At 40.2% G+C, this 72,089-nt stretch overlaps 3 pseudogenes; all 3 read left to right on the top strand.

The window, feature by feature from the left end:
• The first annotated feature begins 50,275 nt into the window (after nucleotides 1-50,275).
• On the top strand, nucleotides 50,276-55,171 carry LOC145010459 (uncharacterized; annotated as a pseudogene).
• Nucleotides 55,172-61,660: 6,489 nt separating this feature from the next.
• On the top strand, nucleotides 61,661-63,244 carry LOC145011837 (malonyl-coenzyme A:anthocyanin 3-O-glucoside-6''-O-malonyltransferase pseudogene; annotated as a pseudogene).
• A 773-nt stretch (nucleotides 63,245-64,017) lies between these two features.
• On the top strand, nucleotides 64,018-65,604 carry LOC145011632 (malonyl-coenzyme A:anthocyanin 3-O-glucoside-6''-O-malonyltransferase pseudogene; annotated as a pseudogene).
• Nucleotides 65,605-72,089: the final 6,485 nt, after the last annotated feature.

Here is a 72,089-nt window from a genome sequence, read left to right as displayed (position 1 = left end):
TTTGCACCCTATTTAAAGAACATAATCTGCCTTTTGTGGCCTCCCTTATCACCCTACAAGCCAGAGAAAACCCTAAATCGACCTTGCAACTCCTTGAGTGAGAGAAAGAGCTTTTATGAGCAATTTTGGGGTATTTGTGAAGGATATTAGAGCTTGGAGAAGGAGCAAGGAGAGGAACAAAAAAATCGACATCTACTCTGTAGTGGCCATCATTTTGAGGTATAAAGTCGTCACGTTGATCTGTAATTGATTAGATCCCTTTTCTTGGAAGTAGATGGCCGCTTTGGGGGCAAAAAGGAGTCAAACATGGATATGGACTCATCACAAGGGTATGGTTCCAGATCTGGACCTCTCTAGGTCTCCAATGACATAAAGTTGCTCACTTTATGCAGCTTAGCGCTTTCCCATGTACAAAAACCTTGTAGAGAGCTTAGTTATGATATTCTAGACTTGTGAGGCCTTGCATGCACGTAAAGTTTGCAACTTTACGGGGTATCTGCACTAGGGGAAGTTGGATATGAAGTTTGGGACCTTAAATGCCACTGAAAAAGGGCTGATCAAGAAATGGACTGAAGGAACTCGTCGAGTCCCTTGGTTGACTCGACGAGTCGAGTAGGGTTTAACCGTTTTTGGGTCTTCCAAGTGATTTCTGAGAAGGATTAGGGTTTTCGGCCTTTATGAGTTTTCGGTTTCCTGGACATGGAGGGACTCGGTGAGTTACACAGGTAACTCAATGAGTTGATCAGTTACTCAGGTAACTCGACGAGTTGCTGGATGAACTCGACGAGTTGAGGTCAACATGGATTGTTGACCTTGACTTTGACCAAGGTTGACTCTGAGGGAATTTATGGGATTGTGATAAGTTAATCACTTGATGATTATAGGTAGTTGAGGAGGAGCAGCATGTGGGGTATACTTGACCTTAGCTTATCAGTTCAGCATTCGAGAGGTGAGTCTTCTCACCATACCAAAAGGTTTAAGGCACCAAGGCCAACCCATTTTATGATATGCGGATTATCGATTGATTATGCGTTATATTAGTATGATATTTACATGGAAGACCCCGGGGGGTTCCCGTGACATTTGGTATAAGACCTTGGAGGGTTTCCATGGCGTCCTATTATATTTGCTTGATTAGTATGTATGATATTTGCTTGGTAGGAAGACCATGTGGGGGTTCCCATGGAAGGAAGACCATGTCGGGGTTCCCATGGCAGAAAGACCATGTGGGGGTTACCATGGCCGGAAGATCATGTGGAGGTTCCCATGGTAGGTAGTATGTCACACCCCGAAACCGATGGCGGAAATGTTCCAGGGCGGAAGACGTCATGTAAAGTATCACAACCAATGTACATACTAAGCGTAGTAAACACAACCATTACATTACATAGAAATATTTACATTGTTTGAAAACAAAGTGTTACAAGTGTTATACATATATATATATATATATATATATATATATATATATATATATATATATATATATATATATATATATCATACGAACAAAAGCTAAGACGAGTCTGCTAAAACGCCCCGTCTTCTCCAAAAGATCGTTGTGTACCTATCTAATGTGGACCAGAGATTACAAGCAGTTTGAAAATCAGTATAAAGCTGGTGAGTTCATAAGCAATTTGTTTTCGTAAAAGAACAAGTTTCCTTTGGTTTTCTGAAAAATTCGTTATCCAAGAAAATCCCATATTTTCTTATATGTAAGTTCGGTTATCTATTTGTTACACAGTTTGATTAAGAATAGTTATGTTATCCCAGGAAAAACCCTTATTTTCCTAAAAGTCGGTGATTGGTTATCGATTCGGAATACAATGTATTAGTATCTACCATATTTGTATTATTAATATAAGTATTTTGGAAGTCTAATTATCTTGTATACGAATGTCGAAATATCTACTATACTTAACAAGAATGTTATCTTCGAAACTCTAATTTTGCTCAAAGGAATATATTAATAGAAGAAATTTCGAATCTTTGGAGACACTTAGAGACGTACACTAACTGAATTTTCGAAATTCTGGTGATATCCAAAGGCGTGTTTTAGACGTATTTCCGAAACTCTGATGACACTCAAAGATGTACATTAGTTTTATTTTCGAAGTTCTGGTGACATTCAAAGGCGTACTTTCGAATTATTTCCGAAACTCTGGTGACACTCAGAGACGTACTCTAGTTGTATTTTCGAAGTTCTGGTGCCATCCAAAGGCGTGCACTAGCTGCATTTTTGAAGTTCTGGTACTATCCAAAGGTGTGTTTTATTAGTAATAATCCCAGTTTATGGTTAGCATGAATCCTTCCTAAATTATTAAACATAACATAAATTATAATATTTATAATGAGATTTACAATTAGTTTGAAAACTAACTCTGCAAGTTAAATGGTTGGTTAAAACGGTTTCAGTGTTAAAAGCATAAGTAATATGTAAACATTTCGAATGAAATAATAAGTTTGAGTACAAGATTTCCTTGTACTTTTGCTTGTATTCCCCCTGAAAACATTGAAAAACACGAAAAAAGGTGTAGGGGTATGAACTCACCAGTCGAGAAATGTGTCGGTTGGATGCTATGTATCAGTTCGGGGCTTGAGAACACGCGAGGTTCCTATGTAATATGAAGAGATACATAATTGTATCTAATTAGACTTTGAACTACTAATTAGATAAGACAGTACACTCCGAGACGCGAAAACACTTCATTTCAAGTGTTAGGAGTGACCCGGGTAGCATCTAAGGGTGTGTATGGCCTAAATATAGAGTTTTCTCTTCAAGAGTAAACTACATATGGAGATTATGGACCTAATACCATGTCCCCTTGAGTTTACGACCGTAAACTCATGGTGGGGGGTGTTCTTGGGTGCTTAATGGTCTTATAACTCTTGTAAGGTAATGCTAGGCTTGGTTTTAAGGAATTGGAAGGGAACTTGAACAACATAAGGAACATTTGAGGAGTTTAGGGCAGTAAACTAGGAGTTTACAACCGTAAACTCTTATGTACTCATTCTAATTGTGTTTTGGTGGTCCTAGGTCAAGCACAAGTGTTTCTAGTCCAAAGTACAAGCCATAAAAGGAAGTTAGGGCACCATTTGACCATCTTATAGGAGTTTACGGCCCATGAACCCTTCCTTGGGGGGTTTACGGCCATGTACTCCTAAGGGGATGGTATATTTCATGAATAAGGCCCTTAACACATTGGTGGATGGTTCTAGACATTTTTCCAAGGCTTAGGAGGTGTTTAAGGGGCATCTTAACACCTTAAAAGGTGTTTACGGCCTAAGAAATGGTGTTTACGGTACAAGCATGTGCTTGGGTCGTAAACTCTTGTTTATCCCTCAAATGATAAGGTTTACGTGTTCCAAGTCCATTATTGTAAGTCCCTATGTCATATCTAAGCTCCAAAAGTGGTTTGGAAGGGTTTTGAGGCTCAAAAACCCCATTTATGTGAGTTTGCGGTCTAGGGTTGTTCTAGGGCTGTAAACTCATGTTCTTGGTCCTATTTCATTATTTTTCCATGAATTTGAAAGCTAAACATGTTAATCTATGAGCTAGGATGGATAACTTACCGATTTGGAGCTTGAATTGGGTGGTTTTTGGATCAAAAGCTTGGATTTGTAGTGAGAGAGAGTAGAGAGAGGGTGGAAAAGCTTCAAATGAAGTTCTTTCAACTTTATATATGGTTTAAGTCTGAGGCCCGATGGAATTCTACCCGATACTGACGTTAAATGGGGCTTTTGGTCGTTCCTGATTAAATTGTCGTAACCCGACGCGGTCGAAACTAGAAGTTTTTCGATTAATAAGTTGGGGTGTTTTCATGTGTTTCTAATGGGTTTGGACACTCACGAGGTCATAATAAAAGTCTTAAATTAAATGAGCTAATCCAAAATGTTAATGGAAAATTGAAAAATAGATGGGTTTTGCTGACAGGAACGGGTTACCGTGACGAAAAGTTTTCGGATCGTCACATTATCCCCCCGTTAGAGGAAATTTGTCCCGAAATTTAGAATTTAGATACAAATCATGGAATTTAAAAGAGATGCAGATACTTCTATTTCATTGAGTCTTCACGCTCCCAAGTGAACTCAGGTCCCCGCTTGGCATTCTAGCGAACCTTCACTATCGGGATGCGACTTTGTTTCGTACGTTTAACCTATCGATCCATGATTTCGATTGGTTTTTTCATGAAGTTCAGACTTTCGTTGATCTCAGTCTCATAGGGATTACTAGGGTTTCATCAGTTAGGTGATTCTTAAGATTGGAGACGTGGAATACAGGATGAATGTTGCTAAGTCCTGAAGGTAGTCGGAGTTTATAGGCTACAGGACCAATCCTAGCGAGGATCGCGAAAGGTCCTATGTACCTCGGGTTAAGTTTTCCACGCTTTCCAAAGCGTATAATGTTTTTCCAGGGGGAGACCTTCAACAGGACACAGTCTCCAACCTGGAGTTCTAAGGGTTTTCGTAGTTTATCGGCGTACACTTCTGTCTGTCTCATGAAGCTTTCAGTTGTTCTCGGATCTGGATGATTTTCTCGGCGGTTTCGCAGATGATTTAAGTACCAGAGAGGGAACTGTCAGGGAATTGTCTCTTGGCTAGCTGCGTGTTCTCTACCTCGGTCCAGCACATAGGGGATCTTGTACTTGCGACCGTAGAGGGCTTCAAACGGGGTAGTCTTGATGTAGGTGCGGTAGCTATTGTTATACGAGAACTTTATCAAAGGTAAATGGATGTGCCACAATTTTCTGAAATTGATGACACATGCTCTCAACATGTCTTCTAGGGTCTGGATAGTTCTCTTACTCTGTCCTTCTGTCTAAGGATGGTAAGCTGTACTCGTATCCAGCTTAGTTCCAGGAACTTTCTGAAGGGACTATCAAAAAATCTTAAGGTAAACCTGCTATCTCGACCGAAGATAATGGACACAGGAACACCGTGCAGTAGGACTATCTCTTGGATGTAGATTCGCGTGAGTCTTTCCATCTTGAACGATTCTTTAATCGGAAGGAAGTGAGCAGATTTTCTCAGACGATCGACAATTACCCAAATGGTATCATACCCACTCGATGATCTGGGTAACTTGGTGATGAAATCCATGGTAACCATCTCCCATTTCCATTCAGGTATCTCGGGCTGCTGGAGCAGACCTGAGGGTTTCTGATACTCAACTTTTACCTTGGTGCAAGTCAGACACTTGCCCACGAAGGTTGCAATTTCGGCTTTCAGGTTTGATCTTCAATATTGTTTCTTGATATCCAGGTACATCTTGTCCGAACCTGTGTGAACAAAGTATCTGGCGTTGTGAGCTTCATTCATCACATATCCCTGGTTTTAGAGCTTCCAACTGGGCTTCTCGGATATGTACGAATAAGTGGGAATGGATGGTCATCGTCAATGTCTTCGCCTTGCGGCTTGAACTCTTCTTTCGGCTAAAGGTATCTGCTACCACATTGGCCTTGCCGGGATGGTAGCGGATTTCGCACTCGTAGACACTGAGCAACTCTACACATCGCCGTTGCCTCATGTTTAAGTCTTTCTGATTGAAGATGTGCTGCAGGCTTTTATTGTCGGTGAAGATCATGCACTTAGTTCCATAGAGGTAATGTCTCCAAATCTTCAGTGCGAAGACTACTGCTCCTAACTCCAAGTTGTGAGTCATATAGTTAACTTCGTGTGTCTTCAGCTGTCTCGTGGCATAAGCAATAACATTTCCTCTCTGCATAAGTACACAGCCTAGTCCCTGATTAGACGCATCACCTAAGACAACGAAATCCTCTGTTCCTTTGGGCAGGGACAGAATAGGCGCACTGCATAGGGTTCGTTTCAATGTTTGGAATGCGGTTTCCTACTCCTCACTCCAATAAAGGGTACGCCTTTCCGTGTTAGAGTAGTTAGGGGTTTGGCAATTATGGCAAAATTCTAGATGAACCTGCGATAGTAGCCAGCAAGACTCAAGAATTGATGGATTTCTGTGGGTGTCTTTGGTGCCGACTAATTCTCTATCGCCTTGCTTTTGGAAGGGTTCACGTGTATGTCTCCCTTGCTTACTACATGACCTAGGAAAGTGGTTAGAAAAAGGGCAATCACTACGAACTCGTAGTGACCATATCAAGTCCTGAATGTTGTCTTGGAAACACATTCTCGTGGACTCGAAGCTGATGGTACCCTGATCTAAGGTCTATCTTCGAGAAGTAACTGGCTCCTTGAAGTTGATCGAAAAGGTCGTCTATTCGAGGAAGAGGGTATCGGTTTTTGTCGGTCAACATGTTCAACTCGCGGTAGTGTATGCACATCCGAAAGGATCCATCCTTCTTCTTCATAATTAATACCGGGGCTCCCTAGGATGAAGAACTCGGTCTGATGAACCCTTTGTCGAGCAGTTCATTAAGCTGGCTAGATAACTCCTGCATTTCTGCTGGAGCTAAGTGATACATAGACTTGGCTACAGGATTAGCTCCAGGAATTAGGTCGATGCGAAACTCGACTTAACGTTCGGGAGGAATTCCTAGGAGCTCTTTGGGAAAGACATCAGGAAAGTTGCAGACATTGGGGATGCTATCGAGGTCTTTAACTACTTGTTTCTCGTTGATTACATGAGCTAGGAATGTGTGACACTCCTTACTCATAAGCTTTTGAGCTTTGATGCAGGAAATGATGCGAAGATTAGAACTAAGTTTATCGCCGTAGATCATGAGAGTCTCGCCAGAGGGAAGATTGAGACGAATGGATTTTTCATAACAAAGGATATCTGCATGATTGGGACTCAACCAATCCATGCCAATGATAACATCAAAGCTCTTTATGGAAACTGGTATTAGGTCAATGGGAAAAGAATGATCGTTCAGGGTAAGGGTACAACTTATGAATATGTCGTTAGCGTTCTCTTTCTCACCGTTAGTCATCTCGACGGTAAATGATTCGGTTACTAGACGAGGACTATGTTTAAGAAGATGTTTGAATGAATGGATAATAAGAACTTCTTTAACACTAGATTCGAAAAGGATACGAGCATAAGAATTGTCGAGAAGAAACATACCCGCGACGATGGTGGGATCGACGACTGCCTCCTCCTGCTTTATAGCTAGAACTATCCCAACGTTGCTAGCTGTTGTTGCTTTGGGACAGTTCCTATTGAAATGCCCAACTCCTCCACAGCCGTAGCAAACCTGATCGGCACTCGTTCCGAAAGCCTGATTGGTTAGTTGAGTTGGTGTTTTGCAGTTTTGAGCAGTGTGGCCCTTTTTGCCATAGCATTTGCAGATCAACTCACGGTATGGGCCAGGGATACGATGGTGGTAACTACACTTGTCGCACCGAGGGAAGTTACCAGCATACCTATTAGTAGGTTCTTGAGTTGTAGACGCAACGACAGGAGTAGTAGCAGTTTGGACTGCCACAGTTTTGTGCTTCTTGGAGGATCCTTGTGAGCTCTGACCCTTCCGTTTTCTCCAGAAAATCTTCTTACTCTCACTAAACTCATTCCAGTACCCATGATCATCTTCATGATTTTGGGGATAGGTGTTACTTCCTGGTCCACTGGACCTGCTAGGGTTTAATTGCACCATTGCAGTCGTCATTGCAGCAGTAACAACTGCCTGAAATAGGACATGATCGAATTGAGAAGGAGGTGGTGGCGGAGGGATGTTGTTCCTGGAGTTGGGTCCTTTCTTTGGAGGCATGAAGATCTAAAATAATTAGCAAAAAGAGGATGGTAAGTCCTCTGAATTGAATAATGAGATATGAAACAAGAGATATCTCATTATGATAGATAAAATATTCCACTAAGCGATAAAACAAGAAAGAGTTATCAAAGAAGATAAACTATCGCTAAGGAAGGAAGGAGTAGTAACACTCGGAATGTATTTCTACAATGTACTCGGCTCTGGCTAAAATAATCCCATAGTATTTTATGTTTCGCAGTAACGATGATTCATTGTTTGGATATTGGGGAAGTTTTAGGCATGCTGCATACCACAGTCACTCCAAAGCACATGTTGGCCGTGTCTCGAATGAATATAGTTGATCAGGCTATATTAACCCTAGACACGACTACATAACTGCCAAGGTTTAACCGCAGCGTACAACACCCATTTACTTATGTTTTGTTCTACTCGTAGTTACGGTTTCCGGCGGCTAGATATATACTTATATACTATTGAAAATACTTATATTTTAAAGTATACTTTTAGTTCAGAGCACTTCGGCCCCTTAGTGTTTATAGTCTTATACCATGTGAGGTTTGGTATACTTAATTCACTATAAACAAAGGCTCTGATACCAATCTGTCACATATCGAAACTGATGGCAGAAACGTTCCGAGGCGGAGGATGTCATGTAAAGTATCACAACCAATGTACATAGTAAGCGTAGTAAACACAGCCATTACATTACATAGAAATCTGTACATTTTCTGAAAAGAAAGTGTTACAAGTGTTATACACACACACACACACACACATATATATATATATATATATATATATATATATATATATCATATGAACAAAAGCTAAGACGAGTCTGCTAAAACGCTCCGTCTTCTCCAAAAGATCGTTGTGTACCTGTCTAATGTGGACCAGAGATTACAAGCAGTTTGAAAACCAGCATAAAGCTGGTGAGTTCATAAGCAGTTTGTTTTCGTAAAAGAACAAGTTTCCTTTGATTTTCTGAAAAAGTCGTTATCCAAGAAAATCCCATATTTTCTTATATGTAAGTTCGGTTATCTATTTGTTACACAGTTTGATTAAGAACAGTTATGTTATCCCAGGAAAAACCCTTATTTTCCTAAAAGTCGGTGATTGGTTATCGATTCGGAATACAATGTATTAGTATCTACCATATTTGTATTATTAATATAAGTATTCTGGAAGTCTGATTATCTTGTATAAGAATGTCGAAATATCTACTATACTTAACAAGAATGTTATCTTCGAAACTCTAATTTCGCTCAAAGGAATATATTAATAGAAGAAATTTCGAATCTTTGGAGACACTTAGAGACGTACACTAACTGCATTTTCAAAATTCTGGTGATATGCAAAGGCGTGTTTTAGACGTATTTCCGAAACTCTGATGACACTCAAAGATGTACATTAGTTTTATTTTCGAAGTTCTGGTGACATTCAAAGGCATACTTTCCAATAATTTCTGAAACTCTGGTGACACTCAGAGACGTACTCTAGTTGTATTTTCGAAGTTCTGGTGCCATCCAAAGGCGTGCACTAGCTGCATTTTTGAAGTTCTGGTACTATCCAAAGGCGTGTTTTATTAATAATAATCCCAGTTTATGGTTAGCATGAATCCTTCCTAAATTATAAAACATAATATAAATTATAATATTTATAATGAGATTTACAATTAGTTTGAAAACTAACTCTGCAAGTTAAACGGTTGGTTAAAACGGTTTCAGTGTTAAAAGCATAAGTAATATGTAAACATTTCGAATGAAATAATAAGTTTGAGTACAAGATTTCCTTGTACTTTTGCTTGTATCCCCCCTGAAAACATTGAAAAACACGAAAAAAGGTGTAGGGGTATGAACTCACCAGTCGAGAAATGTGTCGGTTGGATGCTATGTGTCAGTTCGGGGCTTGAGAACACGCGAGGTTCCTATGTAATATGAAGAGATACATAATTGTATCTAATTAGACTTTGAACTACTAATTAGATAAGACAGTACACTCCGAGACGCGAAAACACTTCATTTCAAGTGTTAGGAGTGACCCGGGTAGCATCTAAGGGTGTGTATGGCCTAAATATGGAGTTTTCTCTTCAAGAGTAAACTCCATATGGAGATTATAGCCATAATACCATGTCCCCATGAGTTTACGGCCATAAACTCATGGTGGGGGGTGTTCTTGGGTGCTTAATGGTCTTATAACTCTTGTAGGGTAATGCTAGGCTTGGTTTTAAGGCATTGGAAGGGAACTTGAACAACATAAGGAACATTTGAGGAGTTTAGGGCAGTAAACTAGCAGTTCACGGTCGTAAACTCTTATATACTCATTCTAATTGTGTTTTGGTGGTCCTAGGTCAAGCACAAGTGTTTCTAGTCCAAAGTACAAGCCATGGAAGGAAGCTAGTGCACCATTTGACCATCTTATAGGAGTTTACGGTCCATGAACCCTTCCTTGGGGGGTTTACAGCCGTGAACTCCTAAGGGTATGGTTTCTTTCATGAATAAGGTCCTTAACACATTGGTTGATGGTTCTAGACATTTTTCCAAGTCTTAGGAGGTGTTTAAGGGGCATCTTAACACCTTAAAAGGTGTTTACGGCCTAAGAAATGGTGTTTACAGTCCAAGCGTGTTCTTGGGATATAAACTCTTGTTTACCCCTCAAATGATAAGGTTTAGGTGTTCCAAGTCCAATATTGTAAGTCCCTAAGTTATATTTAAGCTCCAAAAGTGGTTTGGAAGGGTTTTGAGGCTCAAAAACCCCATTTATGTGAGTTTGTGGCCTAGGGTTGTTCCAAGGCTATAAACTCATGTTCTTGGTCCTATTTCATGATTTTGCCACGAATTTGAAAGCTAAACATGTTAATCTATGAGCTAGGATGGATAACTTACCAATTTGGAGCTTAATTGGGTGGTTTTTGGGTCAAAAGCTTGGATTTGTAGGGAGAGAGTAGAGAGAGGGTGGAAAAGCTTCAAATGAAGTTCTTTCAACTTTATATATGGTTTAAGTTTGAGGCCCGGTGAAATTCTACCCGATACTGACGTTAAATGGAGCTTTTGGTCGTACCCGATGAAATTGTCGTAACCCGACGCGGTCGAAACTAGAAGTTTTTCAATTAATAATTTGGGGTTTTTTCATGTGTTTCTAGTGGGTTTGTTCATGTATTAAATGACCTAATCCAAAATGTTAACGAAAAAATTGAAAAATAGATGGGCTTTGCTGACAGGAATGGGTTATAGTGACGAAAAGTTTTCGGGTTGTCACATAGTAAGACCACGTAGGGGGTTCCAGTGGCACTAGGTGAAGACCTTGGAGGGTTTCCATGGATTCCTTATATGTTGTATGCATGGATTATGTGGTAGAGATAGCTTTTATGGATAATGTGATATGTGTTATGTGGATTGTGTGTGGGGTATGCTCTGGGGGGCTCACTAAGGATTAGCTTATAGTTCGCGGATTTGTTTTAGTTACATCTGAGCCCAAGGGAAAGGGAAAGGTCAATGATTGATAGCGCGGCGTGCACTCTCTCACAGGCATTTTATGGGACACTCTGATGATTTGAAATAAATTGTAATTGATATGGATTTGAAAACAATTGTATTCTGATTTCATGGTTTATGGAAACATGGTTTTGACTATTTTAAAATGAAAAATTTCTTTGGAAAATTGGGTCGTTACAATTTGGTATCAGAGCCTTGGTTTAAGGGATTCAGGCACACTATCAGGTGTGTTGGGACTCAAACTAAGGAAATGGTAAAATTGTTTTCAAAAATAAAATAAAAGTTAAGACTTTTAAAGAATGGGAAAAGAGGAGAGTGAAACACACGTGATCGACCGAGCTAATTAAGTAGTTCCCAAATGTATGTTAGCCATGTTATACTGATATTCGAGTTATGATAGTCGTATGGATCTTGCTATGTGTATGCTTTCAAAATTGTATACGGTTAGGAGCTTACAGCCTTAGAATGATTGATTTAGCCTTATTTCTTGTTCCTTGTTTGGTTGTGGGCTTAAGGTAGAATCTCTTATTCGAAAATCTATTTATCCTTTTCTGTGTATAATTTGCATGCATAAAGGCAACCTGTTATGATTGGTCTGATTGATGTGGGTAGAGCAAATCTTAGGATAGCCTGGGATTTGAGATATGCAGTAGTCTGTAGGATATGATTTAATTTGGGATGAATTGGAGTTATCAGGTAGAGCTTTAGGGAAGGTACATGTAGGTGTGGAAGGTAGTATTGGGCCCGTACTACTGAAAGCACAGGACCTGTACCCCAACCAATGTTAGATCTGACAACTCTAAGGAGGATCGGTGTGAAAAGATCCCCTATACAGATATCCTGATCGTTATGATTTATGACTTTTTAGTTCAACATGGTGGTGACAAGATTTGGAGCAGGGGGATCAGGATCAAGATCTGGATCCGGGGGTGGGTCAGGTGACACTATCGAGGCCATTGACGAGAGGCTATGTCCTTGATGCTACCAGGGACACGATTTGCCTTGTATCGTTTAGTGCCATCAATCTCATCTTTGACCCGAAACACCCATTTGTTCTACAGTACTTTCTTCCCTACTGGGAGCTTGCCTAAGGACCAAGTATGGTTCTTATCAAGTAAGCTCAACTCATCTTCCATAGCCTTCTTCCATTGTATGGAATCTTTCATCCTTAAGGCCTCTAGATAAGACTCAAGTTCACCATTCTCAGTCAACAACAAGTAATTAGTTGAAGGAGAATACCTGACTGGAGGTCTTCGTACTCCATTGGATCTACATATAATAGGAGTTACAATTTCTGCATCATCTGCAACCTCATCCTCTAAACTACTATCCACTGTGCTCCTACTATCTCCAGATACATCGGAGCTCCCACTACATCCTGAACTTTCAGCTATCTCTGGAGTACTAATAGGTTTTACAACGTCATAATCTGAGATTTCTTTTAACTCAAATTGATCCTTATTTTCTAGTTGTTTGTTACCAATGGATCTCTTTTCAAGTTCATCCTTGTATAGAGCATTCTCGTTGAACACCACATCCTGACTTATGATAACTTTCTTATTCTCATTATCCCAGAAACGGTACCCCATGTCATCCAACCCGTAACCTATAAATGTGCACTTCCTTGCCTTTTCCTCTAGCTTGTATCTCTCCGAGTCTTTAACTTTGACATACGAGACACAACGAAATACCTTCAAGTGTTTGAGCGAAATCTCCCGACCTTGCCATTCCTCTTCTGGAATCTTGAACCTTATGGGACTAAGGGTCCTCTGTTGATTAAATATGTAGCTGATTTGACCAAATCCTCCCAGAACATCTTGGGTAAACCTGCATGTAGTCTCATGCTTTTATCCCTCTCGTTCAATGTGTGTTCATCCTCACTGCTACTACATTTTGCTGAGGTGTCTCCATAACCGTATTCTGCATTCTGATTCCTTGGTCAACACAATAATCAACAAATTCTTTGCTACTATATTCACCCCCACTGTCTGATCTGAAACACTTGATTTTCAAGTTTGTTTCATTCTCTACAATAGCTTTCCATTTCTTGAATGTGCTGAAAACTTCAAACTTATGCTTCAAGAAATAAACCCAAACTTTCCTTGTGTAGTCGTTAATGAAAGTAACGTAATATCGGGACCCTCCTACTGAAAAACTGAAGTGGGGCCATAAACATATGAATGAACTAACTCCAACTTCATAGACTTGGGTGGATGACCTATCTTTGTGAAAGTAACTTTCTTCTATTTACCCAGAATACATGGATCACAAAAGTCAACTATCACAATCTTCAGATCTAGTATTCTTCCTTTGGATGCTAGCATCTTCATTCCGTTCTCACTCATATGTCCAAGTCTTTGGTGCCATAGAGTGGATATCCCAACTTCTTCAACAACATGTACTTTAACATCAAAAACATCCACCATATATAGTGTACCCCGCTTCTGACCTCTAGCAACAACTAAGTTTCCCTTTGTCACTTTCCACTGATGATCACCAAATGTAACATAGTGACCTTCATCATCAAGCTGCCCTACATATATTGACATCCTCTTCAAGTTTAGAATGAACTTGACATTTGTAACATCTGGATTCTCATGTATATTATTCTAATATTTTATTTTTGGAATTTGTGAAGGAACTCGGCGAGTTGATGCTTAGACTCGCCGAGTAGGGTTGCAGATTATCATCCGGGTCCGCGTCTGGACTCGGCGAGTCCACGCTGTTTAATGAAAACCTAATCCCCCAGGGTTGGAGCCTATTTAAGGGCACTCATAGCCTCCCATTGCGGCTACCAGTCCCTTGAGAGAACCCTAAGTGAGCTAAATCGTTTGGGAGGAAGGAAAAGCCATATTTGATCTTTCTATCTCTGGTTTAGCAAGAAAAAGGTGATAAAGACAAAGAGGAGACCGAAGGAGGTGTAATTCTAGTGGTTTCAGAGTCCAGAGACTTCAACTTGAGGTATTTATTCGGACCTTCTTCAGTTTTGGTATTGATTCTTAGAGTTAGGGCTTTCTAACCTCTTTTGAGGATGATTATGTGGAGAAATTGGTCCCTTATTGAGTTTATACTTTGGATCTGGACTCAAAGAGGTCCAGAGACCTTAACCCTTGGAGCTTTATGAATTATCTTGGGAGTCATGAGCTTAGAATGTCATTTTTGGGGTTAAATCACCAAATGAAACCATCTAGATGATATATGAGTGTCAAGGTCTGGACTTTATGTGATTATTATGCTTGGGAAGGCCAGATCTACGGATTAGAGGAACAGATCTGGCCTCAGGACGTCAATGGAGTTTGTGTGTCGCATGTACTCGCCGAGTTGTTCTTGAGACTCAGTGACTTGAGTCGGGGTGGCCCCGCGATTCTTACATGGGGACTCGTCGAGTAAAGGGAGGGACTCGACGTGTTAAATGGGACTAAAGAGTTAAGTGGATACAAGTGGACTCACCGAGTTGCCCAAGTGCACTCGACAAGTTGAGTCAAAGTTTAACCATTGACTTTAGTTGAATTTTAGGGTTTGGTCAACAATGAGGGCCTTTGAGCCAAAGGAGGGGTAAAATGGTCTTTTACCCTTTTGAGGGTGCCTAGAGAGGGTGGAGTCTAGTTCTGAGAGTTATATTTATGAGAGTATTACTTTATGTGTTTAGGCGGAGGCTAGATCGTATTTCTACCGAGTCAGTGATTTACCGGGACATCTGAGGTGAGTCTTCTCACTATATTTTACCTGGAATGGTAATTAGAGTTATGTGTCAGTGTTATCGTATGCTATTATGTGATGTGTTGTACTGCATTGTTTCTATGTGGATTATATCAGAGTATATCAGAGTTAGAACCGAAAGGTTCATAGAGTTAGGACCAGAGGGTCCACAGAGTTAGGGCCCACGAGCCCACAGAGTTATAGCCTCGAGTGGCTAGTATGTGTTATGTATGGTATTTTGGGGAACTAACTAAGCTTTATGCTTACAGTGTTACGTGTTATGTGTTTCAGGTACGAGTGATGATCGCGGGAAGGCGCCGGCATGATTCGTACACACTCATGGATTTTTATGTATTTTGATCTTGGGAAATATTTTGTGAACCAAAGTTATGATGCAATGGGATTTTGTTGTTAAAGGTGTTTGGTAAAATGTGTTTAAAAATGTGAAAATTTGTTTTAAATTTTAACGGTGTTACAATTTGGTATCAGAGCCTTGATTTGAAGGATTCAGATGCATCTTCAGGCGTATCTGAACTCAAACTGAGGATTTGAGGAAAAAAATTTGATAATAAAGTAAACTTAAAAAAAAAGTAAAAAGAGTTTTGAAACAGACAGAGCAGAGCCATGTGTACGATCGGCGAGGGCCCGAACGGTGTTTTCCCAAAATACCCTTACAATAAGTTGTAAAAGAAATGTTATGCTATGCTATATGAATTATATTATGCATGCTAGAGTAAGACTAGGTATTCTTATTAGGACTAGAGTGGCCTGATATATGATGCCTTAGTGTAGGTATTTTGCTATTAGGAATGCCTGAGAGTATTGAGATAGCAACAATGAGCTTATGAGAGATTTGCTAGTGAGTAGCACATGATTAGAGAGAATAGCATACTTGGGATTTGGGGCTCTGAGAGGAGGACTTGGTGTGAATGCTGAGTCGGTGTGGTCGGTAGTATTGGGCCCGTACTATCGAAGGCACCGGGTCAGTGCGCAACCCAAGTAAGAATCCTTAGGGAACCAGAGATCAAGTAGGGTTGGAATATCGAGTGTGTGTACATCTGAGAAAATTACTGATATCTTATGTTGTATTTCAGAGAGGCATCATGGTAGGGACACGTCACAGACCAGGGACCAGTGGAGAGGGTGTGAGCGACGAGGAGCTACGCCAGATGATTCATGATGAGGTGGCTGCTACCATCCGCGATGAGATTCCAGAGATGTTTGGGTCTATTAAGACCACGCTGATAGAGACATTCGATGAGAGATACACTGCTCTTTCTGAGGCTACTGTTGTTGCGGCCACTACAGCTGTAGCTGCGGCTAGACCGTAGGGTGGTGATGCGTTGCTGTTCCGGGAGTTCAGCAACACAAAACCACCAGAGTTTGATGGGACCAAGGACCCGATTGTAGCGATGAGGTGGATATCAGACATAGAGGGATGTTTCTTTACTTGCTCATCTCCTGAGCATTTGAGGGTCTGGTTCACATTCGCGCTGAACCAGCTTCGCTTGGGAGTGAAGGATTGGTGGAAGTTTGTGACGACGCATTATTCGCCTGCTGAGCTTGCTGTAGTGACTTGGGAGAGGTTCACTGCTATGTTCCGAGATGAGTACGTTCCCCAGGTGGAAAGGGAGCATTTGGCCCAGGAGTTTTTAACCCTCAAGCAGGGTACTGATTCTGTTACGGTGATTATGAGGAAGTTCCATGAGCGTGCGATGTTTTGCTCAGAGCACGTATCCTCCGAGCAGGCACGTATGAGCCGCTACCTAAGCATTTTGAGGAGGGATATACAGGAGTTCGTGGCGAACTCGACGTATCGGACATTTGATGAGCTTCAGGAAAATGCCCGAAAGAGGGAGATAGAGCTGGAGACCCAGGCTAGGGAGGAGGTGAGTCTCAGGCGAGGGATCGGAGACTGGCACAGTCTCAGTCGGCAGCCAAGCGGGCCAAGCCCGCTAATTCGCGATCTGGGAGTTAGAAGGGCCGCACTTGTAGCAAGTGCAGCAAGAGCCACGAGGGGGTGTGTAGAGCGGGGTCTTGCTACAAATGTGGCAAGGAGGGGCATATGGCCAGGGATTGCCCCAAGGGGTTTGCAGTATGCTTTCACTCAACCAGACCGGACACTGCAAGGCAAAGTGTCCACAGTTACGAGGGACTACCCAGGGAGCACCTCACGGATCTGCCCCTGCTGCTATAAGAGCTACTGAGAGCCGTCCATTGAAGGCCGAGGTACTGAAGGCGCGAGGGAGAGCCTTCCAGTTGACTGCGGAGGAGGTCCACGCAGCGCCCGATGTCGTGGCTGGTATGTATTCTTTCGTATATTTACTTTTATGTTGAGATATTGTGCTTATATTATGATATGTGTAGCTACTTTTCTTGTGAATTATGTACCTGCCTTGGTGTTATTTGACTCGGGTGTGAGTCGTTCTTTTGTATCTTTGGCTTTTAGTCAGCACATCAATATTAGTCGAGAGGTGATGAGTTGATCTCTGAGAGTTTGCATAGCTGACGAGAGAGCGGTGTATGCCACCGAGGTGATCCAAGGATGTGTACTTGAGATTTTCGGCGCCGAGTTTCCGATTGATCTAGTTCCTATTACGATGGGAGATGTCTGTGTTATCGTGGGCATGGACCGGTTGAGTAAGTTTGGAGCGGTTATCGACTGCGAGAGACAGTTGGTGACCATACGAGACCCTAGTGGGGGAGTTCTTACCGTGTACGGCGAGGGTACGCATTCTGGGTCGGCATTTTGTTTAGCCGCTAAAGCGAGATAGAGTCTACAGCAGGGCTGTAAGGGATTTGTAGCATATGTGATGGATACGTGGGTTGATTCAGAGAAACCAAGGTCAGTTGATGAGGTTACGATAGTGCGTGAGTTCCCGGACATATTTCCGGAAGAGTTACTAGGTGTTCCTTCCGAGAGGCAGGTTGAGTTCAACATCGATTTGGTCCCAGGAGCTGTGCCTATCACCAAGGCACCTTATCGCCTTGCGCCTCTAGAGATGCAAGAATTATCCTCGCAGCTTCAGGAGCTGCTGGGGAAGGGGTTTATTCAGCCGAGCAGTTCACCATGGGGAGCGCCTATCCTTTTTGTTAAGAAGAAGGATGGCTCACATCGAATGTGCATTGATTACAGGGAATTGAACAAGCTAACAGTCAAGAACTGTTACCTGTTGCCGAGGATCGATGATTTGTTCAATCAGTTACAGGGAGCATCTTGGTTCTCCAAGATCGATTTGAGGTCGGGATATCATCAGGTGAGGGTGCGAGATGAGGACATCCAAAATACAGCGTTCAGGATTCGTTACGGGCATTACGAGTTCGTAGTGATGCCTTTCAGGCTCACCAATGCGCCGACGGTGTTCATGGACCTCATGAACAGAGTATGTAGGCCGATGTAGGATCGCTCGGTGATCGTGTTCATTGACGACGTATTGGTGTATTCGAGATCCAAAGAACAACATGAGGAACATCTGAGAGAGATCCTCAGAGTTTTGAGATCGGAGAGGCTTTACGCCAAATTATCCAAGTGTGATTTTTGGTTACAAGAGGTCCAGTTCCTAGGGCATCTCGTTAACCAGAAAGGGATATTGGTTGATCCGGCCAAGATTAAGGCGGTGATGAGTTGGGAGGTGCCGAGGTCACCTACAGAGATCATGAGTTTCCTAGGATTGGCAGGCTATTATCGGAGATTTATCAGGGATTTATCCAAGATCGCCGTGCCACTCACCAAGTTGACCCAGAAGGGCGTTGCTTTCTCATGGGGCCCAGAGCAGCAGGCCTCCTTTGAGAGACTTCGTCAGAGGTTATGCAAAGCCCCGATGTTAGCCCTTACGGAGGGAATGGAGGACTTCGTGGTATATTGTGATGTGTCGATATCAGGGTTAGGAGCGGTGCTTATGCAGAGGGGGCACGTGATAGCATATGCATCGAGGCAGCTGAAGCCTCATGAGGCAAGGTATCCCACCCACGATTTAGAGTTGGGGGCAGTGGTGTTCGCCCTCAAGATCTGGCGTCACTATCTGTATGGGGTCAGGTGTACCATATACACGGATCATAAGAGCCTGAAGTACTTGATGGATCAGCCCAGCCTGAAGATGCAGCAGAGGAGATGGTTGGATGTGGTAAAGGAATATGATTGTGAGATCCTGTACCACCCGGGTAAGGCTAACGTGGTAGCCGATGCCCTAAGCCATAGGACGGAGAGCATCCCGATGCGAGACATTTGTATGAGATTGACAGTGATGACTCCGGTGTTGGACACCATTCGAGGGGCCCAGGCCGAGGCTGTGACACTAGAAAACCAAAAGAGGGAGCGAGTTATCGGATAGGTATCGGAGTTCGTTATCGATAGCCAGGGACTTATGACATTTCAGGGTCGGATTTGGGTATCGTTTGTGGGCGGGACGCGTACCATTTTGATGGAAGAGGCACATCGATCGAAGTTCTCGATCCATCCAGGAGCCACTAAGATGTATCTGGACCTAAAGAAGGAGTATTGGTGGCCCTGTATGAAGAGGGACATTGCATGGTTCGTTGAGAGGTGCCTAACATGTCATTGGGTTAAGGCCGAGCACCAGAGACCGCATGGTAAGTTGCAGCCGTTAGAGGTTCCCGAGTAGAAGTGGGAACAGTTTACTATGGAATTTATCACCAAATTGCCAAGGACTGCGAGGGGCGTCGATGCAATTTGGGTGATTGTAGACCGGTTGACGAAGAGCGCTCATTTCCTTGCTATCAGTGAGAGCTCTTCCGCAGAGAAGTTGGCAGAGATGTATGTGAGGGAGGTGGTATCGCGACATGGAATTCCGATCTCGGCTGTCTCGGATCCAGATGTGCGTTTCACTTCCAGATTCTAGAAGAAATTTCATGAGGAGTTGGGTACGCGACTGCATTTTAGTACCGCATATCATCCACAGACTGATGAGCAGAGTGAGCGGACAATTCAGATGCTCGAGGACATGCTCCGAGCATGTGTGTTGGATTTTGGTGGGATTTGGGACACATATTTTCCATTGGCAGAGTTTTTCTACAACAACAGCCATCATTCGAGCATTTGTATGCCACCCTTTGAGCTGTTGTATGGGACGAGGTGTCGGACCCCCATTTGCTGGGGAGAGGTAGGGCAATGTGTGATGGGTAGTACAGAGATTGTGCTTCAGACGACTGAGTAGATACAGCAGGCCAGACAGAGGTTGTTGACCGCTCAGAGTCGTCAGAAGAGTTATGCGGACAGGCGTCGGTCCGAGCTCGAGTTTCGGGTCGGTGACTTCGTGCTCCTAAAGGTCTCTCCTTGGAAACGAGTGATCCGATTCAGGAAGAGGGGCAATTTGGGGCCTCGATATATGGGACCTTTCAGGGTGATCGCGAGAGTAGGCAGGGTAGCCTACCTTTTGGAGCTACCTGCAGAGTTGGGTCAGATTCACGACACTTTTCACGTGTCGTAGTTGAGAAAGTGTATAGCCGACGAGTCAGCAGTGGTACCGTTAGAGGACATTCAGGTGGATGTAGGCCTGAACTATGTTGAGAGACCGGTGGCAATTAGGGATCAGAAGGTCAAGGTTCTGAGGAATAAGGAAGTGCCTCTGGTACAGGTGCAGTGGCAGCATAGGAAAGGGTCAGAGCTGACTTAGGAGCCGGAGCGCGAGATGCGTGAGCAGCATCCAAAGTTGTTTGCAGAATGAGACTTCGAGGGCGAAGTCTGATTCTAGTAGGGGAGAATTGTAACATCCGGATTCCCAGGCATATTATTCTAATATTTTATTTTTGGAATTTGTGAAGGAACTCAGCGAGATGATGCTTAGACTCGCCGAGTAGGGTCGCGGATTATCATTTGGGTTTGTGTCTGGACTCGGCGAGTCCATTAGTGGACTCGGCGAGTCCACTCTATTTAATGAAACCCTAATCCCCCAGGGTTTGAGCCTATTTAAGGTCACTCATAGCCTCCCATTGCGACTACCAGTCCCTTGAGAGAACCCTAAGTGAGCTAAATCGTTTGGGAGGAAGGAGAAGACATATTTGATCTTTCTATCTTTGGTTTTTCAAGAAAAAGGTGATAAAGACCAAGAGGAGACTGAAGGAGGTGTGATTCTAGTGGTTTTAGAGTCCAGAGACTTCAACTTGAGGTATTTATTCGGACCTTCTTCAGTTTTGGTATTGATTCTTAGAGTTAGGGCTTTCTAACCTCTTTTGAGGATGATTATGTGGATAAATTGGTCCCTTATCAAGTTTATGCTTTGGATCTGGACTCAAAGAGGTCCAGAGACCTTAACCCTTGGAGCTTTATGAATTATCTTGGGAGTCATGAGCTTAGAATGTCATTTTTGGGGTTAAATCACCAAATGAAACCATCTAGATGATATATGAGTGTCAAGGTCTGGACTTTATGTGATTATTATGCTTGGGAAGGCCAGATCTACGGATTAGAGGAACAGATCTGGCCTCAGGACGTCAATGGAGTTTGTGTGTCGCATGTACTCGCCGAGTTGTTCTTGAGACTCAGTGACTTGAGTCGGGGTGGCCCCGCGATTCTTACATGGGGACTCGTCGAGTAAAGGGAGGGACTCGACGTGTTAAATGGGACTAAAGAGTTAAGTGGATACAAGTGGACTCACCGAGTTGCCCAAGTGCACTCGACAAGTTGAGTCAAAGTTTAACCATTGACTTTAGTTGAATTTTAGGGTTTGGTCAACAATGAGGGCCTTTGAGCCAAAGGAGGGGTAAAATGGTCTTTTACCCTTTTGAGGGTGCCTAGAGAGGGTGGAGTCTAGTTCTGAGAGTTATATTTATGAGAGTATTACTTTATGTGTTTAGGCGGAGGCTAGATCGTATTTCTACCGAGTCAGTGATTTACCGGGACATCTGAGGTGAGTCTTCTCACTATATTTTACCTGGAATGGTAATTAGAGTTATGTGTCAGAGTTATCGTATGCTATTATGTGATGTGTTGTATTGCATTGTTTCTATGTGGTTTATATCAGAGTATATCAGAGTTAGAACCGAAAGGTTCACAGAGTTAGGACCAGAGGGTCCATAGAGTTAGGGCCCACGGGCCCACAGAGTTATAGCCTCGAGTGGCTAGTATCTGTTATGTATGGTATTTTGGGGAACTTACTAAGCTTTATGCTTACAGTGTTATGTGTTATGTGTTTCAGGTACGAGTGATGATCGCAGGAAGGCGCCGACATGATTCGTACATACGCATGGATTTTTATGTATTTTGATCTTGGGAAATATTTTGTGAACCAAAGTTATGATACAATGGGATTTTGTTGTAAAATGTGTTTGGTAAAATGTGTTTAAAAATGTGAAAATTTGTTTTAAATTTTAACGGTGTTACAACATTCTTCAAAGTCAACTTCGTACCCAAGTTTGTCTTGAGGACCACATCCCAACTCTAGTAATATTCAGGCTCATGTTATCTGCTAATCTGATTTTCCATTTGTACTGCTTGAAATTATACATTACTTCTCTGGAATGACTAGCATGAAACAACGCACCAGAATCCATGATCCAGGATCCAGTTGAGTTTTCAACACAACAAATGAGCACATCATCTTCAGAATCTGCTGCCATATTTACTTCTTTCTTGCCCTTGTCTGCCAAAGGCTTAGGGCACTGATTTTTGAAATGACCTTTCTCATTACAGTTCCAACAGGTAATATCTTTCCTGTTCTTCGACTGACCTCTCTTTCTTGACTTCGATCTTCCTCTACCACCACCTCCTTTGTTGGTCTTTCTTTCTCTGCCTTCAGTAGTTAGAAGACTACTAGAAGTTTCTCCGGTACTCCTTCTGCGCACATCCTCACCAAGGATTAAATCGTGAATACCTTCGAATGATAGCTTGACACCTCCGGCTGAACTGCTAACGGCCGTCACCGTACCAACTATCGGGTAACGATGATAATAGTAGCAATGCCATGACTTCATCTTCAAATACAATATCAACAGATATCAATCTTGATATTATTGGGTTGAATTCGTTCACGTGGTTTGTCACCGAGCTACCCTCCTTCATCTTTAGATTTACAAGTTTCCGGATCAAGAAAACCTTATTTGCCGCTGAAGGTTTTTCGTACATATTAGACAATGCATTTATTAGATTGTAGGTTGTCTTCACATTGACAATATTGTAAGCTACATTATTTGCTAATGATAACCTTATCACTCCGAGTGTCTGCCGATCTAATAAGTCCCACTCCTCTTGCGTCATTTCTTCGGGTTTGTCTTTGGACAAAGGTGGGTGTAACTTCTTCTGGTAGAGATAATCTTTGATTTGCATTCTCCAAAAACCGAAATCTTGACCATCAAATTTTTCGATCTTAACTTTCCCATCTTCAGCCATAGCTCTGATATCAGTTTGTTGGAAATATAACAAACAAGTTAAGCACTTCAAACAAAACGATTAAAGATTTCGGTAACACTCGCGGAATAAACACTATTGAAAAATTGCAAACGAAATTGAACACAATATTTAACGTGGTTTGGTCTAATCTGACCTACATCCACGAGCGAACGAGAGAGAGGGGATTTTATTAACACCAAAGAAAATTACAATCATACAAGGCTAAAACTGCACTTGTAATATGACCGTTCACTGTAAGGTATCACTCGTATTTTAACTGCCGAAAATAAAAATACAACCTCACTATTTCTTTTTTGTGTATATATAATCGTCGTGTTGTGCTCTTTGCTATTTTTACTTACAACACACATATATTTATATATATGTTGTGAGCCGTAACAATAATTCACTCTAATGTGAAAGTATTTGACATTTGTAAACTGTTTGCCAAAGGAAGAAAATAGTCTCCTCGAAAATATGTGTAGCTTGAAATAATTCACATGCATTTAATGTTGTTTTCTGCAGCTGAAACAAATTTCATTTTTCACACGAGAGCAATGATAGTGACAAATTTCCTTTATCACATGAGAGTGAGTGATAGTGATCACCCAACAACTCAATTCAATTTTTAATTGCCAAGTTACATTTATGGCCCTTTAGCTCTTAGGAACTTATCAATTTGTTCATGACAGAAAACGAGAGTTCTTTTCATGTAATCAACCTTTTGTAAATATCAACACAAATATTGCATGCATCTTATACACATCAGAGATCGCACTCGTTGCAACTAAAAAGAATAACAACATTAATGCTATGAGTTTTAGCATGCATCAATAGTTTTATTCATATATAATAAGTGTAAATTTGTTAAAGAATCCAAAATCAGTACCTTTAATGAGTGTCTGAATAATATCATAAGCATTTATTGGAATGCCTTTCAGCATTCTTTTTGTTATTTTTTTTTCCTAAGTCTGTTATATTAAAATAGATCAACAAGTTTAATTTGCATATTGTATCAGAACACTGTAGAAAGCTACCTAGTAAGAATTAATTTTGAAGTACAATGCTATAATTCGGTACACTTTTCAACATAGAATGCGGTAACAAGACTATTTTTTTTTTTTTTTTTTGAAATATAGTGTTGTGGCAGAAGAAATGAAAGTTAGATGCTATGTATAAAACACAAATAACGAAGATATGTTATATCGTGCATTTATTCCTAGTTATATTTATGTTGGTGTAACCAGGAAACATTTAAAAAGCTCTTTTGTATTCAATATCTCTTGGTTTATGATGCTTTCCATGTTTTTAAATTGTGCTTTTATGACTTTTTCCTTAGCCCATCTCCTTTCTTAGTTATGTGTTTAATTTATTTATATATTGTTTCATCACTAAGCTTGCTCTTTGCTTCATTATATTTTTTTTTCTTTAGGTCATAATTCTAGTGTATTAATCAAAGATGTAATCAACACACACAGTACTGTACTCAAGTGGATACCACGTTTTGCCTGAACCTTGTAATTTAAGAAATACAATGACTTTAATAAATTATAAAATAACATAAATCAACTTTGGGGGCTGCTTGGATATGAGGTCTATAATTAAACTAAATACACCTCTTATGTTGTGAACATATGACCGTATTCTTGAAATAAATCTTTTAAGCATTGGATTACACCTTGGGCAAGTTTCAATGCGTTTGACTCTATTCGACCCATCTTTTAAGGTTTTAGACTATATGAAAATAATTTGAACCCCATGTCCAAGTACTTGGTTCGAAATTGTCATGCCTAATAAAACCATAATGCATTTAACAAAACTACATTTCTTAAAAGATAAGGTGAAGTTTTGAAATCAAAGTTACAGAAGTCATCTTTTATTATGCTTGAGCTATAAGCCTTGTTAAGTCGGATATTAAAAAAGAACTTATTTTGTTGTAGTTAGTTTTGAAAAATCATTAATCATCAAAATATAGATCATAATCTATAATTATAATCGTAAGAAATTATAAATTATCTTTGATTTCTCGAAAATTTAAATCTTTGTTTCTGAAAATTTGGTGTTTTATCACATTCATATTCTTATTAATGAGTTATGGCCAAGACAACCAAGTACAAGTACATTTTCCATAGGGACCACACAAATAGATTTTGTGGATTACAAATGTCCATTGACTTCCAAGTCGTCCATAGCTGTCCTACTTGCATTTATACCTTTATAAATCAACTACTTGCATCATCGTAACAGCCCATCACTACATCATAAGAACCAAACTTTCGGTTTCAGACTTTCTTCCAAATTAAATTGTGTTAGGATTGATAATGAGGAATCCAAGAGGTTTGGGGCTCCATCTCATTTTTGTAAGTATTTTTTTGGTTGAAGTAAAATATACTTGCTTTGGTGCTGGAAATACCAGTGTTGTTTGTTCTGAGCAAGAGCGACTTGCTCTTATCAAGTTCAAACATAGTGTCGAAGATCGTAGCGGGATGTTGTCATCATGGGTGGGCAATGACTGTTGCCAGTGGAAAGGAATCCAATGCGACAATCTCATAGGAACAGTTGAAAGCCTTCATCCCACAAGAGATTACTAGGGTGCTCGTCTAGGCCGTTTGGTTTTTAATGAGGTGAATTGTTCTCTTGCAGAGTTGAAGCATCTCAAACACTTGGACTTGAGTGGGAAATATTTTCATGGAAATCGGATCCCTGAGTTCATTGGATCTTTCAAACAGCTGAGCTACCTTGATCTTTCACGCTCTAATCTTAGTTTGTCATTTAACATTGTAAACTTGCTAAACATGATCCCTTCTTTATTCGAGCTGCATTTGTCAAGTTGTTGGCTAGATGAGACTTTTCTATCTTCCCCTCAACTTAATTTCAGTACACTTTCTAACATCCGACACCCGGATCTAAGATCAAATTCAATTGAAGGCATCATTCCATCTTTTTTCACAAACATGAGTTCCCTAAGAATTCTCAATCTTTCCAGAAACATGTTGCATTCTTCGGTTCCTATTATTCCTAGCCTTCTAGAGCTTCATATTTCTTATAACCAGTTTAAGAATATTGAGCATCTTGGAATCTGGAGATGGTGCCACCTGAAACACATGAGTGTTTCGAACAATCCTTTTGAAATAGAAATGCGTGACTCGCTGCGTTCGGAATGCTCCCCATATGCTTTGGAGTCATTGGATTTAAGTTGGTCTTTGAATGGTACGATTTCAGAAGCACTTGGAAGACTAACCAATTTAAGAGATTTAAGGATATCATACAGCAGTTTGACAGGTCCAATGCCCAAAACTCTAGGAAAACTAAGATATTTAAAAATGTTAGATCTATCTAATAACATGTTATCAGGCCCCATCCCAGCATCTTTAGGAAGATTAAGATGTTTAAATATTAGACAGTATATACTATAATAATAGGAGGATACAAAGTGTAATTATGTATCTTATATATACATCTAGTGTAATCAATATTACGTGAATAAGATACAATCTTTACCAAATTTATCTTTGTATCAGAGCCGACTTCTCTGATCATCGACAACCCTAATTTGCAACAGCGGTAAATCCTTTTTTCTTCTCTTTCTTTCTCCTCGTCTGGCTGTACAATGGCCCTCATCGCTCCCTTCACAACAGTCGAAAAGACGTCACATAACTCACACAAGTTTGGTTTTACCCTATCTCCAACAAATTATGGATTCTGGAAAACAATGATCTACCCCTTTCTTCTTACAAACAATTTGATCGGCTATGTTGATGGTACCATTCCTTGTCCGCCACAGACTATTGAACAAGCAGTTTCATCTGAAAAAGATCCTCCCAGGCCACCGCAACCAAACCCCAACTATGCAACATGGGTTGCTAACGATGCCCATGTCAGAATGCTACTCCTCTCTACACTATCAGAAGCTGTTTTTCCTCATGTTCAAGGAACTATCACTTCTCGCGATGTCTGGCTCTCTCTGGAACGCGCTTATGCTCCATACACAGCATCTAGAGAATATACACTCAAGACTCAATTACTGAAAATTCAGATGTTGGGAGATGAAACACCCTCAGCCTATCTCAATCGTGCAAAGGAATATGCTGATGCTATAGCTAATATTGGTGAATCTGTCAAAGAAAAGGATCTTGTGATGTTGGTGATTGTTGGCCTTCGAGATGATTACAATGGGTTGAAATCAACCCTTCTTGCTCGACAGGGGCAAACTGCCTTCACGGAGTTGCATGGTCTTCTTTCGGACCATGATTACATGTTAAAACAATCTCTCCCTGTTGTTCCATCACCACAAGCCTTCACCTCGGCTACTACCGGCCTGTCGCACTCAACTAACTAAACTGGGTCATTATCTCAAGATCCAGTGCAGACTCTTACTCAACTCGCATCTCAACTTGGTTTCAGTCTTCAACCAACAGCTCAACAATCACAAGCTTTCTTCACCTCTCAAAATCAAAATAATCGAAGTTGAGGTCGCACCACCAACAACCGTGGTCGTGGACGTGGTCATTTCTCCGGTAATAGAGCTAACACCGGACAATTTAATTGGGCATCAAATCAGAATATGGTGTATGGGATATGCAATCATTGTGGGATCGGTCACATTCCATTCGATTGCCCTAAGCGGGATCCAGGTACCATGTGAACCAGGCAACAACCCTGCCTCTGTTAATCATGCTGATTATCATTCTCAAACACCATCATGGCTACTCGACACTGGCTCTAATAGCCATGTAGCTCCAGATCTCTATAGCATTGGCACTGTTGAACCTTATTATGGTGATGATTCTCTTCACATTGGAAATGGTAAGGGGTTATCCATCTTACATATTGGCTCCACTAAACTGTACTCTCCTACCAAAACTTTTTCCTTAAACAATATTCTTCATACCCCACAAATTCAACGTAATCTTATTTCAGTTCAACAATTTTGTCATGATAATAACGTTTTCTTTGAATTTCATGATACCCTTTTCGCGGTGAAGGACGAGGTTTCCCACACTACCCTCCTCACGGGTCCAAGTGAACAAGGTATTTATTCGTTTTGTTGCCCATCGTTTCAACCAATCTCCAAAAGTGCTTTCACTTCTGTTCGTGCTCCTGTTCAAACGTGGCATCAGCGGCTTGGCCACCCTCATCCACAACTTTTAAAGTCAATGTTATCTAAATATTCTCTTCCTGTTTCCAATAAATGTTTGTTTTTTCCTTGTAATGGTTGTCACGTTGGAAAATCCTCAAAACTATCTTTACCATTATCAAATTTTAAAAGTACTAGTATTCTAGATCTTGTCTTTTGTGATGTGTGGGGTCCGGCTCATATTACCTCTTCTGATGGTCATCGTTACTTTCTACTTTGTGTTGATCATTTTACCCGTTATATGTGGTTATTTCCGTTACAACAAAAATACGATGTCTTTGCTACTTTTAAACACTTTCTTGCAATGGTGGAGATACAATTTGATACCAAACTAAAATCTATCCAAACAGATTGGGGTGGAGAATTTCGACATCTTCCCCAATTTTTTTCTTCACTTGGTATTATTCATCGACGCTCTTGCCCACACACAAGTGAGCAAAACGGCTTTGTTGAACGTCGTCATAGACATGTCGTTGAAACTGGACTCACATTGCTTGCTCAATCTGGTGTGCCATCAAGGTCTTGGCATTTTGCATATGATACCGCTGTTTACCTCATAAATTATATGCCATCTCGTACCTCGTCCAATATCTCGCTTCTTGAGCATGCCTTCTCTCATAAGCCGGATTATTCCTTTCTACGTATCTTTGGTTGTTTATGCTACCCTCATCTTCGTCCCTACAACAACCACAAAATGGATTTTCGTTCCATTCCTTGTGTGTTCCTCGGGTATAGCACGAGCCATCACGGGTATCAATGCCTTGATCCCACAACCGATAGTATATATATCTCAAGACATGTCCGGTTTAATGAGTATACCTTTCCTTTTCTACAAACCTCTACTACACCAACTACACCCTCTTCCTCCAATCCTTATGTTTCGAGTTATCCAAACCCTACCCTATCCACTAACTCTGAATCTATTCCCACTCCTACCCATCATACCGTTTCTGAACAACTTCATACTGAAGAAAACTCTCTTATTGTTCCGACCAGCCCTCCCCGACAGCCTCCTCCTGAACAACCTTCTGTTGTTCTATCTCACTCCGAACAGCTTCCCGCTGATGTCCCTGTGCACACTGATCAATCTCACACTCGTACTCGCCCATCAAACCTCCGACAAAACCCAAAACCACGAGTTCCTTATGATCCTTCAGCTTATACCACCACTTTTGCCTTCTCCGAGATTTAACCTACTACCTTCACTGTTGCCAACAAGTCACCTAGGTGGAGGGCTGCCATGGCAGATGAATACTCCGCCCTTATGCGTAATGTCACATGGTCTCTTGTACCACCCGTTCCAAATGCAAATTTCGTTGATTGTAAATGGGTATACAAGCTTAAACGAAGTCAAACAGGTGCACTCACTCGCTACAAAGCGCGTTTAGTTGCCAAAGGATTCAAACAACAACAGGGTATATACTATCATGAGACCTTCAGTCCGATCGTCAAATCTACAACAATTTGTACGGTTCTATCTCTTGCTGTTACCCGGGGGTGGACATTACGACAATTGGATGTTAAAAATGCCTTTTCGCATGGTGAACTAAAAGAAACAGTTTATTTGCTACAACCACCAGGTTTCATTGACCCAACAAAACCAGATCATATTTGTTTACTCCACAAATCCTTATATGGGCTTAAGCAGGTGTAACACCGTAAATTTCCAAAACAATTTTTTGCATTTATAAAAACATAATTCATTTGTAAATCATAAAAACATCATTGTTTGAAACTCAAAGTATAACATATAACAATATCCCAAGATCTCGTATCATAAAAATCTCGTGTGTGTACTGATCAAAGCGGCCCCTTCCCGCGATCCTCACTAGTACCTGAAACACATAACACAAAACACTTTAAGCACAAAGCTTAGTGAGTTCCACAAAATACCACATATAACACATATTAGCCACCCGAGGCTATCACTCTGTGGGTCCGTGCACCCAAACTCTGTGAACCCTCAGGTTCTAACTCTGCAAGCATGCACAACATAGATCACATAGAAGAATGCAGTACAACAAACAATATATATGTATAAAGCACTGTATCACATAACTCTATTTACCTACTCAAGGTAAAGTATAGTGAGAAGACTCACCTCACGTATCTCGGTAACTTGTAAATCCCTGAAATCACTAGTGCTCGATCTCTCAAGCTATAGTCCTCCTATAACACAATACATCTCTAATTAACACTTCCTAATTAAGGTTGACTAACTCTATCAAGTCAACACCGGTCAACTCTGGTCAATGGTCAATGGTCAACCCCGACTCGCCGAGTCTGGCGTGGACTCGCCGAGTACCTACGAGGACCCCATTGTCTCTGAATCCCTTCCGACTCACCGAGTCACTCACCCAACTAGGTTACTCAACCCCTGGCTCGAAATCTATGAACAACCCGCACCAACTCGTAGAGTCTGCCAATGGACTCGGCGAGTGCATTCCATGCACAACCCCAAACGACCTTCTGAGGTCAGATCTGTTCCACTAACTCATAGATCCAGTCCTTCCAAGCTTATTTATCACGTAAAGTTCATGTCTTAGTGCTCATATCACACCTAATGACTCATAAATGGTGTTTTGACCTCAAACACAAAGATCCCAAACCAAAACCTCCATAGATTCATAAAAAGCTTGGAAAAAGGGACACTCTGGACCTCCAAGGGTCCAGATCCAGAACCTAACTCGCTTAAGGGACCAAATGGGCACTAGATCTAGCCACAAAAGGGCTCAATAAACCCTAAATCAACATGAACATCACCTCAACAGAAAAGGGTTCGAAAATGGTACCTCAAATGTGATGTTCTGGACCTCAAATCTTCAGGAAGTTGTTCCTCTTGCTTCCTCTTGGCTAAAACTTCCTTTCCCTTGCTAGACAACACCTCCAAGGTTGATAATGGCTCCTTCTCTCAGTCCAAACGCTCAAGTGCACTAGGGTTTCGCTCTGGGGGCTGGTGAGCACAAATGACGGCCATAAGGCCCTTTAAATAGGTCCCAAACCCGAGAAATTAGGGTTTCATTAAACAGCGCTGACTCGCCGAGTCCACCATTGCGACTCGTCGAGTCCGGTCATTAATTTGGATGAGAAATCACGTCTCTACTCGGCGAGTCTACGAACCAACTCCCCGAGTTCTTCCTCAAAACTCAAAATAAAAAGAGTAAATATAATACCTGAAATTTCCGGATGTTACAATTCTCCCCCACTTGAATCCGACTTCGCCCTCGAAGTCTCATCCCTGAAATAGCTCTGGATGCTGCACCCGCATCTCGCGCTCCGGTTCCCAAGTAAGCTCTGACCCTTTCCGATGTTGCCACTGGACCTGAACCAAAGGCACCTCCTTGTTCCTCAGAACCTTGATCTTCTGATCCACAATCGCAACTGGTCTCTCCGCGTAGTTCAGGCTCGTATCCACCTGAATGTCCTCTAACGGCACTACCGCCGACTCGTCGGCTATACACTTCCTCAACTGAGATACATGGAAAGTATTATGAATCTGCTCCAATTCCGCAGGTAGCTCCAAGCGATATGCTACCTTGCCCACCCTTGCAATTACTTTGAACGGCCCGATATACCGGGGCCCTAGCTTGCCCCTCTTCCTGAATCGAATCACTCCTTTCCAAGGAGATGCCTTCAGGAGAACATAGTCACCGACCTGGAAATCAAGCTCGGATCGTCGTCTATCCGCATAACTCTTCTGGCATCTCTGAGTGGTCAACAGTCTCTGTCTGACCCGTTGTATCTACTCTGTCGTCTGCAGCACAATCTCTGTACTTCCCATCACACGCTGCTCTACTTCTCCCCAGCAAATGGGGGTCCGACACCTCCTCCCATACAACAGCTCAAAGGGCGGCATACCAATGCTCGAATGATGGTTGTTATTGTAGGAAAACTCCGCTAAGGGAAAATACGTGTTGGAGCTTCTGCCGAAATCTAGCACACATGCTCGAAGCATGTCCTCGAGCATCTGAATCGTCCGTTCACTCTGTCCGTCAGTCTGTGGGTGGTATGTTGTACTAAAATGCAACCTCGTACCCAACTCCTCATGGAATTTCTTCCAAAATCTGGAAGTGAAACGAACATCTCGATCTGAAACAATCGAGATTAGCACCCTATGTCGGGATATCACCTCTCTCATGTACAATTATGCCAACCTCTCAGCAGAAGAGCTCTCACTGATGGCAAGGAAGTGAGCGCTCTTCATCAACCTATCCACAATCACCCAAATTGCATCGAAACCCCTAGCAGTCCTCGGCAACTTGGTGATAAAATCCATGGTGATTTGTTCCCACTTCCATTCGGGAACCTCCAACGGCTGCAACTTACCATGCGGTTTCTGGTGCTCGGCCTTAACTCTACGGCAGGTTAAGCACCTCTCAACAAACCAAGAAACATCCCTCTTCATACAGGGCCACCAATACTCTCTCCCCAGGTCTAAATACATCTTAGTGGCCCCAGGATGGATCAAGAATTTTGACCGATGAGCCTCTTCCATCAAAATGGTACGCGTTCCTCCAACAAACGGTACCCAAATCCGATCCTGGAAAGTCATAAGTCCTATGCTATCGGTCACGAACTCCGTCACCTGCCCGATAACTTGCTCTCTCTTGCGGTTCTCCGGTCTCACAGCCTCAGCCTGAGCCCCTCTGATGGTGTCCAATACCGGAGTCATCACAGTCAATCTCATACAAATATCCCGAATCGGGGCGCTCTCTGCTCTACGACTCAGGGCGTCGGCCACCACATTAGCCTTTCCTGGGTGGTACAGGATCTCGCAATCATAATCCTTTACCACGTCCAACCATCTCCTCCGACGCATGTTCAGATTCTGCTGATCCATCAAATACTTCAAACTTTTGTGATCCGTGTATATCGTACACCGAACCCCATACAGGTAATGGCGCCGAATCTTGAGGGCGAACACCACAGCCCCCAAATCTAGATCGTGGGTGGGATATCTTGCCTCATGGGGCTTCAGCTGCCGCGATGCGTATGCGATCACATGCCCCCTCTGCATCAACACCGCGCCCAACCCAGATATCGATGCATCACAATACACCATGAAGTCCTCTAACCCCTCTGGAAGAGTCAACACCAAGGCTTCGCATAATCTCTGGCGAGGAGTCTCAAATGAGGCCTGCTGCTCGGGGCCCCAGCTGAACACCACACCCTTCTGGGTCAATCTGGTGAGAGGAACAACAATCTTGGAGAAATCCCTGATGAACCTCCAATAATAACCGGCCAAACCTAGAAAACTTCTGATCTCAGAAGGAGATTTCGGCACCTCCCAACTCATTACCGCCTCGATCTTGGCCGGATTGATCAAAATCCCCTCTTGGTTAACAAGGTGACTAAGGAACTGCACCTCTCATAACCAAAAATTGCACTTGGAGAATTTGGCGTAAAGCCTCTCTGATCTCAACACGCTAAGGGTCTCCCGCAAATGCTCCTCATGCTGCTCCCGGGACTTTGAGTATACCAAAATGTCGTCAATAAACACAATCACTGAACGATCCAACATCGATCTGCATACCCTGTTCATGAGGTCCATGAATGTTGCAGGCGCATTGGTGAGCCCGAATGGCATCACCACGAACTTGTAATGCCCATAACGAGTCCTGAACGCAGTCTTCTGAATATCCTCCTCGCGCACCCTCATCTGATGATATCCAGATCTCAGATCAATCTTGGAAAACCAAGATGCTCCCTGCAGCTGATCGAACAGATCATCGATCCTCGGCAAAGGATAACGGTTCTTGACCGTTAACTTATTCAACTCTCGATAATATATGCACATTCGGTGCGAACCATCCTTTTTCTTCACAAATAGGATCGAAGCTCCCCACGGCGAGCTGCTCGGCCGTATAAACCCCTTCCCCAGCAGCCCCTGAAGCTGCGAGGATAACTCCTGCATCTCTGGAGGTGCAAGGCGATAGGGCACCTTGGCGATAGGTGCTGCCCCCGGAATCAAATCAATGCGAAACTCCACCTGCCTCTCGGGAGGCACACCCGGTAACTCCTCAGGGAAAACATATGGGAATTCTCACACTATCGGGACCTCCTCAACCGCACTCGGTCTCCCTGCACCAACCCTCGCATCCAATACATACGCTACAAAACCGCTACAGCCCTGCTGTAGACTTTTCCTCGCTCTAGCAGCCAAACAAAACGCTGAATCGGGATGGGTACCCTCGTCGTACACAGTAACAACTCCTCCACTTTGGTCTCATATAGTCACCAGCTGTCGCTCGCAGTCGATCACTGCTCCAAATCTTCTCAACAATCCATGCCTACGATGACACAGACATCCCCCATCACAATCGGGACCAAATCAATAGGAAACTCTACACCGAAAATCTCGAGTACACATCCTCGAATCACCTCCGTGGCATATACTGCTCTCTCGTCGGTGATGGAAACTCTCAGAGGTCGACTCAACGCCTCTCAACTAATGCTAATGTGCCGACTGAAAGCCAACGATACAAAAGATCGACTCGCACCCGAGTCAAATAACACCAAAGAAGGTACAGAATAAGCAAGAAAAGTACCTACGCATATCATAATATAAGCATAAAATCGTAAACATTAAATAATTACAAGAAAGAATACATACCAGCCACGACATCGGGTGCTGTGCGGACCTCCTCCGCGGTCAACTGGAAGGCTCTCCCTCGTGCCTTCGGTGCCTCGGCCTTCACTGGCCGACTCTCGGTAGCTCTGATGGCGGCAGGGGCAGATCCCTGAGGTGCTCCCTGCAACTGCGGACACTCTGCCTTCTAGTGTCTGGTCTTGTTGCAGTGGAAACACACTGTAAACCCCTTGGGGAAGTCCTTGGCCATATACCCCTCCTTGCCACACTTGTAGCAAGATCCAACTCTACAAACTCCATCATGACCCTTACTGCACTTCCCACAAGTGTGGACCTTCTGGCTCCTTGCTTTGGGATCAACGAGCTAGGCCCGCTTGGCTGCCGGCTGAGACTGTGCCGCTCACTGATCCCTCCCCTGAGACTCCGCCTCCTCCCTCGCCTGAGTCTCTAGCTCGATCTCCCTCTTCTGAGCATTTGCTTGAAGCTCGGCAAATGTCCGGTACGTGGATTTCGCCACGAACTCCCGAATATCTCTCCTCTAAATACTCAAATAACGGCTCATACGTGCCTGCTCAGATGACACGTGCTCAGGGCAGAACATCGCCCTCTCATGAAACATCCTGGTGATAACCGTAACGGACTCTGTACCCTGCTTGAGGGTCAAAAACTCCTGTGCCAACCGATCCCGTTCCACCGGAGGAACGTACTCATCATGAAACATGGTGGTGAACCTCTCCTAGGTCACCGCAGCAAGCTTTGCTGGAGAATAGTGAGCTGTCGTGAACTTCCACCAGTCCTTCGCCCCCAGGCGAAGCTGGTTCAGCGCAAATCGAACCCTGAAGTGCTCCGGGCACGAGCATGTGTAGAAACAACCCTCAATGTCATACACCCATCTCATCGCTGCGATCGGATCCTGTGTCCCATCAAACTCTGGTGGTTTCGTGTTGCTGAACTCTCGGAACAGCAACGCATCACCACCCTACGGCCTCGCAGCAGCAATAGCTGCGGTGGCCGCTGCAACAGCAGCCTCAGAAAGAGCAGCATAAAGCTCATCAAAAGTCTCAATCAACATGGTCTTAATAGACCCGAACATCTCTGGTATCTCTGCCCTGATGGTCGCAGCCACCTCCTCATGGATGATCCGGTGGATCTCCTCATCACTAGCCTCGCTACTCCTTGGCATAAGATGTGTCCTCACCATGATCTACCTTTGAAATACAACATATGATATATTAGAAATTCACTCGAGTATACTCGCACTTGATAACTCATCCCTCCTTGATCCCTGGCATCCCAAAGATTCTTACTTGGACTGTATACCGACCCGGTGTTTTCAGTAGTACGGGCCCATACTACTATCCGCATCGTATCAGTATACACCCCAAGTCCTCCTCTTCGGATCCCAAATCCCAAGTTGTAACAACGCAAATTTTCAAATAAAATTTTCATTTGAAATAAAGTGAGTGCATTCAACCAATAGTATTTATTTCATGTTTCAAAACAAATACATATGTAAAATTCCCAAGATCTCAAATAGCAGCAGTGTGTATGCATCATGCCGGCGCCTTCCCACGGTCCTCGCTAGTACCTGAAACACATATATAACAACTTGTAAGCATAAATGCTTAGTGAGTTCCCCAGTATACCACTTACACATATACGCCTTTCCAGGCCCGGACCTTCCGGTCCACAGTACCATGCCTTCCGGCCCATATGATAATCGCCTTCCGGCCCATAATATAATTGCCTTCCGGCCCATAAAATAATTGCCTTCCGGCCCATAAGATAATTGCCTTCCGGCCCATAAACATACATAACACATAATACATTTACTCTAACACATATGTCACATACATCATAGATCATACCTGACTTTCCTGCCACAAAATACATTGCCTTCCGGCCCATAGAACATACATAGCATGCATAGCAACTATTCCTTTCAATTATAGCACATATATAACACGTAACATATTCGACCTTCCGGTCACACAGTCAAACCCTTTCGGGTACAGTATAGTGAGAAGACTCACCTCGTGGTAATGTAAGCTATCAACTCTTAAAACTACTCGCACTCGATCCGCCGATCTGCAGTCTCCCTATAATACCATATACCCTTAGCAATACTCTTATCATTCAAGACAACTGACCCTAAGAATTTACATGCAGGTCAACTCTGGTCAACGGTCAACTTGACCGGACTCGTCGAGTGCAAAGGCGACTCGGCGAGTCTAGACGTCCTCCCCAAATTTCCCTGTTGTTCCCCTTCTACTCGTCGAGTATCCATCTTGACTCGACGAGGTCCTCGTGGAAGAATCGCGGGGCCACCACGACTCCACTCGCCGAGTCTGAAGAACAACTCGGCGAGTCCCAGTGAATCTTCAAGCTACTCGCCGAGTCTGCTCATCCGACTCGGCGAGTTCATGCCATGCAGTCGATCAACTGCTTCCTGAAACACGTATGGTCCCGAAATACATACTCATGGGACTATCTGGACCTCTAAACATCCTATTACTGGGGTATAAACACTTGGGTAACAACATAATAATCCCTCTAATCATCAAATGGGTTCTATAAACCCTAACTTCATATACACATCAATCACAGAAGAACGAAATCCGAGATATTACCTGATTGATGCACTTTCTGTGTTCCCAATCCTCAGAACGTGATTCTCTTGCTGTTCCTTTAGCTAAACCTTCCTCTTCCTTGCACACAAATTTTCCAAACCCAACAATGGTCTTCAATCCTTGTTCCAGATGCACACAATCGTTCTAGGGTTCTTCTCAGTAAGCAAAAACAAACAATGACGGCCTAAGAGGCGTTATAAACGATCCAAAACCAAACGGCTAGGGTTTCTGCTGAACAGCGTCGACTCACCGAGTCCCTAATGGACTCGTCGAGTCCAGTCGCGAATCTGCGACCAAGTCTGTGGTCCTACTCGGCGAGTCAGGAGCCAACTCGCCGAGTCCCTTCCTAAAATGTCCCCAAAAATAGTTTTAAAACAATACCTGAAATTCCGGGCTGTTACACAAGTACTCTACTATGCATAATCCACTCTCTAACAGATCTCTCATAAGCTCCTCGCTGCTACCTATTCACTTTCAAGCATCTCATAGCAGCTCACCTCTCCCTAGGCTAAGGCATCACAAATCAGGGCACTCTAGTCCTAATAGGAATACCTAGCCCACTCTACCAAGAGAATACATCATATTAATCTCATAAACATATAACATAAGGGTATTTTAGGAAATCACCGTTCGGGCGCTGACTGATCGTACACACGTTTCTGCTCTGTGTTTCTCTAAAAATCTTTTACTCCTTTTAGAAAATTTGGTTCTCTTTTGAAATTATTTTCCAAATCCTCAGTTTGAGTTCAAATACTCCAGAAGGTGTACCCGAATCCCACAAACCAAGGCTCTGATACCAACTTGTAACACCGTAAATTTCCAAAACAATTTTTCGCATTTATAAAAACATAATTCATTTGTAAATCATAAAAACATCATTTTTTGAAACTCAAAGTATAACATATAACAATATCCCAAGATCTCGTATCATAAAAATCACGTGTGTGTACTGATCAAGCCGGTGCCTTCCCGCGATCCTTACTAGTACCTGAAACACATAACACAAAACACTGTAAGCACAAAGCTTAGTGAGTTCCCCAAAATACCACATATAACACATATTAGCCACTCGAGGCTATAACTCTGTGGGTCTGTGCACCCAAACTCTGTGAACCCTCAGGTTCTAACTCTGCAAGCATGCACAACATAAATCACATAGAAGAATGCAGTACAACAAACAATATATATAAAGCACTATATCACATAACTCTATTTACCTACTCAAGGTAAAGTATAGTCACCTTGTATATCTCGGTAACTCGTAAATCCCTGAAATCACTAGTGCTCGATCTCCTGAGCTATAGTCCTCCTATAACACAATACATCTCTAATTAACACTTCCTAATTAAGGTTGACTAACTCTATCAAGTCAACACCGGTCAACTCTGGTCAATGGTCAATGGTCAACCCCGACACGCCGAGTCTGGCGTAGACTCGCCGAGTCCCTACGAGGACCCCATTTCCTCTGAGTCCCTTCCGACTCACCGAGTCACTCACCCAACTCGGTTACTCAACCCCTGGTTCGAAATCTATGAACAACCCGCACCAACTCGTAGAGTCTGCCAATGGACTCGGCGAGTGTATTCCATGCACAACCCCAAACGACCTTCTGAGGTCAGATCTGTTCCACTAACTCATAGATCCAGTCCTTCCAAGCTTATTTATCACGTAAAGTTCATGTCTTAGCGCTCATATCACACCTAATGACTCATAAATGGTGTTTTGACCTCAAACACAAAGATCCCAAACCAAAACCTCCATAGATTCATAAAAAGCTTGGAAAAAGGGACACTCTGGACCTCCAAGGGTCCAAATCCAGAACCTAACTCGCTTAAGGGACCAAATGGGCACTAGATCTAGCCACAAGAGGGCTCAATAAACCCTAAATCAACATGAACGTCACCTTAACAGAAAAGGGTTCGAAAATGGTACCTCAAATGTGATGTTCTGGACCTCAAATCTTCAGGAAATTGTTCCTCTTGCTTCCTCTTGGCTAAAACTTCCTTTCCCTTGCTAGACAATACCTCCAAGGTTGATAATGGCTCCTTCTCTCACTCCAAACGCTCAAGTGCACTAGGGTTTCGCTCTGGGGGCTGGTGAGCACAAATGATGGCCATAAGGCCCTTTAAATAGGCCCCAAACCCGAGAAATTAGGGTTTCATTAAACAGCGTTGACTCGCCGAGTCCACCATTGCGACTCGTCGAGTCCGGTCATTAATCCGGATGAGAAATCGCGTCTCTACTCGGCGAGTCTACGCACCAACTCGCCGAGTTCTTCCTCAAAACTCAAAATAAAAAGAATAAATATAATACCTGAAATTTCCAGATGTTACAGCAGGCGCCCCGTGCGTGGTACAATCATCTGACCAAAGCCCTACAAGCTCTTGGCTTCAATGGATCAGTCACCGATCCTTCTCTCTTTGTTTATTCGTCTAATGGTACTATTCTTTATATGTTGGTGTACGTTGACGACATAGTTCTCACTGGTAACAACTCCAAAGCCATTGATCGTGTCATCAAAAGTCTTGGTCAGACATTTGTAATTAAAGACTTGGGTCCTCTTTCCTATTTTTTGAGAATTGAAGTAGTGCATAAACAAAAGGATCTGGTTCTATCCCAAAAGAAATATATTATGGAATTACTCCAACGGACAAATCTCTCTAACTCCAAACCAGTATCGTCTCCTATCACTACCATTGCTGATTTGAAACTTGGTGACAGTGCCTTATTTGTCGGTCCGGTCCATTATCAAAAAGTTGTTGGTGCCTTACAGTATGTCACTCTATCTCGTCCAGATATTATTTTTGCAGTCAAAAAAGTTTGCCAGTTTATGCATTCCCCAACTGAAAATCATTGGTCTACTGTCAAACGCATACTTAGATATCTTCAGGGCACTTATGATTATGGTCTTCTTCTTCAACATAAATCTGATGTTGTTCTTCATGCTTACACTGACACTTATTTTTCATCGTTGAGTGCCTACTCGGACGCAGACTGGGTTGGTTGTCCTGATGACTGTCGATCCACCGGTGGATATGACATCTATCTTGGAAACAATCTTATTTCTTGGTCTGCTAGAAAACAACGCACTGTATCTAGGTCATCTACAGAATCTGACTATAAAGCTTTAGCCGATACCGTTGCTGAACTCACCTGGCTTGAATCACTTCTTCGAGAGCTTAAGGTTTCTGTGACATATGTACCAGTTTTATGGTGTGACAATTTGGGTGCTACTTACTTATCAGCTAATCCTATCTTTCATGCCCGCAGAAAACATGTTGAAGTTGATTTTCATTTTTTTAGAGAAAAAGTTGCTGATGGAAAACTCAATGTGAAATTTATCTCTACACATGATCAGATTGCAGACATCTTTACCAAGCTGTTACCGTCTCAACGATTTACTGATTTACGGTCCAAGCTTCAGCTCGTTACACGTCCTTAGCTTGCGGGGGAATATTAGACAGTATATACTATAATAATAGGAGGATACAAAGTGTAATTATGTATCTTATATATACATCCAGTGTAATCAATATTGCGTGAATAAGATACAATCTTTACCAAATTTATCTTTAAAAGAATTAGATCTTTTTTCAAATTTGTTAAATGGGACCATTCCGGTTTCAATCGGGCAACTTGCCAAAATCGGTTCTCTTCATGTCTCAAACAATTCCTTAGAAGGAGTAGTTTTTGAAGCCCATTTCGGTAACCTTTTGATGTTGAGGAGCTTGGATGCTTCTTCTAACACTAAATTAACATTCAACTTTTCACATGAGTGGATACCTCCATTCCAATTGGAAGATCTTGATCTCAGTTCTTGCAACATCTCAAATAGATTTCCACAGTGGCTTCGAAACCAAAGGAAACTTGGGGCGTTGGTGTTGTCAAATGCTACAATTTCGGGTCCTTTGCCCTCATGGTTGCGGAAGATGCTTGCCATTCATTTCTTAGATCTCTCTCACAACAAACTCAGTGGATCTTTGGCAAACCTTCCTAACCGGGGAACTGTTTGTGTGATTGGCACTGGAGGGACACTATTACTGGCAAATAACATTTTCAATGAGTCGCTTCCAAGGTCATTGTGCAAAAGGACGGATTTGAATTTTCTTGATCTTTCCAGAAATAGGTTAACAGGGAAATTTCCTAAGTGTCTTCAGAATCTGCAACTGTTGAATACCATGATGTTTAGCTCGAATTTGCTTTCAGGTGCCATTCTGAGCTATATAGGTCTTAATCTTTCATCATTGCGATGATTAAAATTGAATGACAATAAATTTTTTGGTGAACTTCCTCGAGAGTTGGGGAATCTACGAGGTTTAACAGTCTTAGATGTGGGTGATAATGAATTGTTTGGAAGTATACCCCATTGGATTGGAGAGAAACTAACAGATTTGAATGTTTTAAGGTTACACAGGAACAATTTCTCTGGAGAAATTCCTAAATCTTTGTGCAAAATGTTGGAACTTCAAATTTTGGATGTTGCGTACAACAACTTAAGGGGAATCATCCCCCATTGCCTAAGAGAGTTGAATAGGATGGTTAAAGGTCCAAGACATTCGATTTATAATGGCTTTCCTGATTCGAATGAGAATGTGATTCAGATCATGAAAGGTGTTGAGCGTGAATATACCACAATTTTGGATATGTTTTTTTTAACATAGATCTCTCAAGCAATAAACTTGTAGGAGAAATACCTATAGAGATAACCGCACTTTCTATGTTGGTGGGTCTGAATTTGTCAAATAATCATCTCAGTGGGAATATTCCAGAAAAGATTAGAAACATGATGAAGTTAGAATCTCTTGATTTATCTGGAAACGAGTCGACCGGGATGATCCCCTCAAGCATGGCAACTTTGACTTTTTTGAGTCATTTGAATTTGTCACGCAACAGCTTGTTGGGACGAATTCCAACAGGTCGTCAGTTGCAGACCCTTACCAATCCTTCAATACATGCTGGGAACAAAGGTCTATGTGGACCTCCATTTCCAAACAATTGCTCACATCATTAAGACCAAACAACAACTTTCAAGAAGAAACATAAAGCAGCTGAGGAGTCGATCAAGGTACGGTGGTTTTACCTGGACATCATGAGTGGGTTTGCAACAGGGTTTTCGGGTATTATTGGAGTTGCTGAGGAAACTGTGGACAGGATATACGTTTCTGTCATGGTGAGAGTTGCCAAGATGAATAGAGGAAGAGAAGCTACAAGATCCTCCGATATGCAAGTAGTTCTCAAATATATGTTTATCAATGAATACTTTGATCTATGTTCGTAATGTGGATGTTGATTAACGATTTCAATTTTAAAATGTTTGTTATATTTATTATTTAGCATTTATATAATTATGGGCATATCTATTAAGGTTAAAGGTAGGTCCTAAGACTTACCTAAATTTTCAATTTCATTTATGCTATACATATACATATATATATATATATATATATATATATATATATATATATATATATATATATATATATATATATATAGGGAAAAAGGAATATACATTACAGCCCCACCTAAGCTTACGTGCTAAACCTCTTGAAAATAATTTGTTTTACTATATAAAGATTACGGTTAATGGATTCACGATTAATATTTCAAGATGTAAATTCAAGATCGACACAGTAAGGTTTAGGGTTTAGGGTTTAGGGTTTAGGTTTAGAGTTTAGGTTTAGGGTTTAGGGTTTAGGGTTTAGGGTAAAAGGTTTAGGATTTAGCGTTAGGGTTTAGGGTTTAGGGTTTAGATTTTAGGTTTGGGGTTTAGGGTTTAAATTTAGGGTTTAGGGTTTAGGTTTAGGGTTTAGTAATGTTTACTTGGGTGATGTAATAAACCATAATTGAAGAAAGAAAATAGAGATTGTAAAACGATAATGAAAGAAAGAAATGTTATGGAGGATGATATATTTACCAAGTGAAACCAAACCGGGTATATTTAGCATATCTCTGAAGTTGATTTGAAGTTATACTCATCAAGAAACGTCATTTGTGAAGGTTAGCATATCTCTGCCTTTATTTTTGTTTATCTAATTTCTGAATGTGTTCTATTCATTATGTTTTCTTCTTTAATAATGGTAATTTGTTCAAGTATCACATGTGTGTCTGACTACAGCCATGTGTATAGACTTAGTCTTAGTTAAATTAACATACCTAGTCCTGTGCTTGTATTTAGGATTCAATTGTATCTCTAGTTGTATCTGTGTGTGTGTGTGTGTGTATATATATATATATATATATATATATATATATATATATATATATATATATCCATCTCATGTAACAGTTAAATTCATTCAATATACAAGAACTTTTCAATATTCTTGACTTACATGGTATGAGAGCCTAGTTATTTTTTCTCGCTTTCTTCTCACTCATGGCCAACAACAATCAACTTATTCTTGGTCTCGCTGCCAACTCTTCCTTCCAAATTCCTTTAATTCCCGTCAAATTGGATACTGAGAACTACTACTTGTGGCGCTCTACTATTGTTTCTGCTCTCAAGACCTTCGACCTCGTGTGCTTTATCTTATCCCCAAATCCACCTGCTGAAACCATATCTATCACTCCTATCACCGATCCTCCTACCACCGAACTCAACCCTAACTTTCAATTGTGGAAGAAAATAGACCAATTCGTTCAATTGTGGCTCAAATCCACCTTATCTGAGTGTGCGTTAGCCATTGTTGCTTGTGCTACCACCTCTCACTCTGCTTGGACCACCATTGAGTGAACGTTTCAGGCCCAGACTAAGGCCCATCACATGTGTATGAAGCTCAAACTTCAAAGCCTTTCCAAAGGATCCATGACCATGCTAGAATATGGAGAACAAAAACAAGCCATCGTTGACTCCTTGGTGGAAAACCTTCACCCAATTTCCAATGAATATTTAATTTGGCATATCGTCAGCGGCCTCGACTCCTCTTATGGCCACTTCACTGCCGCATATATGGTCAAAGATGACGGCTCCAACGTTGATGACCTAATTGGTCTTCTTGTTTAAGAAGAAGCGAGACTAGAACAAGAGCACAATCGACAACATGTTTTTCTTTCTTCAGCTTCCATTGCTTCTGTCCCACTTGCTCTGCATGTTCATCGCACTCCACTTTGTCACCATGCCTCTGGTTCAACTTCTACAACCATCAATTCACCAGGTCTTACTCTGTTGATCCCAAACGATGCCGACCGCACTGTCAACTGTGTAATAAGCTAGGTCATGAAGCTGTGGACTACTGGAAACGATCCAACCTAGTGGACTATGCATCTCGAAAGCCCAATCCTCGTGATCCACAGTCTCGTCAAGCCCACTTTGCTCAGCACTCCAATCCGTCTAAAACCATTGATCCAAATTGGTACTTTGATACCGGAGCCACTGACCACGTTATGTCGGATCTCAAAAACATGTCAAGGCACCGACAAAATGCAAGTGGGGAATGGTAAACACCTTTCTATTACGCATATTGGCACATCTACTTTGCACAAACTCCGTCTGCCCTCTGTTCTTGTTGTCCCAAAAATCACCAAATGTCTCCTCGGTGTTTCTAAACTGAGTTCAGACAATGACGTCTATTTAAAATTTTATCGTACTCACTATTTTGTCAAGTCCTTGATGATGGGTTTTTTTACAAACAATCCTATGTGTGCATGTAACCCAAGAGTTGGATCTATGTTTTCACTATTAGTTATACAACTTAATGAGCACAAAAAGAAACCTGGTATGCTAGTACTATTTTCGAAATCCACATAGAAGAATAGAATGCATACCTTTTGTTGTTATATAGTAATAACAACTAGTTCCTTGAATCCCCTTAGCTTTGAAAGCAAGTACCACAAATGTAGTACCTCTAATGGCTCACAAACACATTAGGTGAAAGGATGAATATGGAAGAGAGGAGAGAAGGGTATCTTGCCCTAGAATTCATCCCTTTTAGGGTTTCCCAAAGCTTGGATGAAATCTTAGTGCCTTAGGGTGTTATTTATACTTAAGGCTAACTAGGATTTCAAGCTGTAAACCCTAATCCCTTAGCTTAGGGCCTAAGCAAGTCCATGGACTCCTTTCCTTAACCCTTGGACGAAAAATCCTAGATCCTTCTAGGATTTTAGTTCAAGCCTTAATAAAGGTGATCCAATGGCCCAAAGCCTCAACTATTGAATAATTACAAAATAGCCCCTGCACTTTCAGTCAGTTCCTTTAATCCCAAAATTAATTCTAACTTAATTTTTGATTAAATACTAATTAATAATATGATTCCAAATTAATATATTATTCATATAATATATTAACAAATCATATTTATACCCTAGTTTATTATTCTTAACAATAAACCAGCCTCTCTCCTCAATAATCATCATGTCTAGTCACCAGTGTGAAGGCAACCCAAAAGAACCATGCTCACAATCAAATCAAGTACATACCAAAATAGTTATGGACTTAGACACTAATCCAACACTTGCAGGGCAAAACTCTTCTAACCGGGGACGTTAAAGATGGTCTATATCGTGTTTTAGTCTCCCTGAATAAATCACCCAATAAATCTCCTCCTATCATGGCACTTTCTAGAGTTCGTACTTCACTTCATGGCTGGTTCAAGAGACTTGCTCATCCCCACCCTCCTCTTCTAAAGCGTCTTCTGCATTTGTTTAAGTTTCCAACTTCATCCCAGCACTTCCCATCTGTCTTCAATTGTTGCCAACTGGGAAAGAGCCACCGTTTTCCTTTACATACTTCTCATGTTACTTCATTAAAACCATTTGATTTTCTTTATTATGATGTATGGGGACCCTCTCCTTATTTTTCAATCAATGGAAAATGTTATTTTCTTTTGTTTATTGATGACGGAACCAAATTTATGTGGATTTATTTCTTATCTCACAAATCTAAAGTGCTTCCAATTTTTCAAAAATTTCATCAAATGATCAAAACACAGTTTCAAACTACCATCAAGAGCCTTCAATCCAAATGGCGAGGTGAATATTGTAGTGTTTTCACATATCTCAGCCAACACAATATTAAACATCGTGTTTCTTGTCCTCATACGCAGAAACAGAATGGGGCAGTCGAGAGGCGCAATCGAGTGATTATCGAGAAGGGGATCACTCTCCTTGCACACTCCTCTCTTCCTCATGTCTTCTGGGAGCATGCATTCAAAACAGATACATATCTTCACAATCACACCATAACCCCTGTTCTCCAATTCCAATCACCTTATCAAAAGTTATATGCTAAAGCTCCTGACTATGCATTTCTCAAAACATTTGCCTGCCTCTGTTATCCCTTTCTACAACCTTAAAACAACCACAAAATCAATTTTCGGTCATTGCCTTGTGTCTTTATTGGTTACAGTGCCTCTCATAAGGGTTATTTGTGCTACTATGAACCCTCCTCTCAAATCTACATTACCAGACATGCAGTTTTCAACGAATACGTTTTCCCGTTTTCATCCCACTCGTCTATCTCTCCTAATATACTCTCATCACCTTCACCAAGTCCTGATGCTACCGCAACACTTCTCACATTAGCCACAAATTTACCATCTCCTTCACTACCAAAAACTTCGAGCCCAAGTGTTAGTCTTCCCTCCGATCCCACTCCTTCACCTCCTTCTACTCCTCCCACATATCAACATTCAACAGCACATGTTGGAAAAATGTCCTTCAACCTCTCATTATCATCCATCAAACACTACAAACCATCCTATGGTCACTAGAGCTCGTTGAAATTCACTCCATCCTAAGTCCTTTTCCACAACCACTTCTTCTATGTCCCCCCCCCCCTTGAACCTTCCACTTTTAATCAGGAAATTAAGTCCACATGTTCGAAAAATGTCATGCAACATGAGTATGATGCCCTTATGCGAAATAAAACATGGTCACTTGTTTTCTGTCCCACTATTGTTAATGTTGTAGGTTGCAAGTGGATTTACAGGGTCAAACGGAAGTCTGATGGCACGGCTGAAAGACATAAAGCCCATCTCGTTGCTCAAGGCTACAGTCAAGAAGAAGGTGTTGACTACTTCGAGACCTTCAGTCTCGTTATCAAACCTACCACGGTCCTTTTCGTCCTATCTTTGGTTGTTTCCAACAAGTGTTGCCTCTGTCAACTTGACATCAATAATTCCTTTCTCAATGGCGACTTGCATGAGGCTGTCTACGTGAAACAACCCGAGGGTTTGAAGATCCCACCAAACCCAATCATGTGTGTCGACTCCATAAGGCACTCTATGGCCTTAAACAAGCTCCAAGTGCTTGGTTCACGAAGTTAAAAACATATCTGATAACTCAAGGATTTCATGCCTGTTACTGAGACACCTAACTATGTGTGCACCACACCACTTCAGTAACCATGTATGTGTTGGTCTATGTTGATGACCTCGTTATCATAGGTACAAGTGAAAACCGCTTCATTTCACACCTCAACAATGTTTTTGCTCTTAAAGACTTGGGGCCTTTACATTTTTTCCTTTGCATCAACATCACCAGTAACCCATCTGGTCTCAAAATGAGTCAAACTGAGTATATCCGTGACATTCTCATTCGTACTCACATGGATGAAGCAACCCTAGTCTCCACACCTGCAGATAGCCAGTCACGTTTAACCATGCATGGCGAACCCTTTTCCGATCTGACTCTATACAGACAGGTAGTCGGTTCTTTGCAGGTTGCCATAATTACCCGACCCGATATCACGTTTGCAGTCAATCGGGTATGTCAATATATGAACTCGCCCAAAATGTCACATTGCAAGCTGTAAAAAGAATTCTCACGTATCTAAATGGAACGTTAAACTAGTGCTTACACTTCAAACCCACTACCACCATTTCCCTTCTCACATACTCTGATGCGGGATTGATTTCTAATCAAGACGACAGTAGATCACAATATAGGTTTGCAATCTTCCATGGATCTAATCTCATCAGTTGGACCTCACGCAAACAAAAGGTCGTTGCTCGTTCCAGCACTGAAGCAGAATATCGTTCACTTACTTATACTGTAGCTGAATTGATATGGATTAAGCAACTTATGTCTGAGTTGCATTCACCTCTACAAAGCTCTCCAATCTTGTTGTGTGATAACATAGGTGCTATATTAATGAAAAAGAATCTGGTAATTCGTGCAATATCCAAAAATATTGCACTCGATTTCCATTTCATCAAAGAGCAAGTTGAAGCTAAGGATCTCAGAATCAGTCCCGTCTCCTCCATTGATCAGCTAGTGGACATATTCACGAAGCCTTTACACAAAGATCGACTTTCTCTCATAAGAAACAAGCTTCAAATTCGACCCGACTTTGAGCTTGCAAGGGGGTAATAAAGGTAATTTGTTCATGTATCACACATGTGTCTGACTACAGCCACGTGTATAGACTTAGTCATAGTCAAATTAACATACCTAGTCATGTGCTTGTATTTAGGATTCAGTTGTATCTCTGTGTATATATATATATATATATATATATATATATATATATATATATATATATATATATATATCCATCTCATGTAAACATTGAATTCATTCAATATACAAGAACTTTTCAATATTCTTGACTTACATTCTTTTTGTGTGCCAATGATATCATATAATCAGAGCTGTAAATTATTGTTTGTATGTTGTATAAATCTGATAAGAAATTTTGAATTTTGTAAAAGGCAATGAACATATGTTGTGTATATTCCTGTAGATTTAGACTGAACTGGATATAGGATTAGCAAGAATCTTTCTAAACGCTAGAATACAAATTGAATAATTTGAAAAATAAATCCATGAAAGAATAACTAATTGTGTGTGAATACAAATTGGAGCCTACTCAAACATCCCATCTAGGTGGGGTTCAAATTCACTGAAACCGGTTTCATTGTCGGCTACCGGATCTCTAGCAATTGCTCTGAATTGGTTGTTTACCAAAAAATGATAAAATCGTTTGGTGGGAATGGCAAGGTGGTCATTACCAGCAAACAAAGTTATGATATTTGGATTATGTTTTGTTTTAGTTAATAAATATTTTGATTTTGTAAGTAATTGCAAAAAAATTAATAGACCAATTATGTTCTATGTGAATGGAGACTTTGAACTTTGTTGAAAAGTCAGCAAATGTCGGATGTCATAAATGTTTAATTGAAGGAGTGTGTGGTAATTGACCATTTACTTGATGAATGATGGAGATTTATGCAATTAATATTCATACATATTCATTTCATCACTTATCAAATGTTTTCCAAGCAAAGCTAAGCAAACCAAACCTAATAGGAAGTTTAATATTGTGAGTGTCTCTACTGTCTACTGAGATGGAATGTTAGGCTTGTAGTAAGCATAAACCATTGCTATATTCATGGGTTTAGGAGCCTACTCAAACATCCATTCGCAATAAACCTAACCTCATGAGTAGGCCCTTCCCCAACCTAAGTGTACATCTATTGCTCCTAAACATCCCATCTATTTGCTTTGTTATAAAAGGCCCATTATTTAAATATGATTCCTTTGAATATACAGTAGATTTAGGAAGTACCCCAATTATTTCACTACAACTAATGTACAATAAGATAATTTGATTTTGATTGAAAATACACCCTTAACTTTCTATTGGTCCAATTATTAGTAAATTAGAAAATTTAGAACGTGCAATGTGCATAAACAATTAATAAATTTTATTTGCTTTCAATATTTCATTATTTTACAAAAATTTACTACTATTGCAGTTATGGCTCGCCTTAAAATGAATAGACAAAAAAGAACAAAGAAACTTGCTGCATTTAGTACATTGTGGGTTGAGATAATCAGTTTGGTAAATTGGTATTTTCAACTAGTGAGTATTATTATTTTTCATACATATATTTATGTGTCCAACTAGACCTTTCTATAAGATGTTATACCCAAAGAGAAAATAGTATATGCAAAGATTAGTGTACAAAAGTGATGAGACTTGTACACAACAATTAAAAGTGAATAGGGTAACATTTGTTAAGCTTTGTCGTATAGTTGAGATTGATGGCAAGTTAAAGGCCTCTAGGTATCTCCAAATTGACGAACAAGTGACGATATTTTTGTATGTTTTGGCCCACCATGTGAAAAATCGTGTGGCAAAGTTTCAGTTCCGTAGATCAGGAGAGACAATTAGTAAACATTTCCATAATGCATTCAATGCTGTTATTTGATTGGAAAAAGAATTGTTTAAGAAACCCAAGCCTATATTAGAAACTTCAACCGATGAAAGATGGAAATGGTTCAAGTTATGTAATTTGCTAAACTCGAGTGTATATCGATTATTCTTGGTTAGTATTCTAATTCTCATACATATTTAATTTTGGCTATAGGGATGTTTAGGATAAATAGATGGGACACACATAAGTGTACATGTACCAAGGAAGACAAACCTAGATACAAAAAACGAAAAGGCGAAATTATAACAAATGTACTTGCTGCTTGCACTCCTTATATGTAATTCATTTATGTATTACTAGGCTGGGAAGGATCTGATGTAGATGGTAGAATACTCCGTAGTGCAATGCTTCGATAAAATGGTTTACAAGTTGGTAAAGGCAACTATTATCTTGTTGATGCCGGGTACACGAATGGAGAAGGATTCCTCGCACCATTCAGAGGTTAAAGATATCATTTGAATACTAGGTTGAATGGTCATCGTCTAGACAAGGCAAAGGAATATTTTGACATGAAGCACTTAGCTGCAAGGAATGTTATAGAACGTTGTTTTGGGTTATTAAAAAAAAGATGGGCTATACTCAGAACTCCACCATTTTATCCCATTCGGACACAAAATAAAATTATCCTTGCTTGTTGCCTTCTACATAACTTTAAATGGCAGATATTATTGGTTCAAAGATTGATAATGCAACAAGTACCTTCAATGCAACTTTTGGGATCGAGAGAGATAGAGAAGACCTACGTAAAAAACTTAATTTGAGATGAAAAAAGTTGTTGATTTAACTGTTCGTGATTGTAACAAGGTAGTTCGTATGCTTTCAGAGAATGATGAGTTGGTGGTAATCTTCTTTACCGTTGAGCACGAAGACAAATTTGAATGGGTAAAGGACTTGCTTGAAGATGATGTTTGACGTTATTTATATGGTTTTTTATGATATTGAAGTTTTTTAAGTTATGAAAATTATGATAATTTTAGTTTGTTAGTGTTGGTTAGACTTTGATATGTTTTTATGAGATAGAGTTTTTTATATTAAATAAAAGTTCTTATTTATATAAACCATTTAGAATAGAAACTATAATTTCCAAATAGATAGTGTTGAATTTTATTGAATTCTATGAATTTTGTTCTGTAAGGGTATTTTTTTTATTGTAAATTAGCTTTATTCCATTACTTTCTCTTTTTTGTACATACCAAACAACATGGATCAATGGGTCATTCCATTCCATCAAATAACCAAACATGATAATGGAAGGGTAATAAACCATTCCATTACCTCATCCTTTCCATTACTTAGTCAATTCCATTCCTTTATCATTCCATTCCACCCAACTAAACACACCCTTATAGTTCTTAGATTTATCCAAGTGGGAGACTATTGGATTAGGTGTCTAAACCATTAACTATAATTGGTATAAAATTGAATTGATGATAGCACAGTCCTTTTGGGCTGCTCTCAAACCTAGCAATTGAATAGGATAACTTTCAAAGAGAGGGACTGATTTATTAATTTATTACTTGGTTATTAAATTAATTAGAAATAAAAATAAATAATTTATTAATATATTGTGAGAATGATATATTAATTATAACTTGTAATATTTAATTAATAATTAGTCAGAAATTAATTGGAATAATTTTGGGATTAATTGGATTAATTAAAAGCAAAAGGACTAAAGGTGAAATTGTTCAGTAGTTCAGCATTGAGGAATTCTAGAACTTCCCATAAACAAGGAACGAAATCTAGAATGTTTCTAGGGTTTCCTTGGGTTCTAAGGGTGCCTTGGATGGCTTTGGGAGGAAGAAAATGAATTAGGGTTATCTTGGAGATATCTGTCTTATCCAATACCTTACTTATCACCTATATAAACCCATATCGGGTTTGATTTCGTCCATGCCATGATTCCTTAAAGGAATTATGAATTTTTCAAACGCTCTCCTCTCTTTCTTCAAGTTCGTTGGTTGCTAGGGTTTAGGTGTGAACCATTAGAGGCGCACTTGTGGTGCTTGCTTCCAATAGTCTCTCAAGGAAGAATTCAAGATTGTTTGCTACAACAATCTTTAAGGTAAGTTTCTTCATCTTATGAATTAGTTTTTCATAGGAAAAGTTTTGTAGATTAGCCATTCATAGTATGTTGCTATATGTGAAAGACATATATCCATCTAGGTTGCATGTGTCCTAATTATTTGAAGAGTTTGGTTGTTTTCCGCTTAGTGCATTGTGTTGTAACCTCCAAATTCCATCAGTTATTTTGGTTGAGTTTGTGAAATTGCAATAAAATCTGGCAGATCACTTGACTAAAGGTCTGACAAGAGACTTAGTGCACAAGTTTGTAATCGAGATGGGATTAAAGTCCATTTAATTATGTTATGATGAGACATCCAATTCCCTTCTAATAAAATGTTAAGAGTTGAATTCAATGTGGAAAGCTCGTACTTATAGATTGGAACACATGACGTATTCATCCCAGGTATGTGTTCAGTTCTGCAAGTTAGCTAGGTTGAAGTTAAATTTCTGAATATTTCCTTTGATAAATGTATGTGCAGATAAATGGAAAGGAGTACCTACATCATTGTGAAGTCTAGCTGCATTTCAAGAGATTGTGGACTTGACCTTGATATGATCATGAGAGGATTGGGACAAACAACTTTATAATAGTATCAAGTTGTATTTTGCTAGAAATTCAACAAACTAGTATGTATTTTACTTTCTGGTATTCAAGTGGGTTGATGGGTTCAATTCTTACAATTATTAGACTACTCCAAAGTAAATGTAAACGGTTGTTGGGACTCTATGGATTTTGATTTCGAATGGGTGGACGCGAGTGGGAGATCGGGTGGTTTAATTCCTATTTGGGAGTCGAATTGCTTCCAGAAAAGAGAGGTAATAAAAAATAGCTGCTACTTAATTGTCGTCGGCTCTTGGATCGGCGTAGAAGTTGACACTATTATTGCTAATTTTTACGGTCCACATACACCTTCGGAGAAAAAAGAACTATGGATAGAGCTTATTCTCCTTAAAGGGAGAAACCAGGGAATTGGCTCTTATTTGGTGATTTCAACAAAGTCCGAAGAAAGGAAGAGAGATTTTGTTTGCAATTTTTCCCTTCTAGTGCTGCGGAATTCAACAGATTCATTAGAAAAGTTGAACTAAAATACATCAATATGAGTGGAGAAAGGTACACATTCATGAGCCGAGTAGATGCCAAACTAAGTAAATTGGACATGTTTCTAGCAAGTTTGAATTTTTTACAAAACTTCCCTTCCAAAACTGCCACGACTCACTCGAGAGAGATTTCAGATCACTGTCCGATCACTCTCAACACTATCACAGGTGACTTTGGCCCCCCATACTTTAAATTCTTCAACTCATAGGAGAACTAGAATCAGTGGTAATCAACGAATAAGAGAGTTTTGACAGGCATGGAAATGCATATGTATATTTGACAACAAAATTCAAACATCTAAAAGAAGAAATTAAAAAGTGGAGGATCTCAAAGAAATGAGAATCTCAAAGAAAATGTTGAACTCAAAAACATTAAAGACAATATAAGCATGCTAGAAAAGCTGGCAAAATCTTGTGCCCTCTCAAATGACGAGTTACAAAATAGAAGTGATGGTTTACACAAACTTATGGAATATGAAAACATGAAGATATTAGATATGAAACAAAGGGCAAAAACTAAATGGGTGGTAGATGGGGATGAGAACTCAAAATTCTTCCACGGATATGTGAATAACAACAAAAGGAAGAACATAATAGCAGGATTAGCTATTGAAGGAAGGTGGTCGAACGATGTGAAAGAAATCAAATTAGAAGCTTGGCGATTCTTTAGTCAAAAATTCAAGGAACAATGGGTCTCACACCCAAAACTCATTAATCAGAACATACGTTCCTTGGATATGATGGATGCGATAATATTGGAAGCACCATTTTCGTTTTCGATACAGGAGGCCAAGAAGGCGGTATGGACTTGTGGTGGAGACAAGGCTCCGGCCCAGACGGCGTCATGGATAATGGGCTGTCTTAAATCCTCTAGAACTTCAGTGGTAATAAACGGCATGCTTACAAAGGAATTCAACATTACTAAGGGAGTTAGACAAGGGAATCCACTCTCCACCTTTCTATTCATTATAACGATGCAAGGCTTCAATGCAACAATGAAGACGACGGTTGAAAAGGGGATATTTCGAGGTATTAATATTCTAAGTAAGGGCTCACTAATCTCCCACCTATTCTATATGGATGATGCGTTGTTCATAGGAGAATGGTCAAAGCAAACCCTCAAAAACCTAGCCTCTATCCTCAATTGCTTTCATGCTTAGTCGGGCTTGAAAGTTAATTTCCACAAATTGAGGGTTGTTGGGATTGGTGTCTTGACAACAGAGAATGCAGAATGGGCGCAGATACTAAAGAGATTGATACCAGAAGCTTGATTTCATTATCAAAAAGAAGTTTACTTATACAATAGTTAGAGCCTTGAATCAAAGAAAGACCAATAATTAAGGAATATAAAAAGGAAAGGCTATATACGATTGACCGAGAATAATGAAATTAAAAGGTTTCCAATACTCCCCCTCAACTTGGTGCATGTAAGTTTCGAATGCCCAACTTGACCAGTAATGTTTGTAGTAAACGGGAGCCAAGCGATTTGGTAAGTAAATCGGCGACCTGTTGCTTAGAATTGATATGGACCGGCACTATTTCTTTGCGTTCAACTCGTTCACGGACAAAATAACAGTCCATTTCAACATGCTTCGTCCTCTCATGGAAGACAGGATTGTTAGCTATATGGTTGGTTGCCTCGTTATCGCATAGCAATGGTGTAGGATCACCCACAACAGTATCAAGTTCTTCCAACATCCAACGAACCCATATGATCTCGCTGACCGCGGTGGCCATTGCCCGATATTCCGCTTCTGCCGAGGAGCGAGACACCACGGATTGTTTCTTCGATTTCCAGGATATTGGAGCTCCCCCTAATAGAAGCACATAACCGGACCTTGATCGTTTACTAAGGGGACATCCAAGCCAATCCGCATCACAATAGGCTACAAGGTTGGTGTCGCTCGTGTTTGGTAAGAGAATGCCTTGGCCAATGGTAGTTTTAAGGTATCGCAAAACTCTATTGGCAGCCTCCATGTGGACGCGTTGTGGGTCTCCAACAAATTGGCTTAGAATGCTTACTGAATAAGCTATATCTGGGCGAGTGACTTGTAGCTAAAGTAGACGTCCTACGAGTCTTCGATATTGGCTTGCGTCTATCTTCTCTTCTTCTTCTCCTTTATCCAGTTTCAGATTTGGTTCCATGGGAAACGAACTGGGGCGGCATCCCGTCAATCCACTGTCTTCAAGGATATCCAACGTGTACTTATGTTGGCTGAGAATTAACCCTTCGGATGTTCTTGCCACTTCGATGCCCAAGAAATATTTCAAGGGGCCAAGGTCTTTTATGCTAAACTTCTCGTCAAGATAAGCCTTCGTTCTCTTAATCCATCTCGCGTCATTTCCAACTAGTATTACATTATCTACATATATGAGGGCTGCTACATATGCATCACCATTTTTATAAATGAACAAAGAGTGATCAGCCTTAGACTGCTTGTAACCGAGGCTAATTAGAGATCTAGTGAACTTGTAGTACCAATTCCGAGATGCTTGCTTCAACCCGTAGATGGACTTTTTGAGTTTGCATACCCTTGTTTCATCTTTCTTTGAGAACCCTTGAGGGATTTTCATGTAAACTTCCTCCTCTAAGTCTCCGTGTAAAAACGTGTTATTCACGTCGAGTTGTTGGATCTCCCACCTTCGTTTCACGGCAATGGCTAGAAGTGTTCTTAATGTTACCAATTTTGCGATGGGTGCGAATGGGTCGTGATAGTCCACTCCTTCTATTTGTGTAAAACCTTTTGTGACGAGTCTCGCTTTGTATCTTTCTACCTCCCCATCCGGTTTGAACTTGATTTTGTACACCCACCTTGAATCGATGGCTTTCTTCCATTCCGGTAATTGTCCGAGGGTCCACGTCCCGTTTTGTTCAAGAGCATGAATTTCCTTTTGCATGGCTTCTTTCCAATTCTCATCTTGAGCTGCTTGATGAAAAGACTTTGGCTCATCATGGGCATTGATGGCGGACAAAAATGCTTTGTGAGTATTAGAAAAATGCTCAAAAGAAACATAATGGGATAAAGGATGTACCGTCGAGGACTCTTGATTGGGGGCAGGCTGCATGTGGTTGATGGATGGGGGAAGCTTTACTTGATAATCACTTAAATGCTTTGGTTGTGCTTTCTGTCGCTTTTGTCTTCCTCCAATAGACTCTTGTTGGTTGATGTGGGGTTCCTCGTTAGTGCCCATGTGAACATCATTATTAGTTGTGTTATTTTTCATGTTTTGTTCTTCTTCCACTATTTCTTCAAGTTGTTCCTCCATGCTATGCATTTGGTTTTCATCACTTTGCATGGAATCTCCCCCTGTCTCCACATTCTCGACAACTTCATATGCTTCATCATATTGTGGGGTAGGCCTCAAGTACTCAAAAATTTCTTGTTTAAAATTTTCTATTTTTGAAAAAGGAAAAGAGTCTTCGATAAATTTTACGTCTCGTGTCATCACCATTTTCCCTTTTTCAAGGTCGTAAATTTTGTACCCCTTTTTGCCGGGAGGGTAGCCTAAAAATACCCCTGGTTTTCCTCTTGGTTCAAATTTATCTCCATTTGTTTCAGTGTTTTTGTAGTAGGCGAGACATCCGAAAACTCGCATATGATCGTATTCGGGATATCGTTCGAATAGGATTTCATATGGAGTTTTGTCATTTATGACTTTGGAAGGTAATCGGTTAACGATGTAGGTAACCGTAAGGATACACTCCCCCCAAAAGGTTGTCGGAAGGTTTGCTTCAAAACGTAAGGCTCGTGCGATCTCCAAAAGGTGTCTATGTTTTCGTTCGACTACGCCATTTTGTTGCGGGGTACGAGGGCAACTGGTTTCCAAGACAATCCCATGTTCTCTATAGAACTCGTTCATGTTGTTTGAAACAAACTCTCCACCGTTGTCGCATCTAATTCTTTTTATACCCTTTTCAAATTGTGTTTTTACCATGTTGTAAAAATCAATTAGGCAAGTACTCGCCTCGTGTTTGTGTTTGAGTAAATATACCCAAACGACTCTACTATAGTCATCGACAATCGTAAGAAAGTAATTTGCCCCTGTCAACGATGGTCTCCGGTATTTTCCCCAAACATCACCGTGGATCAATTCAAAACAATTGGTAGTTTTAATACTGCTAATTGGAAAAGGTAATCGAGTGAGTTTGGCCTTATTACATGAATCACAAACTTTGTTCCTAAAACTTGAAGAAACTTCTTTAAGAAAATTAACACGAGATAATTTTATGTCGGATGCATGCCCAAGACGTTTGTGCCATGCATCGATCGTTACCGCCATCACCTTTCTTTCTTCCTTTATTCCCCTCATCCAATAGAGACCACCATGGCAATCACCCGCTCCAATCAAGTTCCTCGTTTTTAGATCCTGTATAACAAAGAAATCAGGGAAAAAAGTTACTGCACAATAAAGATCTTTTGAGAGTTTTCGAACCGATAAAAGGTTGCACTTAAAATTTGGAACAAAAAGAACTCCTTTAATGTTGATTCCACCCTTGAAAGTAATATCTCCTTTCCCTTTTACAGGGATTGATTCTCCATTAGGAATACTAACAGTCCTTTCATTATTATTTATTAATAACTTGTCAAGGAGGTGACTTTGGTGGGTTATATGGTCGGTGGCACCTGTATCCACAACCCAATCATCATCATTAGTATTTATTCTACCTGCCATATTAGCGACAATAGGTTCGTCATGATTTCCCCCAAACAGTTTCAAGAAACTAGCATATTGTTCTTCCGTCATGCCCGGTATCGGGCACGATTTTGTTTCCACCATGGCAGCCTTTGGTTTTGGCTTGTCTCCTTTTCCTTTGGCTGGCCACCATTCAGGGTAACCGATTCTTTTGAAACACCCTTCACGATCGTGCCCTTTCTTTCCACAATGGCTGCAAGACTCGGTGGAAACGGTGCCTTTTTCTGTTTTTGTCCATCCCTTTTCTTGTGAGTTACGTGCCGGTTCTCGCCTTCCTTGAAAGCTTGCTTGGAAAGTAGCCATTTCACTGGCCGGTTTCTTGGAAGCGGTAATCATTCGTTGCTGCTCATCCTCCGCCACGAGATGATAGACGGTGCTCAGCTTTGGCGTAGGTTTCATGGCCAATATCTGTGTCTTTATAACACTGAATTGGTCATCAAGTCCCATAAGGAACTCGTAAGTTCTCTCCTTTTCTTTCAGTTCGGTTAGCTTCTTTGCGAGACCACACGAACAACCATTACAGGAACATCGAGGAGTGGGAAGAATTGTCTCCATCTCGTCCCACAAGACACGAAGTCTAGTATAGTAGGCTGACACGGTGGTGTCATCTTGTCGAGTGTTGTTCATCGCCTATTTTAGTTCGTATGCCTTGGGAGCGCTCTCCTTTCCGAAGCGTTCCTTCAAATCTTGCCAAATTTCTGTAGCCGTTTTTGCATATTTCACACTGTTACGAATCTCCTTCTCCATCGTCGTGGTCAGCCAACCTTTGATCATTGCATCGCAACGCATCCAAGGTAGATATTTCTCAGATGATCGACCCATCAACGAAACCGGTTTTGTTCTTGGCGAACAAGAAATTCATCATCTCTTGTTCCCAATCGTTGTAGTTCTTGTCGGTCAGCACTTCATTCACGTGCATCTGTTTTGGGTAGTCGGAAGCGTGTAGGTAGATAGGTGAGTTGTGATCGATGATCTCCTTCTCATTCTGGTTGTGGGTTTTGGTTGCATCGTCGCCGGCCATAGAGGTTGATTAGGATTTTCTTTTCTTCAGTTTCTGGATCGAACGCTCTGATACCATAAAGAGATTGATACCAGAAGCTTGATTTCATTATCAAAAAGAAGTTTACTTATACAATAGTTAGAGCCTTGAATCAAGGAAAGACCAATAATTAAGGAATATAAAAAGGAAAGGCTATATACGATTGACCGAGAATAATGAAATTAAAAGGTTTCCAATAGATACTAGGATATGAAGTGGGAAAACTCCCACTCACTTACCTAGGAGTACCGGTGGGTGCAAATATGAAACTAGTTAAATATGAAACTAGTTAAGAACTGGAAGCCTATTGTAGATAGATTTCAAGCAAAACTATCAAGGTGGAAATCTAAAGCATTATCTTTTGGAGGAAGGCTCACATTAATAAATTCTATTCTAGGCAACCTTCCCACTTGCTACATGTCCCTATTCAAAGCCCCTGCTGGAATTATTGATTTGCTTGAAAAGATTCGACGAAAGTTTTTATGGGGGAGTAGTATCGATAAGAGATCTGTACATTGGGTGGCTTGCGAAAGAGTCATTGCTCTTAAAGATCGAGGAGGTCTGGGTATAGGCTCCATCAAGGCGTTAAATTTGGTGCTCCTAATAAAGTGGTAGTGGCGTACCAAGCATGGATCAAATACATTATGGGCGAAAACCATCAGTGGACTGCATAATCTGAAAAATAAACCGATAAATGACATGATCAAAAAGAAAATCAAAGAAGGCTGGCACAACATTGTAGGGGTTAAGAAAGATATTGAAGATATGGGATTTTGATTCATTGATATATTCAACCAAATTATGAAATCTGGTGATAGCACTCAATTCTTGCATGACACATGGATTGCAGGAGAAAAACTGAAAAATCTGTGTCCATGCATGTTTGTATGCGATTGAAAAGTAGAAATCATGCAAGGTCTCGAAAAGAATCGTATCAGGAGTACCAAGGTGGAGATGGAAATCGTATCCAGAGTTTATGGGTTTATCGGATCAAGTGGCATGCCTGTCATCAACCATAGCCTCAGTTGTTCTAACCGCTGGTACTGATCGTACAACCTGTATGCTGGACAAAGACGGTGATTATCAGGTATACTTGTTGTGGAAAAAAATGAAGATAAAACTGCACCACTAGTCAATACGTCTCCTATCAGTTGGTGCAAACTGATACCCGTAAAGGTACTAACTTTTGTATGGAAGGCTGCATTGGTTCAATCCCCATGGCAAGGCACTGAGATTCAAAATTCTTATTGCACTGCTTGTATTGGTGAAGAAGAATATAGTGATCACCTATTGGTAAAATGTCCTTTTGCGGTGTCAATTTTCAGAAGTATCTTCGATTGGTGGCATATCAATTAGATACAATTTCATAATGTAGGAGAAATAATCCAATTTGCTGCAAGCTGGGGTAGATGTCCAAAAAAGAGGAAGAAACTGACTGCTATATGCTATGGCGCATGGTAGGCGATTTGGCGAGAAAGAAATAACAGGATATTTCAGAAGAACTTCACAAATCCAAACGGAGTGGTGAACCAAATCATGTCAATGGTATATTTGTGGTTTAAATTTAGAAATAGTGAAGAGATGTGTGAGTGGGAGGCTTTCGCTGTTTGTCCCTTCCCACTGTAATTGTTTACATTTTCAGTTTGTTCTTGAACAATTTGTTCTTCTTATTTCTCCCCTCATAGTTTCTTGCTATGCTGGGTGAGTTTTTTAATTAAAGGCCGTTAAAACCTCCCATGCATGTTAGAGGTTCAAGTAATGAACTATTAAATTCTAAAAAATGAGAATCAAAATGTCGGCAGGAAATATTTTAAAAGGTCGACAAAAAATATATCGTACCAAACAGCATATGCCCAAGTCTTATATTAATAAATAAACTCGTGTTGAATGCATCATTTGTTACAATTATTTGTCTTCTGGCCAGGCCCACATTAGCCTACTCTTGTTGATCGTGATCGAAGGCGTTTGATGCATATCCACATGATAAATTTATGTTATAAATAACGCTAACTCATCTAGGGATTAAATGATAAATTTATGTTATAAATGACGCTAACTCATCTAAGGATTGAAATTTGAAACATCAAATTAGTGAGTCGCTTGAGATGTCTTCTCTTCCCATCTTGACTGTGCTTGAACAGACCGAGGTTTCTCCACCTCCATCCACCAAACATGAGACGTGGCTTCCCTTGTCATTTTTCGACCTGCCATGGCTGCACCTTCATCCCGTTCACCATCTTTTCTTCTATGAGTTACCACAGCTCTCTAAAACTCAGTTTATTGATACAATTGTTCCCACTCTAAAAACCTCGTTATCTAAAACACTTCTCCATTTTACACCTTTTGCTGGTAACTTGATCATAGTTCCTACAGGTACTAGAAAACCACAAATTCGTTACATAGAAGGTGACGCTATCTCAGTCACTATTGCAGAGAGTAATCTTGATTTCAACGATCTAGTGGGAAATCATCCTCGAGCCTGTGATAAGTTTTATCCTCTTATACCTCTCCTTGGAAAAGCTGAAAAAGTAATCGATTATGTTACAATCCCGTTATTCTCCATTCAAGTGACGTTTTTCCCTAATAGTGGTTTCTCCATTGGAACAACCAATCACCATGGCCTTGGAGATGCAAGCACTCGGTTTTGTTTTCTGGAGGCATGGAGTTGGATTGCAAGATCTGGTTCAGATGAGTTATTTCTAGCTAATGGAAGTTTGCCATTCTATGATAGAGTAATCAATCACCCAGACTTAGATGAAATATATCTTAAGAGAGCAAAACTCGACACTTTTGATGAAAAGTATCAGCTTCGATGTCTTACTGGACCGAGTGATGATGTCAGGGCTACTTTTGTTCTGACCAGACCCATCATCAATCAAATGAAGAAATTCGTATCAACCCAACTGCCCACGTTACAACATGTCTCGTCTTTTACAGTCGCATGTGCTTATTTCTGGAGTTGCTTTGCAAAATTACGCAACGATGAGCTACAAGTTTTTGGCTTTGCCGTAGATTGTAGGGCACGTCTGGTTCCACCGATTCCAGCTACTTACTTTGGTAACTGTGTAGCACCATGTGGGGCGATGGCAAAAACAAAAATTTTAACTGAAAAGGAAGGATTTGTGACTGCTGCAGAATTACTGGGAGAGTGTTTACTTAAGATGTCGGATGATAAAGTTGGAATCATAAAAGATGCCAAGACATGGTTTGACTTTCCCTTCAAAGGGATGCCAACATTCATAACTGTTACCGGAACACCAAGGCTAAAATTTTATGACACCGATTTTGGATGGGGAAAGCCCAAAAAGTATGAAACAATTTCGATCGATTATAGTGTGGAGATTTCTTTGTACGCTAGCAAAGACTCCAATGAAGATCTGGAAATTGGCGTGAGACTTTCGCCTACTGAGATGGAGGCCTTTATTCCTATATTTAATGGGGGATTAGAAAATTACATTTAGTATCGTCTTTTCCTTCTTTTTTTTTCTTTATGGAATAAGATGAAGTAATGATTTGTGTATTTATTTGTATTTGTATCATTTTAAGTCGTATTGTACAACCCTAAAAAAAATATTAATTCGTGACAAAATGAAGTGATCACCATATATAATAGTAGTAGTCAATAAATGATTTAGTGACCAAAATTTTGGTCATCCCTTTCGTCACTATAAGTCGGTCACTAAACCGATTAAAAACAAAAAGGTACAGATGGTCATTAAATAGTGATTAAAATATATTGTTCACTACATCTCAGACAATCCATTTGGTAACGAAGTGGGTGTTTGATTTAGCGTCTAAAGGTGGATCGGGTCCACAAAATTGAGCATGTTTGATATGGCTTTTACACTCATGGACTTGGTCCAAAGTGGACGCGATCCGAGGTTTTTAGGTGATTCGGTCCCTTCTAATTGACCAAAAGGTTTGAATTGCAATTTTGCCATACACCTCCACATAGAAAGAAAACTATCTCCTTACTGAAGCAAAATCACTAGCCATCTATGTACTTAAAGTGGAAGTAGGGAAGATTGAAGCCTTGAACAAAGGATGAATTAATAACGCACGATTACAAAAGAAACAACCAAAGCAAAAAAAAAAAAAGGTATGGAGTAGCAATGCTTAAATCCTATCTATCTCTTCTCTTTTCCATATCTTCCGTCCCTACCACGTTAGTAAATCATGTATGATGAACTATTAAATTATAAATAATTTCAAATACCATGGGCCCAGGTAATATACTACACGCAAACTATAAATAAATAAACCTCGCGTTGCATGCATCAACAGTTAAAACTTTGTCTTCTAGCCAACCCCACCTTATCCTACCCTTGTTGACCGTTAGCGAAGGCGTTAAGTTTGAGATGCATATCTACATGATTAATTATGTTTTAATAAATAAGGCTCACTCATCTTGGGATTCAAACATCGAAGCGAGTCGCTTGAGATGGCTTCTCTTCCCATCTTGATCACTGTGCTAGAACAGTCCCAGGTTTCGCCACCTCCATCCACCAAAGCTCAGACCTGCTTGCCCTTGTCATTTTTCGACCTGGCATGGCTGCACGTCCATCCCTTTCACCATCTTTTCTTCTATGAGTTACCACAGCTCTCTAAAACTCAGTTTATTGAAACAATTGTTCCCACTCTAAAAACCTCGTTATCTAAAACACTTCTCCATTTTTCTCCTTTTTCTGGTAACTTGATCATAGATCCTACAGGTACTAGAAAACCACAAATTCGTTACATAGAAGGTGACGCTGTCTCAGTCACGATTGCAGAGAGTAATCTTGATTTCAACGATCTAGTGGGAAATCATCCTAGAGCCTGTGATAAGTTTTATCCTCTTATACCTCTCCTTGGAAAAGCTGAAAAAGTAATCGATTATGTTACAATCCCGTTATTCTCCATTCAAGTGACGTTTTTCCCTAATAGTGGTTTCTCTATTGGAACAACCAATCACCATGGCCTTGGAGATGCAAGCACTCGGTTTCGTTTTCTTGAGGCATGGACTTCGATTGCAAGATCTGGTTCAGATGAGTTATTTCTCGCTAATGGAAGTTTGCCATTCTATGATAGAGTAATCAATCACCCAGAATTAGACGAAATATATCTAAAGAGAGCAAAACTCGACACTTTTAATGAAAAGTATCAGCCTCGACGCCTTTCTGGACCGAATGATAATGTCCGGACGACGTTGGTGTTGACCAGACCCATCATCAATCAAATGAAGAAATTCGTATTAACCCAACTGCCCACGTTACAACATGTCTCATCTTTTACAGTCGCATGTGCTTATTTCTGGAGTTGCTTTGCAAAATTACGCAGTGATGAGCTACAAGTTTTTGGCTTTGCCGTAGATTGTAGGGCACGTCTGGAACCACCGATTCCTGCTAATTACATTGGCAACTGTATAGCACCATGTGGGGCGATGGCAAAATCAAACAGTTTAGCTGGAAAAGAAGGATTTGTGACTGCTGCCAAATTACTGGGAGAGAGTTTATATAAGATGTTGAAGGATGAAGATGGAATCATGAAAGATGCCAAGACTTGGTTCAACTTTTCCTTCGAAGGGATGTCAACATTCATAACTGTTACTGGAACACCAAAGCATAAATTTTATGATGCTGATTTTGGATGGGGAAAGCCCAAAAAGTATGAAACAGTTTCTATCGATTATAGTGTGGCGATTTCGTTGAACGCTAGCAAAGACTCCAATGAAGATCTGGAAATTGGCGTGAGCCTTTCGCGTACTGAGATGGAGGTGTTTATTCCAATATTTAATGAGGGATTAGAAAATTACATTTAGTATATCATCAAATTTAGTTTCTTTCTTTTCCTTTTATTTTATTGAATAAGGTGAAGTAACAGTATATTCTTTGCTGCTTGTTTTTCTTATTTTTCTATTTTCTCTTTTCTCTTTGTTCATTTCTTTGTGCTTTTTAAGTTTTAATCAATCTTAATTCTCATTTTTCTAAAGAGTGAAGTAAAATAATATTTGGGGAAAATGACTCTTGAGGGTAATTAACTTTTACGTTTGTATTCATTTGGTCCTTTTTTTTATATTCAATATATCATTGAACTTATTGTTTGTGTTTACCATAACTCTTTTGACCGGCTTTTGACCTGTGATAGCCGGTCAAAGGGTTATGATGAACACAAACAACAAGTTCGATGGTATATTAAGTACAAAAAAAAAAGGAAAGGGACCAAATGAGAACAAACTCAATAGTTGGTTACCTTTCTGAGTCATTTTCCTCGAAAAGTTAAATGAAATTAAAGTTGCAAAGTTATCAAAGACTGCAACCTTCTTTGGCTATAACGTATATGAAGAGTGTTTCAGAGGGGTAACTTCGTTAAAACTTGGTCTATGTTATGCTTACTGTGGTTAGCTGTCAACACCTCTCTTCAAAAGGATATGATTGTGTATGAAAGGTATATTTATCAACATAAACGTTTACCTTAAGGTATATTATGGTGATGTGGTCTGCAAAAGCAACATGATATTGTATATATTGATGTTATATCTCATCCTATGAATTCGATCTTAAAGCTAAGTAAATTCAAAAATCACAGCACTTGTGATTTCACTCGTTTATAGTTTTGTCTAGAATCCATGATATGATAAATCATTCGATTGGAAATGTAAATGTAATCATGAAATGCGTCTGCTTGGTCAAGATTCCCCTAATAAATATTCAAGTGCATTACAAAGTTATACATGTCTGAATAGTGTTTTTTCGTGGGTTATGTTTTGAAGACAAGCAAGAATGAATCTCATAAAGTCATTGATATCAGTAGGAGGTGACGTGGGATTTGCTGTAAATGAGTAAAGGGAAAATGGCTCATGAGGGTAACCAACTGTTGAGTTTGTTCTCATTTGGTCCCTTTCCTTTTTTTTGTACTCAATATACCATCGAACTTGTTGTTTGTGTTCACCATAACACTTTGACCGGCTATCACAGGTCAAAAGTCGGTCAAAAGGGTTATGGTGAACACAAACAACAAGTTCGATGGTATATTGAACACAAAAAAAAGGAAAGGGACCAAATGAGTACAAACGCAAAAGTTAATTACCCTCAAGAGTCATTATCCCTAATATTTGTTCCTAATTCTTTAATCGTTCAGATAAAACCTTTCATTTCATTTTTTTTCTCGGTTAACCCTACGCCTACTACCTTGAACCCTAGCTCTTGTTACTATTTAAATGAAACATTTGTATTGGTCTAAGTTTTTGTTGTCTATTGGTTATGTTTGACAGATTAGTTGAAAAGCTAGTTATAACTAAAAAGTTAATTGGTAGTTAAAAAACTAATTGTTAGCTTATAAGATATCTGACAAAAAAATAATGTTTGGTAAAAATGTTTCATAAGTTAGCTGAAATATATAAAATGATATAAAACAATATTTAGAAAAATATTTTTCTATAATTAAGTAAATGTATATTTAGGAAATTTTAGGAAATTTACAAAAAAAAACTACTCAAAGTAGCTTTCTAAAAAACTAGTTTATCAGTTACTTTTTGTCTTGCCAAAGATAATAATTTTGAAAAAAACTCAAAAATATACACCAAACACAACCTTTGTCTTTGCACTAATCATATTTTCTATGTGCATCCATGTTGGACATTGAAACAAAATTATAAATGTAATGATATTTTTTATAAATAAATTTATAAAAAAATGGTGTTAAAATCGAAATTTTGAGTAAACTTAGTGACTCTATTGCAATCTGGGTAAATTGGTTAGCGGGAGAACAAGGAAAACCAGTCATTTAGTTGATATTATAACAAAATTGTAAATATAATAACATAATTGTAGGGAAGAAAACACGATGTTAATCAAAATTTTCGATAAAACTTAGTGACTTTATTGCAATTTGCCATAGTTTATATCATGAACCTTTCAAGTAATAAACTTGTCAAATAAATGGTAGTTGAGATGCTTGCAGTTTGTATGTTGTAGAGCTAACAAAAATCGACTCAACCTTTCAACCCAACTTGAACTTAACCCAAAGTTAGTAGGTTGGGTTGAAATCCTAGATTAGATATATGTACCTGTCTTGATAACTGTTGAAAATATATGTGGTTTTTTCAATCTCATATTTATTGGCTTAAAATGAAATATAAAATTAATAAAGGGTTTTTTATGTTCAAAGTAAATTCTTGTGGTTGTAAGAGTAATTTGCAGGATAAGACACGCGGGTTTTGAGCATGGGTCAGATTATCTTCGGGTTAAGTTTGTATCCCGTTTCTGAAGTATAAAAGAAGAGAGAGAGTGTAGAATGGATCATTCTACTGTTTTCAGATCAAACGATTAGGATATTCTCTCATAGTGTTCTTCATCTTCTCTCAGTGTTCATCCGTTTGTTTAGGGTTTGTACACTTTGTTAGTTTACATAATTCTTCTTGTTATTTTCTGTTATTGAATAGATTAGGTTGAGTGATCAATACTGAATGTAGATTAGGTTATTTGTAGTGATTTTTGATTTGTAAGTATCTTGAAAACCATTTGTTTCTTAATCTTCAAATGGTATAAGAAATGGTGATGTTGGGAAAGTTTGATTGTGTGTTTTCAACATGGTATCAGAGCTGTAAGGCTCGTGATTCTTGATCCTGATGCTTCGCTTCTCGTTTGTTCATCATCTGGTGTTTCCACATCTGATGATTTGTTGAAAGGTATTCTTTCTAACTAGTTTAAATTTTTTGTTCATACGATTGAACTTTTGTAGATTTAGGGTTTTGTTATCTACTTCCCTAAATTTGAATATGTGTTGAGATCCTGGTACTACGAGTATTTTGGTTTGATCTTGTAGGATTGGTGGAGATTGGGTTCTTGACTAAGCACTGTTGTGTTGAAGATTAAAACTTTGTAGTATAATCGATCAATCCCTTTAAATCTGAAATAATCCTATTGGGGTCGGATTTCATCACCAATAAACCCTTGAAGGAAATAGATTCAGGGAGTCAATTCCAATAACCTGGTTTTTCCTATTGCATAGTGAGAATTTATTGTACCTTTCTTTCTTCTTTTTAGTTGTAGATGTGGGAGATCCTGGTGTCTTGAGTACACCAGTTATTTGTTTGTTTTTTTTTCTTTAAGTTGTTCTTCTTTTTTAACACTGTGGTTGATTGTCTTCAGCCCCGACATACTGTGGTGACCATCTAGACTTTAAGTCAACACAGGTGTTTGGTTTTTTGATTTCCTATTTCTTATTTGATATGCCTGCTATTTGTTATTTGGTTCTTGGTGTATCTTCTGTGACAATCGTCAATTTCTGATCAAGTCAAAGTCAAATAAAGTCAACGAATCAAACCAGTCAACTCATCTAACCCTTGTATGTTAGGGTTTTCCTTATGTTTAAAGTTGTACAACTCGCTATTTTAATAAGAAGTTATCACTTGGAAAGTTCGTACGTTCAGAAATTCTAAACCCTAACCGGGGTAAGTGATGAAACTATCCAATAAAGCACTATTTCATACCCTACGGGGACATATAATGCTCATAACAAGGAAAAACGGGGCTTACAAACCTTGCATTTCGAAGTTAAACACTCACAAAAGTCGCAAATAAAGCCTCTCTAAATCTCTCTCGCTCTATCTCTCTCCATGTGAAATCTCTCCCAAATCTCTCTAAGTATGTGAAATCTCTCCAAGTATGTGAAATCTCTCTCAAATCTCTCCAAACATGTGAAATCTCTCCCAAATCTCTCTAAGTATGTGAAATCATTCCAAGCATGTGAATTCTCTCCCAAATCTCTCTAAGTATGTGAAATCTCTCTAAGTATGTGAAATCTCTCCCAAATCTCTCTAAGTATATGAAATCTCTCCAAGTATGTGAAATCTCTCCCAAATTTCTCTCAACATCTCTCTCAATTTTTTATAGTCATTCTGGTCATCCTGACCCTTAACTTGGTCAAAAATCACTCATAACGGGAAGAAAACTTGAAAACCAGCCTTATAGGGTCGAACCTACTTAGGGCTGAAACCCTAAGAAGCGAAACTCCTAAGAAGCCTCTTGGACCGAAAATAGCATTATTGGACCGAAGCCTCTCATTAGAACCGAGACTAGCTTAAGAACCGAACCAAGGAGAACCGAAACTGCCATTAGAAGCGAAACTATGAAGAACCGAAGCCTCTCGTTATAGACCCGAAGCCTCTCATTATAGGACCGAAGAATCTCATTCCCAGACCGAACCCTCCTCTCGGTTCTCATAACAAGTTAAGCCCACTTTTGGTCCTCAGCATCAAAGACCGAACCTTCGGCCCTGACTTTGTAGATTCGCACCTTTTACCCGGTCTTCAACTACTTTCGCGTTTTAGGCTCGTTTTCCATGATTTTAATGCGAGATTTTCACCCAAACTTAGATTTTGACATATAAGACCCCATATTTCCATAATCTAATCACATTTTTAGGTTAATCATTATCTAAGATTAAAAATATAATGGGTAAGATATTTAGGTGGAGTGTTGACTTATCCTTTGGGCAAGGACACAAGTTACCTCCCATACCCACTCCATGACCATTCCCAGTCACTATTCACCCATACATAGTCAATCATTGTCCTTTTTACACTCATTTCCAGCCATAATCTTGATCAAATGCTAGAAGGATCCTTATCTCTCCTCCCATTTCACTCACTTTCACCAAAAAGCAAAACCCATTCTCTCTCACTTCCTCTCACCAAGAATTTGAGATTCAAGCTGATCTTGAGCTCTTCACATACCTTTGGTAAGTAAATCTCTTCCAACACTTGATTTCCTTGCATTTCTTCACTCAAATCGTGAGCTCGTTACACAAATATCATCATATTTGTGTTAGATCTTCGAATCTTCAAGCATCATCTAAGGTGTTCTTGAGTTGAACACTTCCTTTCTTCATCATCCATTCACTGAAACCACACAAGGTGAGTTCATACCCCTATCTTTTCATGTTTTTCTTAAGTTTTAAGAGGGGGGGGATACAAGTTAAAACGCCAAGAACACGACTAAACTCAAACATCAGCTTTCAACAGAAAAGTTAATGTTCGTTCACGGACTGTTTTGGGCAACTTAAACATTTTAGTTTTCAAAACTGTATTAGATGAAAATAGTTCAGGTTTATACCTTTAAAATGACTACTTACACATGTCCATACAATTTTTCTACTATTTATGGTGATTTTTACAAAACTGTTTATCACTGTAGCTACGAATTCGGATCAGTCAGTGAATATGAATGTTTTCACACTAGTTACAGTCTTTTAAAAATCACAATAAAAATCTATGGATAAACTAGACACATTTTCTAAACTCTCAGAGTTTACGGATTTAGTTTTTGACTCCATATGATTTTTCTTTAATTATTCCAAGAACAGGAACAGAAAAGATAACACTAGCAAATTGTTGATAACTCATTTACACCTTGTAACTTGTTGAGCAATGTGTGTATTATCATATATAAATACATATTGGTTATATTACATGTCTTTTACCTCATTATAGAGGTTTACATCATATGCAAAGAGGATTTATACCATTACAAAACGTTTTTGATAAGCTATAATTGTCACACCCCAAAACCGGAACGGCGGAAACGTTCTGGGGTGGATGACGTCATGTCAAGTATCACAACACATGCATTATAGTAATCAAAGTACAACAAAACATTGCATTAATATTAATAATTCTACAAGGTTACATTACAACACTTTAAAGTAATACAAGTAATAGCATAAATACAGCGTGGTACTAAGTTATCTTCATCAACAGCTCCAGAGATGTACCTATCTAATGCTAACCTGAGAATACAAGTTATTTGAAAAGCGAGTATTAGCATTTTTACAAATGTTGGTGAGTTCATAAGCATTTAGTGACATTTCATTCAATTAACTTAAGAAAGTAATAGTTTAAGAGATTTCAGTGTATTAGAGTCCTTTCCAGAAAATCCTATATTTTCTTTAATAAAAGCAGCCTTCTACCAAGACTGGTCAATAATGTGGGGTAAAAAGTAGTTTTCCTTAAATTGCTATTATTACCAAAATACTGAATTCGATTATTGAGGAAAGCAACGTCATCAGGGAATATCATATGCCTCAGCAGTGAGGACTGCTGACTAAGGCAAGGACCATAGACTCCAGGAAAGTATCAAACAAACGACACGCCTGGTTCCATCTAACAAGTGGAGGCACAAACCCCAGAAAGTACCAAATGAAGGGTACAACTAGTAGGGTCTAAACAATGAATACAGACCGTAGACAATATCAAATGAAGGATACGTCTAGCAAGGTTTAGAACGGTGAACACAGTGAATACCGTGAATACAGTGGATTCTGTGAATACAGTGGATTCAGACCCCAGACAGCATCAAATGAAGGATACGTCTTGTAAGGTCAAAACAGAGATAACAGACCTCAGACAGTATCGAATGAAAGATATGTTGGGTTTTGGTATAATACAACATCCTATGGTGCACATACAACCCTAT

This window comes from Lactuca saligna, chromosome 8, assembly GCF_052625555.1.
Source record: "Lactuca saligna cultivar CGN05327 chromosome 8, ASM5262555v1, whole genome shotgun sequence".
NCBI lineage: Eukaryota > Viridiplantae > Streptophyta > Magnoliopsida > Asterales > Asteraceae > Lactuca > Lactuca saligna.
Note: the sequence above shows the minus strand (reverse complement) of the source record. Positions and strands in the feature narration are given on the sequence as shown.